Raw genomic sequence first — 51,420 nt, forward strand, 5'->3', positions numbered from 1 at the left:
TGGAAGAGGAAGCAGAAAGATTGTAAATATAAGACGAAATGAAGACAGCCAAAGAAGTAAGGCCTTCTAAACACAGCAGGATATACATATATATATATATATATATATATAATAAATATATATATAATATACTCTCAGAGACTGGGGCAGCATGCATAAGGCCAGCTCAGGTCTAAACCCAGGGTGTGTCCCAGGGTGGCCTTGAACTCTCAGAGGTTCGTCAGGGGACTAAAGACGGTGCCACCACTGACTGACCTCTAGTAGCTCAGTTTTGTCCTTCTGATCTTTAGGCAGGCTTTGTTTATTAAAACATAAATAATTATCTCTATACAGATCCCATACAGAACTTCCACAGATTTTACTTATGAAATTGCAGGTGTCTGGCCTTGTAGGATGTAAGCCATCAGAGGATTTATGATGAATTAGGGTGCTACTGCAGGTATCTGTCCCTGTTACATCATAGTTCTTCAAGAGATCAATAGCGCCTATGTTTTCCTAAGCTGCCTCATCAACACCTCTCTGACCTGATTAGTAATATCAATTAACACGTTGTAGTAGTTTTTCACACAGGATTTCAGGTTCAGCTCGACTAACTGTTTTTACTTAGGTCCTGAGATTCAGGTGATAAAAAAGGCTGTTAGCTGACTAACCGTGTCCTGATATTATTAATCACATTTGAGAAATGTAAAATAGTGCACGTAGTCTTTGCCTTTTCCTTAGATCTCTCAATTATTTACTTTTCTCCCTTTGTAACCTGGAGATGGCCAGGACCCCTCACAGCTGCAGCTGACCTTGGCTACAAACTTGCTGATAAGTTTTGCTATGCATCTTCATAACATGGCTGTGTCCCTGAGAATTTTCCTTGTGTTTTTTTTTAATTACTAACATGCTGCTAAAGAATGGATATATATATATATATATACTGCTAAAGAATGGATATATATATATATATATATATATATATATACACTTGGGAATTTGTAACAGAAGAAGAAAAAAGATTGGAAGAATATAGAACATAAAAGAAATAGGGATGTTAGACTTGAGACAGAAAATTAGAGCTAAGAAATTATAGACCATTAGGACAAGAGAATTAGAAATAAAAAGGAAATAAAATGACCCTTGGGTACTATGTGAAGTTATTATAGAAATCTTTCAATCCCCACTCCAGAGAAGCATTTCTCTTTTGGAACACTGGGTAAGGGTTGAGAGCCAGTTTCTTGGCCTTTACACCAAGTAAGTTAGATTGGCTGGCCAGCAAGCCCCAGAGATCCCCCATCTCTCCTGCCTCACACTAGAATTAAAAGTGTGCAAAAAGTGTGCACTACCTTTTTTTTTTTTGTGGGTGAAAGGGATCAAACCCACCGATGGAGCTACTTCTTCAACCCTTCAAGGGGTTTTTTGGGGGAGAGGGGATTTTTGTTGTTGTTTGTTGGAGACAAGGTTTCTCTGTGTGATGCTGGCTGTCCTGCAACTCCCTTTGTAGACCAGGCTGGCCTTGAGCTCAAAGAGATCCACCCATCTCTGCCTCCCAAATGCTGGCTTAAAGGCGTGCACCACCCAGCCAAAAGTGATTCTTAAGTAACATTCTCTCTCTCTCTCTCTCTCTCTCTCTCTCCCTCCCTCTCTCTCTCTCTCTCTCTCTCTCTCTCTCTCTCTCTCTCACACACACACACACACAAGCTGGCATATATGTAGACTCTCCAGTACACTACGTACACTAGCATCCACATATATGTAGACTCTCCAGTACACTACGTACACCAGCATACACACATATGTAGACTCTCCAGTACACTACGTACACTAGCATCCACATATATGTAGACTCTCCAGTACACTACGTACACCAGCATACACATATGTGTAGACTCTCCAGTACACTACGTACACCAGCATACACAGATATGTAGACTCTCCAGTACACTACGTACACTAGCATCCACATATATGTAGACTCTCCAGTACACTATGTACACCAGCATCCACATATGTGTAGACTCTCCAGTACACTACGTACACCAGCATACACACATGTGTAGACTCTCCAGTACACTACGTACACCAGCATCCACACATATGTACTCTCACCCACACCCGCACACTTGAGTGTTCATGAATATTCATTCACAGCCTCGTGGGTTCACAGCACATGAAGAAAGGCCTACATAGATGCAGCTAGATGCTAGTGGCAGTGAGCTTTAGCCCTGCACTCGACACCGAGTGTAGATTCTGTCACTTTTCGGTAGGCTTCAACTTTTTTCAAAATTAAGTTTATAGCAAAAAAAAAAAAAAAAAAAAAAAAACCAACAACAACAACCTCCACAGTCCTACATGGGGCAAACTGGGCTCCAGTGTCCTCCTGGGCCACTCACTGGGCTCTAATTTCTGAGCACTCAAAATGTCACCATGAGGGCTGGGGCGGTGACTCAGTTGGTAAAATACTCTCTGTACAAGCTTGAGAACCTCAGTCTCCTCCCCTAGAACCATAGTTTACAGAACTGTGCGCTGGGCTGGCAAGGTGGCTGGCAGGTAAAAGCCTTGCTGCACAAGCCCGACAACCCGAGTTAGGTTCCCCAGAACCCACAGTAGAAAGAGCAAACCAACTTCCAAAAGTCGCCCACACTCAAACACACATCATACATACAACATACATACTTCACTTTTTATATTTTTCTTTTGTTTTTTTTTTGAGAATTCATTCATGAGAATCGTATTTTCATCATCTCCACCTCTCCCTTCCCAACCCCATCTGTTCTCCTATCTCTTAAATCCATAACCTCTTCTTTATTATTGTTATGTATGTGAGCTGCTAAGTCCATTTCATGCTGCTCGTGTGTAGATCTGACTACTTGGGACGACATCACTTCTCAGGGGCTCCTCCCTGGTCAAGACTGATTCTCTGTCAGGAGCCATCATTACTTGTAGCTCTTCATCTAGGTCTGGGACCCCATGAGAGTTCCCCTTTTCACACTGACATGTCAACTGGTGTTGCCATTGTGTGGATCTTTTTTAGGTGACCATACTGCTAAGATTTGATGGATAGAGCTCCCTGTCATATATAGAGGACACTAGCTCAAAGCATATGGACGGGTTTAGTCCCCCTGCCCCGTTCCTCTGATGCTCCCCGAGCCTTAGGTGTAAGGGTTGTGCTGTGGATGTTAGGTTCCACACGGCCAGTTGTTCTCTGCATTTTTACCAGGGGTGGATTCCTGCAGTGTTCTCTGCTGTCAAAGGAAGATTCCTTGATGATGGGTGAGAGCTACACTTATCTGTGGTTATGAGGATAAATACTTAAAACCGTGGTTAGAAATAAATAAATTGGCAATGATGATACATGCTTGTAATTCCAGATCTGGGCAGGTAGATATAAGCAAGTCCTTGAGGCACTGGTTAGCTAGCCTAGTTTAATAAGCAAGTTCCAGCCGGGCAGTGGTGGCGCATGCCTTTAATCCCAGCACTCAGGAGGCAGAGGCAGGCGGATCTCTGGGAGTTCGAGGCCAGCCTGGTCTACAAGAGCTAGTTCCAGGACGGGCACCAAAGCTACAGAGAAACCCTGTCTCGAAAAACCAAAAAAAAAAAAAAAAAAAGCAAGTTCCAGGTTAATGAGAGACCTATCCCCCCAAAAAACTAAAGTAGACCATGCTGGGTATGGTGACCCATGCCTTTAATCCCAGCACTCAGGAAACTGAAGCAGGCAGATAGATGTCTATGGGTTTGAGGCCAGCACAGTCTACATGGTATGTTCAGGCCAGTCAGGGCTGCCAAAAGAAAGAGGAGAGAGGATAAAAAAAGAATAAACATCTCAAGACCTGCACAGTTTAAGCCAGACAAAATCCCAGCACTGAGAAGTGTACTCAAAGTTCCACCCCTTACCAAGACGCTCTGCAGCTGATGCCTGCTGGGCAGGAGATAAGCTTCCAGTGGAGTGTCACTAGGCATAACAACCACACTTTAGGGCAGTCCCATGCTTGGCAGTAGTTGGCCAGAACAAAAAGAATTTCATATATTTTTGTTTTTGTTTTATAGGCTTTGGGAGGGGTGTGGCTTTTTTTTTTTTTTTTTTTTGGTCTTACTGGTTTGCTGTTTGTTTTGATTTTTCTTTTGTTGGTTGGTTGGTTTGTTGGTTGGTTGGTTGGTTGGTTTGGGACTTTTGGAGAGGGGAAAATATCAAAATATACCGTATGAAAAAATTAATTAAGTAAAATGTAAGAAAAAAAAGAATAAACTAGAGGACAACACCTTAGGTTGTCCTCTGGCCTGCACCACATACCCACGAGACTCGGTTGTCTCCAAGACTGCTTGAACTGGTCTCCTTTGTGTGGCAGCAGATGCTAGACCCCTCTCAGTAGCTTTCTGGCGGCAGGAGCTAACTCTCCTAACACAGCGGGAGCCTGCTCCTTGGACACCTAGGGCCGCTGAGAAGCAGCCCCATCTAGCGGTAGGAAGGGAGTAATGAGCCAGTACACACACACACACCTTCCTTTCTCCCTCTCTGCCTGACCTGTCCCACAGCCTGGGACACAGAAAATCAAGTTTTACAGAGGACAGTATGCAGTAGGTGTTCAACGGATAGATAAATATTTTTTTGATATGTGTGTCGTGGGTTCGAGCAAAGACCAACAATCTATCCCTACTGCCTCTCTTTTCGGGTTCTGTTGCATGTCTTTACATAGGGCTGGGTTCTGGAGTATTGTACTCAGATAAGCTCTGAGTCATTCTAGAAAATACTGGAACATGAGAGGATTGTATGAATCTGATGTGAGATCAACCTGCAGGATTCTCAAGCCTGTGTGAGTCTTAATGAAAGGGGTCTGGTTAGAGAACTGTGTCTTTAACGTGGTATGTTCGGTTCGCCTGGGTCATGGGTACCAGCAAACACTGCACCTGTTTGCTGAACCGCGAACACTCCTGCTATGGCTCCCTAGGCAGACTCGTGAAAGCGGTGTTTGCTCAGGGGACCCAACCTCTCTGAAGTCGCCCACTTATGAAAATTATACCCAGTGCCTGGAGGAAGATGTTCTTTCTCTCCACTGAAACATCGTATGTTGCTGTTTTCTTCTTTGCCATCCTTGTTTGGGGGCTGGGAGATAGCTTGGGGGAGAGCATTTCCTCTGCACACAGGGACCTGAAGTCCAACCCCCAGCGCCCACATCAAAAGCCAGGCACTCCAGAGTCTGGGGGAAGCAGAGACAGGCAAATCTTGAGAGCTTGCCAGCCAACCCACTATTAATGAAGCTACCAATTTGGTGAGAGACCAGCAAATCAGCAAGGCAGACAGCAATAGAAGAAGACAGCCATCATCCTGCTACAGTCTCCATATGTACCGACATGGGCCCGTGTATCTACATATTCACATGCATATACCACACACATGCACACGCACACACACACACACACAAATACACACCCTGAACATAGCTTTGTTCTGGCCATATTTTCTGACACAGAAATTAATTTTAAACATCCTAGGGTCCCCTGAAGAGAGGGGGTGGGGCACTATTCTAACGTTCTTATCCACCCCAATCCCACGTATGATGTCTGTGACTCAGCATGACGGAACCAGGGAGGCTTGTGTGAGTGACGCAGTAATGCTAGGCTTTTACTATGCATGCAATTGAAATATCTGTGTGTGGTGACATTAACATAACCAGCTAGCACATGACTGACATCAAAATGGTCCCTGGGAGGACCCACAGTGGGACACTGTGGGATAGTGATGACCAGCCTTATCTCTCTGCAGCATTATACCCCCAAACTACAAAGCCCTGCTGGCCCCAAGGCAGAGTCTGAGATAAACCATGTGTGTGTGTGTGTGGGGGGTCTTCTGAGAGGTTTTAATTGTGCAGGAGCTAAATCACCAGGCAGAGCCTGCATAAAGCAAAACATTGGGGTGACTAAGACAGTTCCTCCTCTGTGACACTGTGACACACTGATCTTGGAGCCCACCATCATCCTCACCCCAAGCTCCTTCTCAAATTTGTGTCTGCCCTCAAAAGGTGGGAGGAAGTGTTCTCTTCAACCTACATGCTCCCTCAGCACACACTGGCGAGTGGGAAGGAGCGCGATGGAGAGCCAAGGCACCGTGACTCTTTCTAAAAGAAGGCTCTGGTGGACAGAGGCATGCAAATCTTTCTCTTTCTTTCTTTCTTTTCTTCTTTTTTTGTTTTTTTCGAGACAGGGTTTCTCTGTAGCTTTGGTGCCTATCCTGGAACTCACTTTGTAGACCAGGTTGGCCTCGAACTCACAGAGATCCGCCTGCCTCTGCCTCCCAAGTGCTGGAATTAAAGGCGTGTGCCACCACCGCCGGGCATTCTTTCTGTTTCAAAACACCAGGAAAAGATGAATAAAGGTTTAGTGTCGTTTCAAATGCATGAATGAGTTCACAGAAAAGGAAGAACTGAGGGTCAAAAGTTTGGGCGGTGTATTAGTTTTGGTGTGTGTGTGTTTGCAGGGCACTTGTGGAGTGTAGATTTATGCCTGGGGACATTGTCCATTTTGTTTTCTTGAGACAGGGCTTCTCACTGCTGCATCTTCCCAATGGGCTGTGTGGCTATCCAGTTCGTCCCAGAGATTTGCCTGCTTCCGCTCCCCAACATTGGGATTATAAACACGTGCTCCCACACCTGATTCTTCTAAATGTGGGTTCTGGGGTCCACACAGGCTTTAGTGGCTGAGCTGGCTTCCCAACCAGCTCTGTTAGTTCTCCCTTACACACATAGCAATAACCTCCAACTCAGCATCTGAAGACGGCACAACTTCACTTGCTCCAAGGCCTGAAACTGCGATGCGCTGTCACTGGCTGTCTTCCCAAGGAGGAATCTGTTCCCACAGCTTCTTTCTGCTTCTAGAAGTCCCTCATATCCCTTCTTCCACCTTAAGGAGCAGCAACCATGCATCTCTGATATACTTTTCTCCCCCACCTGCACAGACCTTTGCGAAGCAGTGAATCATATCATAACTGACCGGCAGCCATGATTTCATCTGTAACCTTACTTCTCCTTTGTCATGGAATCTGCAGGGTGTACCTGTTCTAAGGGCTGTGACCCCACCTGCCAAAGAGGAAACTGAAAAGCTACTGATAGAGGTAGGCCAGGTTTTTGTTTTGTTTTGTTTTTTATTTGTTTGTTTGTTTGTTTCTTGCTAGGCTGACACAGACCATCTCCTGGGGAAAGAGAACCTTAACTGAGAAAATTCCATCAGATTGGCCTGCAGACAAGTCTGGGTTGGGGACATTTTCTTGATTAATGATTGATGGGGGGGGGGGGGGGTCGGTCCAGTCGATTGTGGATAATGCCACTCCTGGGCTGGTGGCCCTGGGGGGTGGGGTAACCACGCGAGCAAGACGATAAATGTCAGGGGTCATGAGAGATACAGCAGGTGACAACTAGTGTCCAACAGGCCGACCTTCCAGACGAGTGATTCTCTGACAGGGAGCCCCACCTGGAAAGGCTGCGGGGTCACTGGCTGTGGAAACCAGTTGCTCCTGTCTGTAATTTTTCTCATGAGTCATTTCATTTCTCCCCTAAGAACTTTATTTCTTCCCTAAGAATAGCTTTGGCTGTATTCCCACTGCTCATGTTGTTTATCTAATGAAAATATTCCATCTACTGGGCACACATATTTCTGTGGGTGGTCAGGAAGATGACTTTTCATTTGGCTGTATAATTTTGATATATAGACTATATACTGGGACATGTTTCATAACTGGATTTATTTGTCCCACACGGACTGTGAATACATAAATCCGTTTTGTCATTTTGCTCAGACTAACTGCACACAATTAGCTCCCTTTCACCTCAAAGCAAGTTCAAACTAGACTAAAGGCTTTTTGTAAAGAGATTATAAGTTTAAAACCTTGAACTTGCACAAGGCCAGAGTCACAGATGTCTGGCCAGGCTGCTGTGCAGAACACCCTAGGAAGGTCATGACAGTTCTTCACTTGCCAGTCTGGTAACAATGGATCTGTGTCTCAAAGTTGTCATTGGGCCCTGTTACCCACGCTTTTGTTCCCATGGCCTTGGCACCTTATGTTGCCATGGCAATGACTCAGCTCCCTAACTGCTTTCCCTAGGAATGTGCTCTTGACCAATGAGAAACAACTCCGTAATTTCTTTATTGCTTCAAAAAGAGTGTTTAGGGAAGAAGAAGAAGAAGAAGAAGAAGAAGAAGAAGAAGAAGAAGAAGAAGAAGAGGAAGAGGAAGCAGCAAGGAAGAACCAGAAGTAGGACAGGAGAATTAGGATAAGAGGCAGAACAATAAAGAAACTGATGTGGAAAAGTACATGGTGGAGAATTCATTTCACCCTCATATTTTTCTAGTGCCCATGCTTGCTCTGTTTGAACCCTGGAAGGAAATTGAGGTTGGTACTCAATAGCCTTCACTGAGTAAGCAGCACTCTTCCATGGCCTCTGCTTCAGTTCCTACCCTGAATCCACCAGTCACTGGGCACTCCCAACAGTGATTTTTCTTGATCAGATTATCTGAAGTGGAAAGAAGCAGCTAAATGTGGGTGGCGCCCTCCAGTGGCTGCCCAAATACAAGGAGGCTGAAGAAGGCCTCTGCCTACTTGCCTTCGCTCTGGCAAGTTCATCTCGTCTGTTGCTACATTTCTGTCCCCACCTTCTTTTACCAGCCTTCCAATGTGGACTGAAGGCCAGAGGCTCTCCAGGGACCCTCCAGGCCCTCAATGCCAGACTGGGACAGCTGAGGGCCCCACCTCATAGATGGAGCAGCTTCCTGACACTCAGTGTTTGTAGCTACAGGTGGCTATTGCCGAATCCTCACGGAAGACAGTCTAATGAAGTCCCTTGTGCACATTCATCCTGCCAATTCTGTTCTTCTAGAGAACCCTCACTAACACATAGGGTTGACATCAGAGGCATAATGAGAAATGCCATGCAGCAACTCAGTATCTCTAAACAAACAGTTTGCAAGGAATTAGAGAAAGTGGGAGGGGGTAAGAGATAATTAAGCAAATTATCCCATGAAATGAAAAAAGTAAAATAATAGAATAGAAATCTGGGTAAATAAAGCCAACTGGAGCCACCAAATTCATATCAAATTAAAATAACTTCAATATTCAATCAGATAAAAATAAAAAACAGAGTCTTGGGGAAGTGAGATCCTTATATGGCAAACACTTTACCCACTGAGCCATCTCTCTGGGCCCTATAAGTGGGAAAGAGAGAGAGAGAGAGAGAGACCTGGTACTGTAAATCTGGTCAAGAACCCGCGGTGGGAGCTCATGGGCCCGAGGGGTGAAGCTACTACTAAATGGATGTAGTAGCAAACTGTTTTCTAGCTTCCTATCTCTTGCCCATAGAGTAGCACAGCTCTCAAATATGTGACCTCTAGGTTAGGCACTGTCTCTGTTTTGGGAAATTGGGGGCATGGGGTTTCGTATACACTGCCTGGGGGTACCAGGAGAAACAGTGACCATGGTGCAAACAACCTGGTTTAACTAATGAGCTCTGAGAATGGAGGCTGTAAAGTATGGCAGTCTGTATCTGAGTTTTACCTTGAGATAGTGTGAAAAGCTTTCTGCTATCTTCTACGTTCCCAGCCTAAGAACCAATTATTCTGATTTATCAACCCTCTGATATTACTAGCAGTCCCTTTTCTGACTAATTGCTAAAGACACCTGTTTTATTGCAATTAGTGATCTACTCTGAAACATATTTCATAATAGCTGCCATGGAAGTTAGACCTCACTCCACTCCTTAGGGTCTATGGTCAGGGCAATATCGTAAAAATTTCTTGGTTCAGACCTAATCTAATGCTTGGTGCCCCTACTATAAAAAGTGGGTTCAGAAACCGGCCTGGGGCCACAGCCTAACAAACACTATCTCTGGCTGTGGTCTCAGCTAGCTGATAAGCTTCTGTGTGCCATGGTGTTTTTTTTATTTTTTATTTTTAAGTTTGCTTCTGTTTTTCCTGGGATCTGGTTTCTGGAATAAAGTTTGCTTCTGGTTTATTAGACTTGGTGGTGTTCTCATCTTTGTGTGATTCCCCTGGACCCAACAGGTCCTCTGGGAGAACATCCAATACTCTTAACCACTGAGTCATCTCTCCAGCCCCAAGACTTAACTTTGATAACTAAAATTCAAAATTAGTTACAGTCTTCCTCAAAGGATTAAAAACAAACAAACAACAACAAAAACCCAGATGATTCCATTGAGAGAGAGAGAGAGAGAAGAGAGAGAGAAAGAAAAGGCATCACATCAAAGACTCCATTCTAATTAAATTTCAGGACTGTATCCAGGTACTTCTAACTCACCTGGAGGCAGGAACTTTCTCACCCCATCCGAGAGCACAGTCACATGGACATCGAAAATGCTGAATGTGCTGACCTTCAACACCACTGACAACTGAGTGCCTGAAGAACTAAATATTTCTCTCATTTTTTGTGTTTCTTAAATATTTTTGTAATTAGATTTTAAAAATTATTTATATCTAATATCCTACCTGGCATGTTGTTAAATGATAAAATAATACTTGTCTTGATTTTAATGAAGCTATAAATAAAAATACTATCTCCTTTCATTTGTTATTACTCTGCTTACCCTAATCCCCATCTTATTCAAAACTAATGTTTAAAAGATACAAGTTTTTTTGTCTTTATAAATACATACACATATTCTCATTATTTAGTATAACTTAGATAAAACAAAAATAATCTAGCTTAAACTTTAATTCCATTTACTCCATCTGGAGATATACAAAATAAAAGGGTTAACTCTTCTTAGCCAAATAATACAAGAGACACGTGTCTTTATAACTGCATATCTGTGACTATTCTCTGACCAGGAGAACCTTTTTTTTTTTTAATTTTTATTTAATGCTAAGCTGGCATGGCTAGGACCAACTCAGCCCTGCCTATTGGCTCCACCCAGTCCAACATGGTAGAGGCACGTTCACTGCCTCTGAGACTGCTGGGTGGGAGCTATCCTCACCACCTCAACTCTGGAAGCACCATGCAGCACATAAACCCTTTTTATCTGAACAAAAGCTAAATCTGCCATGCAGTGCACTGCGAGGCCTGGAAACATCTCTGTGTATGGTGGTGGGAATCTTTCATACTCTCCTGCCTGTGCACACCTAGCAGACCCAATCCAGCTGCCTGCCCAGGCAGGGAGTGCTGAGTCGTGGGCCTAGGCTACTTTTGTCCTGACCCCGAGTGGGCACATAAACATCTGGACCCGAAGTGGGTGACAGGCATCAACCCCCCAAAAGAGCCAGAACTGTTCGTGTAACTAGCACAAACCAGGAATCCTTCCCTTACAGAAACTGTGGAGTTCTAGCTACTAAAGCTGAGTCAGGGAACATCTTAAAGGAACCAAGTCTCTGCTTGCTGCCAGCAAACAGTGCCTATCTAAAAATATGTGACTAGATTTATCCCATGCTTTTTCAGACCTAGGCCAGCTGGCCTTGGTGAGATCCCAATAGAACATCCCCATTGTCTTAGTGTGTGGGTGCACCCCTCGTGGTCCTGAGTTCCTTGCTCGTGCTCCGTCTCCTTCTGCTCCTGATTTGGACCTTGAGATTTCTGTCCGGTGCTCCCGTGTGGGTCTCTGTCTCTGTCTCCTTTCTAGCTGAACATAGCGGACAATGAGGAATACTGAGAATTCAAGAACAATTGCAGTGGGTTTTTGATCCTACTGCACGTACTGGCTTTGTGGGAGCCTAGGCAGTTTGAATGCTCACCTTACGAGACCTGGATAGAGGTGGGCAGTCCTTGGGCTTCCCACAGGTCAGGGAACCCTGATTGCTCTTCGAGCAGATGAGGGAGGGGGACTTGATCGGGGGAGGGGGAGGGAAATGGGAAGCGGTTGTGGGGACGAGGCAGAAATCCTTAATAAATAAATAAATTTAAAAAAAAAAGAAAAAAAAACAAAACAAAATAAATAAAATAAAAATATGTGACTACTAACAAGCTCCAATCGACTCCCATTTCCTTGGGTTTAGAAGCCCTCCCCTTTTTTTTCTTAAACTTTTTTTAGTTCTTATGTGGATCCATGCCTCAGACAGTGGGCACCATACTGTTGGTGGAGGCTGCTCGTTCATTCCTGGCCGCTCAGAACTGAAATAACCACACAGAAACTGTATTATTACAACATTGTTTGGTCTATTAGCTCACGCTTCTTATCAGCTAGCTCTTATATTCACCCATTTCTATTAATCTGTGTATTGCCATGTGGTTGTGACCTACTGGTAAAGTTCCATCTGGTGTCTCCTGCAGCAGCTACATGGCTTCTCATTGACTCTGCTGTCTTTCTCCCAGCATTCAGTTTAGTTTTCCCCGCCTAGCTCTATTCTACTAAGGAAACAGCTTTATTCATTAACCAATAAAAGCAACACATATACAGAAGGACTTCCCACACCAGCAGCATACTTCTGTAATTCCAACACTAGAGGGGTAAAAGACAGGAGGATACCAAGGTCTTACTGCCTGGTCAGCCTACCTGACTCTGTGAGCTCCATGTTCAGTAAGACTGTCTCAGAAACCAAGGTGAATGCTGGATTGCTTTCACAGTGCGAGATGCTATGCAGACCACTGGAGGAAAAGCCATCAGTGGTCTTATCTATTGACGCCCCCCGCCCCCATGCTCCAACACTGACCTGCCAGGCAAGATGCACCACCCACTAGTAGAGCAGTGGCATGGGCCTCATGGGCTCCAACAGGAAACCAGCCCCTTTCTGGCTGCATCTGAGGCCCGCTCCACAGGAGGCAATCCATGCCCGGCAAGCTTGGTCAAAAGTCTGTGACCCTATGGGGTGACCCATTACTATTGTTTGGCTAACCGGATAAATTGCCAAAGTGCCTTATAAATATGATATTATAGTTTAGTGCCGCGTTCGGTGGTGGCGAGGGCTTTTGGCAATGGGCAGTAGTAAATGGAAGGACTGAGGACTGGCCAAAGCGCTGAGAATGGGTGACTGTGGTGCTCTGAATACGAACGGCCCCAAAAGCTCATATAGCGTGGCCTTGCTGGAGGAAGTGTGTCACTGGGGAGTAGGCTTTGAGACTGGAAAAGCCCATGTCAGGCCCTGTTTCTCTTCCTTTCTCTGCTTGCAAATCATGATGGCTCCAGCACCTACCTGAATGTCAAGTTCCCCACCAGGATGGTGATGGATTCTGAAACTGTAAGCCCCTAATTAAATGCTTTATTTCATACAAGTTGCCTGGGCCGTGCTGTCTCTTCACAGCAATAGGACAGTAACTAAGACAGTGACTTTAAGTGCTTACTCCTGAATGGGACAGCTATATCACATGTACACACCCCACAAGGCTCAGGGAGCACTGCAGAAGCGCTGAAGGATGGGAAGGAGTGCTGGGAAATCTTGTCTGTGGACAGCCATGGTGACTGCACCACAGCAGCCAGAGTGCCTCACACAAGATCATGGATGTGGGAGGGGCCGAGGAGGATGCTGCCAGGGAGTCATCTTCTGTAGTTGGACCACTGGTGGGTTGCCCATGCTTTCGCCCACACCTATTTGCATACAAGCAGCACTAACGGAACCCAATGGGTTATAAAAGAGGAGGCATTAAAATGGGAGGGAGATTTGTTGTAGAGGTCTGGAGAGAGCTGAGGGCTGATATGATCAAAATACATTATATACATGTATGACATTGTCAAGGTAAAATTTTTAAATATCAAGAAAATAAAGCGGAGAGCAATAAAAACACTTTCTGCCCCTCTGCACACATGTGCCTTTCTGTATGCATACACACAGAGAGAAAGGCAGTGGGGGAGAATCAAATACAAAATAAACTTACTGAAAGAACTAAGACTTGGGCGTGAAAACTACAAAACACTGTTGGAAAAGGTTTTGTGAGACCCATTAAACAGACACCCACAGTCACAAGAACTTAATCATCAGGACAGCAATACTCCACAGAGTTATCTATGGATTTAATGCAACTCATATCAGAATAGTGTCTTTTGTGGAAACCGACAATCTGATTCTAAATTGTATTTAAATGAGACTCAGAACAAGCAAAACAGAACTGAAAAGCTGAAGGCCGGGCTTCCTCATGTCCACATCTTCCTCCTGGATATGTGTCCTAGGTTGCTTTTCTGTTGCTTTAATAAGCACTCTGACCAAAAGTAACCTGGGGAGGAAAGGGTTTATTTGGCTTACAGGTTACGGTCCATCATCCAGGACAGCCGAGGCAGGAACTCAGAGTAGAGCTGGAAGCAGACACAGCAGCAGAGACCGCGCAGACACATTGCTCACCAGCTGGCTATCACTTGCGCCGTTTTCTTTCTTATATAATCCAGGGCTGTCTGCCCAGAGAGGCACCACTCACAGTGGGCTTGGCCTTCCCACATCAGTCGTTAATCAAGGCAATCCCTTGTGGAAGTGCCCGCAGGTCGATCTGAAGGAGGCAATTCTTCAACTAAGTTTCCTCTTCCCAGATGACTTTAATTTACTTTCCACTGATACAAAACTAACCAGCACACTTCAGTAACCAAGATGTATGGTACTAGCACAAAAACAGACATCTCCATCAATGGGAAAGGATCAAGAGTTCAGAAATAAATCTGGAGACCCACAGTCAACTCCTTTTTGAAAAAGGAACCAAGACAATTTGAATGCAAGAATACCCTACGTAAGTGGGACAACTAGATATACACACATAAGAATGGAGTAGGACTTTACCCCATCCACTATGCAGTAAGTAACTCAAGACCTGAGGATATGGTTCAATGATAGAACACTTATCTAGCATGTCCAATGCCTTGGGTTCAACACCCAGCACTGAAAAATAATTAACTCACGATAGATCAGAAGACGAAATGCAATAGAAAAAAACTATAAAACCTTAAACTTTTAGAGCTCAAGTCAGGCAGCACTCCTTAGAAAAGAACCCGAATGCAGCAGAAGACAGCACCTGCCCTGCAGCAGGAGGACCTGCCTGAGCCTCAGAACCTATATTAAAAAGCTGGGCACGGTACTGCACGCTTATAACATCAGCGCTGGGTGCCGAGCAGAAACAGCTGAATCCCGGGAGCTTTCTAGCCTAGTGAGCTCCAGGTTCAGTGAGACAGCTGTGTCAAAAAGGAAAGGCGGGGTGGCTGAGAAAAGACAACTGACATCAACTTCTGGCTTGTGCACGCATACATGTGCATGCACACACACACAAGTTCTTAAAAATTTAAAACAAGATAGCAATCGCAGGGAGGTGAGAATTCTCACGGCCCTGGCATTTGGCAGCAGTAAACAGGGGCAGCACACAGGCAGCAGGAGCAGCATGTAGCAGCCCCTGGTGTTGTAACTGCAGTCTCAGGAACTGTGTTGGCTACTTTTCCCATTGCTGGGACAAAATACCTTTAAACAAGTTAAGGAAGGGGTTTACTTTGGCTCCCAGGTTCAAGGGTACAGTCAGTCATGGCGGCAGGACCAGGTGTCAGTCATGGCGGCAGGACCAGGCGTCAGTCATGGCGGCAGAACCAGGCGGCAGCTGTTCACATGGCTGCCACAGTCAAGAATCAGAGGCTGAGCCGGGCGATGGTGGCGCACACCTTTAATCCCAGCACTCGGGAGGCAGAGGTAGGCGGATCTCTGTGAGTTCGAGACCAGCCTGGTCTATAGAGCTAGTTCCAGGACAGGCTCCAAAGCCACAGAGAAACCCTATCTCGAAAAACCAAAAAAAAAAAAAAAAAAAAAAAAAAAAAGAATCAGAGGCTGAGCAATGCTGGTGCCTGGCTTTTTCCTTTGTATTTTAGTCCAGGATCCCAGCCCATATGATGTAGCCAAGTGTTTGGGGTGGGTCTTCCCACAATTCTCCCAATCTAGAAACTTCTTCCTAGACAGACCCATGGATGTGTCCTCAGTGATTTTAGTTTTGGTTGTGAGCCCAGCCTTTAACGGCTGAGCCATCTTTCCAGCCCTCCTAGGTGGTTTTAGATCCTCTCAAATTCATGATCAATACTAAGCATGCAGTACTGGCCTGTAGCATCGGCTTGCCTCAAATTACATGCACCAATTGCAGAGAATTGCAAATGAAGCGACCCATGTGGGAGGAGCCGCCCCCAAGCGTGGCTCCATCTGCTGTGGCCTGGATCTAACAGTTTGTGGCTGCCCATAGAGGGAGGGTCACTCACCCTTTGCTGGCTGACCTTCCCTCCTGCCACCAGCCTTCTTACCGATGCTGCCGATTCCTTTGCTGAGATCCAAACCAGCATTTGCAGGCTTCTATCCCTACGGACCAGCAGCTACCCAGGATCCTCCCACACACAGTTTTAGCTCCGGACTGAGATGCTGAGGCACTGAGCCTCAGGGACTGAGCGACCACCACCGAGTCCTCAGACTCTCAAGTGTGGAATATTAAAACCTCTCAGGTTGTTAATATTTCAAAGTAAGTTAGCTTAATCAATTCCCATCGGTTCTGTTCCTTTAGAGAGCCCTGACTTATACAGAGCTTAAATTCCAGTTGTTTTTATACTACAGAAAGGAGAGCCCTGAGGCATAATTAGGAGACAGGGAACTCTGCGGATGCCATTGAGTTCATTTCCTGTTGGCCATCTACTGCTGGGCATGGGGCCTACCTGTAAGAGGAGTCTGTTCCCCTTGGAGAACACTAAATTTTCATTTGCAAGTGGCTGTCAGTTGGAGATGGCTTCTGGATGAGGACGGGAACATGCATCCACTTCTCCTTCCAGCTCCAGGGCCCACCAATTCCATTTTTTAAATTTATTCAGCAGAATAAAGACAAATGTGCCTTAAATGGTATACCTTTTATATACAGAAATGATCCACTCTCAAAAAGTTTGAAACAAACAAAAACAGTCTTTCTTTCTTTCTTTCTTTCTTAAAGCCTGGACAACCCACAAGGGCCACGTCAAAGCCCTAACACTGATCGTTTCTCAGCAGTCAGTCAATAGGTGTTGCATTAGATCAACAGCAGGAGAGGACATAGGCTTGGAGAGAAAGACTGAGAAGTCTTTTTCCAACCCTGATCCAGGCAGCCAGTCTTCAACTGAGTAACAGGGTGGGTGTCACTTCCGAAAGCGTTTGAAAAGTGGGTGCACGTGCTTGGTGGAAACTTTGCTTCGGGAGGAGTGGTATTCCATATACACAGTGTCATCCGCCCCAGACATAGAGCTCATGGTGCCAAAGCGTCGGGATGCCTGTGGGGAGGAGGGGAACCAGGCGAGGTTAATCACCAAAGGAAGGGCCTCTTACAACATTCATAATCAAATTCAATAGTGTGTGTGTGTGCGCGTGCGTGTGTGTTTACACACATGTGGTGGTGTTGTGCATGCTAAGTAAGCACTCTACAGCTAAGCTGAAGTCCCAGTCATTTCAATACACTGTTTTTAAAATAACACTCTGTGGCCTGGTGAGTGGGGTGAAAGTATCTGCAGTGCAAACAGGGCAACCCAAGTTTGATCCCCAGAACCTACAAAGAGGCACAAGGAGAGAAAAGACTCCAAAGACTGTCGTCTGCCTTCCAGAAATGTGCCCTCCACACATACAAACACACACCCGTATGCACACAGATACACATAATAATTTTTTTTTTTTTTTGAGACAGGGTTTCTCTGTGGTTTTGGAGCCTGTCCTGGAACTAGCTCTGTAGACCAGGCTGGTCTCGAACTCACAGAGATCCGCCTGTCTCTGCCTCCCGAGTGCTGGGATTAAAGGCATGCGCCACCACCGCCCGGCATACATAATAAATTTTAAAACAGCTTTCTGTCTTCTACTTTCTGTGTCTTAGGCACTGCATATATACTAACTCCCCTGACCCTGCAACAATTACAGTCTTAACCTACAGCACAGGAAAACGAGGCACAAGAGCGTCTCTTGAGCCAGCTGCAGCTCCTAAGAAAAATGGGACTAGAACACTGCCCAGGCACTGACGGAACAGAGCACTACAACGGCTCCCTTAATGACAGCTCTTCTTTCTTTTGTGGTTCTGAGGGCAAAAGCCAGGGCCTGGCACTGTAGACAGACATTTTGTCACGGAGACACATCCTCAGTCCCTGCACAGAATCTTAAAGTTAGGGTGCACTGGGACTGGAGAGGTGGTTCAGCAGTTAAGAACTCTAGCTGCTCTTCCAGACTAGGGGTTAAATTCCAGCACCCACTGGAAGCTCCCAACTGTCTGTACCTCTGATTCCAAGGAACCTAATGTCTTCTTCTGGCCTCCATGGGCACCAGGCCCACATGTGGTACATAGACACACATGCAAGCAAAACACCCACATACATTAAATAAAGAAATAAATAAAAAGAAAGTTAGGGTGGGAGTCTCTTAAAAATCTCCTAAGACTTGATGCAAGGCTGTGAACCAATAGCTCAGCTCCAAAGCCATGGGCAAATTTGAGTGTCTGTAAAATGGGGGTGGCCAATTCTGCTCCAAAGCCGGGTGTGGAGCTAAGGAGGGAGGCACACAACTTTAATCCCAGCACGTGAGAAGCAGAGGCAGAAGATCTGAGCTCCAGGCCAGACAGAGTTACACAGTGACACCTATCTCAAAAACACAACACACAATAAAAACAAAGATGGGTGTGAACAGCAACCACACAGGCCAGGGGTCTGGCCCAGAGCCAATTTGTATGGGCACCTGAGAACTCACCCCACGTCCTCCGCAGGCTCACCTCAGGGTCACCTGGACTAACACGCAGACTGCCTGGCATGAGAAAGGTCTCGGCTGGGCCTTGCTAGCACCTGCCCAAGCGGTAGCTGCTGCTTCCTTCCCGTCATGCTCTCGCTAACGCTTCCCTGTTGGCTTTACTATCACTGATTTTGGAAATGGGCATTCCTGCAGCAGCTGATTCAGTTGCACTCCCCTCCTTAGAGGGCCAGACTCCTCCTTATGATGTAACCACTGATTACACTGCACTCACGCCTGGGCCCAGAGGGTGCTTACTAATGTGTGTGAAGTCTTTTTAGAGAACTCTAGGGTTTCCCATGCACTGAAACTACAGTTTGAGTTCAAGATTCATCTTGAAGGCTGAGCTCTCTCACTGAGGAGGAAAGCAGGGTGAGCCAGGAAACCCCAGAGCAACAGATAGAGCACTCACTCACTAGCTTGAGAGCCTCCAGGACTGTCATCCCGAGCCCCAGTTACCAGGCTGTCGTATGGACAGACGGGATCCCAGTCACTGCTGCAGTAAGCCCCTCTATCTGGTGATACATTTATAGGAGACCCACTTAAAAAATAACAGGGTTGTTTCTTCAGAATTTTTAGCTTTCCCCCAATCCTACTTGCTCACATGCTCACAGGCTTGTGTGTGTGCACGTGTGAGCATATTATGTATATACACATGTGCCCACATACAGTGGATATCCTCCAGAAGGACCTGTCTCTCTCCACTCACCTGGCCAGATCTAGAGCCAAACTCTCCAGCCACCACCTCTTCCTCTGCGTCCAGATCAGAGGCCGCCAGGACCTTCTGCAGGAGCTGCTGCTGCTCCTCTTTGGTGGAGAATGCCAACTCTTCCTCCTCCATGCCAGCGAGCTTTGTGATCACCTACAGGAGCAATGGCAGACACTGTTGTGCTTCCTCCAGACCCCATGCACCTGCTCCTGGTCTCCTCTTCCCACCTCCACTGGTCCAACCAGAGCTTGACTACTGGTTAAGACAGAGACTAGGATACTCCAAATGGGCATACCACAAGAGGAATCTTTGAACCAGGAAGGACAGGAAAACACAGAAAGGTACATGCAAGGCCACTCCAACCACTCACTACCTAGCACCTGGGCTTCCAGCAAGGAGTACTTTATTCATACAGGATGTAAAGAATTCACTGACCAGGCCTAGAGATAGCTCAGGAGACAAGAACACATGCTGTTCTTCCAGAGGACCTGGATTCAGTCCCCCACACTCACATGGTGGCTCATAACCATCTATAACTCCATTCCAGGGAACCCAAAACCCTCTTCTTGCCCCTGCGGGCACTAGGCACATACATGGTACACAGACACACATGCAAGCAAAACACTCATAGCAAAAATTTAAAAATAATTGACCAGATTTTCTCTCAGAAGCAAAATGTCCTCCTGGTCTCATGTCTGTTGCTTTGATAAACCCCCTGACCTAAAGCAGCTGTGGGGGAGGGAGGATGGGTTTATCTGCCTTACATTCCAGGCCACAGTCCGCTACTGAGGGAAGTCAAGGTAGGAGCCTAACAGCTGGCCTGCTTGCATTAACTCTGACCAAGGAACTCACTTCACAGCTAAAGAAGTGTGGCAGAGCTGTTCTATTGAAGGCTAATAATGGAAATCTCACCCATGCTTGAAGAGACCAGTGAAAATACATCTGAATAGTGGCTGCTTCTGCCCTATTTTAAGAGCAGACACACACAGTAACAGATGTTGCTATTTTCTTTCTTTGCTTATTTATCATCTGAGATAACAGCAGTGGTTAAGAGCTGCAAATCTGTATCAGGACATTTGTCATGAACACTGAAAAACAGCATTACTAAAGGGACTGCCGTCTATTAAAAAAAAGACACAATGTGTGTGGTATGTGGCCACACATGGGTGGCTGATTACGTTAGGTGGAGTCACTCCTTTGGAACTTCAGCGTGGCACAAGGAGATGTGACTGAGTGTCAAGCTTGACACAGGGACACCTGTCAACTTGACTACATCCGGAATGAACTAAAGGCAAGCTGCTGGGCACTCGGCTTATTTGAAGCTGAAAGATCCACACTAAATCCAGAAGATGCGGACCTTCTAGTGGCAGCTCAGAGCAAGGGGCATGGAAAGGGGAACTTGCTTTGGCCTGCTCGCCCTTGCTCTCACTGTCCAGTCCATCTGTCTCACTTCTGCAGTCAGCACTAAATAACCAGGCCAGGCTAAGCCCGCTGAGACATGCAGCTTCAGTGAACTACCAGACCACACAGAGCAAGCCAATCTGGTGATAAACACATCTATCACATCAGCTCCGTTCATGTAGAGAACCTAACACTAAGACCCTGGAGTGTGGCATCCTGACGGCAGCCTATTAGTAGATCGCAGTAGGGTTTTCTTCTCTGCTTCTAAAGACATTCCATTTGTCCCTCACAACAGAACCTTGGACCAGGCCTCTCCAGCTAAGGAAGACATCTCAAAAAGGAACCCCAGGTGTTCAGATTCTCAGTGACTGTAGGGCTTTGGTACCTCAGAACTAACAGTACAGTGTTTCCCCAGCAATTTACAGAGACGAGAGAGCAAGAAGTCTGCATGAGTGTTGTCCCAGACTGGTGTCCCCATCTTTGTCAAAGTTTAACCAAAAGTAAACAAACACATACCTTAAAGCTGTAACCTTGGTCTACTAAAAATCTCTGTCGCTTGGTAGAATAAGCCATTTCCTGTGTGTCCTGGGACACCAGCGAGTAGAAAAAGGCATTGTATTCCTCCGCAACCATCCCTACAGGAAAAAGGTGAGATGAAATCCACATTAGCCGCTGAAACACGGGGTCCCGGCTAGAAGCCAGCACAGCAGTGGGCAAGCTCTTTACCAAGTGTGTGATCGCCCTGACTGCAGGGGATGTCATCAAAATTAACATTCTGTCTGCTCGTCTGCTCTGAAGATCACCATCAAGTGAGGGAGAAAAGGGCTGAGGACATTGCTCGGCAGCAGGAAATTTGCCCTAGCATGCTTAAAGAGGGCCTGGGTTTAATCCCCAGCATGGCAAACCTAAAAATAAATAAACTTAAGAAGAAACAAAGAGGACAAGGAGATGGTAAAGCGGATAATGGCACATGTTGCCAAGCTTGGTGATCCGAGTTTGATCCTGGAAACCTGTCAAAACAACCATCAAAGGGCCACAGTGATTGGTCTGCAAAGGAAAGCAAACACGCAAGTTCCTTTCAGAAATGAGGTTTAGTATAACGAGAGAGCCTCAGGCCATGGCTGCGTCTCAGTGCATGTAGGGAACCACGCACTTGCCTCAGCCTAGCTGTCTTGAGAGGCGTGCATCGAGGTTTTTCAGGCGGAAGGAAAGCAATCAGACAGAAAGGCTACAATACATGGTGGTAGAAACAGGAGGCCTTAAAGGGAAGAAGAGGCTTCCCTGAAAGCCTGAAGAACTGCAGCGAGAGTGGGAACAGAGAGACAGCTGTCATGAGAGGACCACAGTGTGGAGGCCAGAGCAGCGTTCAACTTTAGACTTTATTTCTGATTTGACGTGTATGTTTGCATGTCTGTGTGAGTAGATGCCACGTGTATGCACTTAAAAAGACCAGAAGAGAGGGGACTGGAGAGATGGCTCAGTGGTTAAGAGCCCTGCCTGCTCTTCCAAAGGTCCTGAGTTCAATTCCCAGCAACCACATGGTGGCTCACAACCATCTGTAATGGGGTCTGGTGCCCTCTTCTGGCCTGCAGGCATACACACAGACAGGACATTGTATATATAATAAATAAATAAACAAACAAATAAATAAATAAAACCAGAAGAGGGTGTTAAGATCCAGTGGAGCTGAAGTTACTAGTAAAAAGAGTCATCAAGCCAGGTGTGTTGGTGCATGCCTTCAATCATTTGGGAGATTAAGGCAGGCAAATCTCTGTGAGTTCAAGGTCAGCCTGGTCTACAGAGTGAGTTCCAGGACAGTCTCCAAAGCTACAGAGAAACTCTATCTTGAAAAACCAAAAATAAAAATAAAAATAAAATAAAAGCCATTTAAAGATACCATGGAGAACATGGACCCCCATGGCATGAGAAGTAATGAAGATTCTGTTCTGGGCTCTGAGCTCTGCTTTGGGCCCTTTCCCATCAAGGTCTCCAAGCTTGAAGCAAAGAGCACACTGTGGCTGGACACACCAGCAGCTCACCCCCACTCTTCCTAACCTGCCTGAGGCAGCAGGGGAAAGGCAGCCTTTACCTTTTTTGGCTCGGAGTACGCGCCCCAGCCTCTGGGCTTCCTGTCGTCTGGAGCCACCGTGGGAGGAGATCTGAATGAGGACGTTTGCTTCTGGCAGATCGAAGGATGTGTCACCGACCTGCAGAAATAAGTAGTTTTATATGGGAACGGTAAGAACAGAAGACCATCAACTAGTTCAATTTCAGTATTCTGGGAATGGAATTAGGGCTTCTAGCAGGCCAAGCATGTGTTCTCCCACTAAGCAACCTCCCCATCCATCCTTGGGTGAGACTTGAATTTAGTGTTGGGGATAATTTAGAGAAACATCCTCTTTTCCTCTTCACAGTGGACCTCTCCAGAACCTAGCCATAATTTTTCTCTTTGTGCTGCAGAAATGGATAGGTCTGTACAAAAACCCGTCTTACTTGGTGACAACGGCAGCAGCACAGGTGGGACAAGACAGACAACGAAGGGCACCACGCACACAGACCTCACTGAGCACCAGCTCCTCAGCGGGGGTCTCAGCCCAGAGAGGTCCCCAGCCACAAACAGGAAGAGCATTTCCGGCCACGACCACTAGACTGGAAATACACCTGTCCTCTAGACTTTAGTTCCTTCTTCACCTGAATCTAAATGGCAGCTTCTGAAACTATGGTTTATGGTGTCTGAGGTGCTTGCCTCCCAGGCTGAAGACCTCATTTCAATCCCTGGGACCCATGGAACAAAAGGAAAGAAGCAATTCCCACAGGTTGTCCTCTGACCTCCACACATACAACATGGCAAATTTGTGCTACCCCTCTCCCAAATAAATGAGTGAACAAGTGTGAGTTCTAAGTGTTTATCAAGTGCACACTCCCACTACAGACAGCACACACTGTGCTCTGTGCTTGTCCTCACCTTGCAACACAAACAAAAGTTGCTGAAAACCTCGACTGTGCGTACAAACTTCTCTGTTCTTCTATGATGGTGTAATTACGGAAAACAAAGGCTTTGGTATTTTGCTACAATCATCCCCAAGCATGTGAGTGTTGAATTAGTACATCTTTGTGTTAGAACGCTTAACTTTAAAAACTGTTGTTTTAATGCTTAACTCCTGAATTTCATTTAAAAAAAAAAATCATTCCGTAAATTTGGGCTTAGGATTAGAACAGAATTTCCAACAGTCTCTGAAATGGCTCCAAGCATACTTCTGCTGTTTTGAACTATGTACTTATGCAAAACTGCATTCTCAGCACTGACAATTATTTAAAAAAAGAATCCATCAACTCTGAAAAACATTGACAATGTTCAACAGTCTACAATAGAATCTTCTATATCCTGCGGTGTCTGCTGAGATCTAATCTTCAGTAAAAGCAGCAAGCAAGTCCACCACACTGATGGGAGAGTTCCCTTTCATCTTTTTTTTTTTTTTTTGCTTTTTCAAGACAGGGTTTCTCTGTGGCTTTGGAGCCTGTCCTGGAACTAGCTCTTGTAGACCAGGCTGGTCTCGAACTCACAGAGATCCACCTGCCTCTGCCTCCCGAGTGCTGGGATTAAAGGCGTGCGCCACCATCGCCCGGCTTCCCTTTCATCTTTAACAACAGTCTCCACTGCTGCAGTTGGTTCTGGGATCCTGCTTATGGGTTTGTAAACCCAGAACCCAGATTCCTGGACAGTGACAGGTGCCATTCTTACTTCCCAAAAAAAGTGCACAGACTTCAGGATGTCAGACTCTAAAAACTTGAGCCAGCTAACTGAACAAATGTACCTAGGGCTACACCTCCCTGGCCCCAGCAATTGGACCCGCCCACTCCTCCCTGGGGGCGGGCTTGTTGTGGTGTGAAACTTTCTTCCAGGACTCCCACCCTGCCATGCTGCGGCCATCTATGTGTGTGCCCATTATGTAGGGGCTCTCCTAACAAACAAAAGAACATCCACTGCAGTCTCTGCTGAACCCCAAGCCCCAGACCTTTCACACACATAAAAATGTCTTGAGTGAAAAGAGATAACGAGTGAAAAAAGGTTAAAAAGACTTGTTTTACACCACCGGGTCAGACAGTGGTGGCACAATCCTTTAATCCCATCACTTCAGAGGCAGGAAGATCTCTGTGTTTGAGGCCACCTTGGTCTAAAGAGTGAGTCAAGGATAGCCAGGGCTACACAGAGAAACCGTGTCTCAAAAAGCCAAAACAACAACAGCTAAATAAATAAAGACAGGAAGGAAGGAAGGAAGGAAGGAGGGAAGGGCGGGAGGAAGGGAGGGAGGGAGGGAGGGAGGGAGGAGTGATGTATGCCTTTAATCCCAGTGCTTAGAAGGCAGAGGCCAGCCTGGTCTACAGAGTGAGTTCTAAGACAGCAAGTGCTAGAAACCAGAATATAATAAACAAACAGAAGAAAAACCCTGGATCATATGGTGGCAGTGACACCACCCTGAAGCCTGGTCGACCAAGTCCACTGTGGCACTGGCCACCCACCATCAAGGCACATCAGGCACCAGGACAGAAGCTTCCCAAAATCCAGCATCTCCAGCTCCAAAAAGAAGCGTCAACCAAATACCTGCTTTTGCCACAGTAGGTAGCACACATTAGTGCCTTCTATAAAGGAAATACAATTTAAATCTCTACTTCCCAGGGAGATGTGGGACAAACCCGAGGAGCAAAACGCCCCCACAGATAACCTGTAAGACATAAGAACCCTCCGTTATTTCACACCTCCCAGAGCTGCCACCCCTAACCATCATCCTGGGCTGGAAAGCAAGCACAGGAGGCCTTTAGCAGGTATGAACCATGTCCAAGAGCTCAGGTGCACCTCACGGGCCCACCATCCAGTGCCACATACCTTGGAGATGAAGATAGTGTTGATTTTGGGGTTGTGCTTGAAGTTCTGGAGAATCTGCATCCTCTCTCCCTGGGACGTGGGCCCATAGATGAAAGGTCTAGAGAATAACAAGGGGTTTTAGAAACAACACAGGATCACACATGGGATTAGAAACTACTTTTGCTAGCTGGGCGGTGATGGCGCACACCTTTAATCCCAGCACTCAGGAGGCAGAGACAGGCAGATCTTTGTGAGTTTGAGTCCAGCCTGGTCTACAGAGCTAGTTCCAGGACAGGCTCCAAAGCTACAGAATTCTGTCTCGAAAAACAGAAAGAAAAAATAAGAAAGAAACCGCTTTGGGGAAAAGCACTGACTGCTCACCTGGGCTCACAAGGTAACTAAAGCAGGGTTCAAGTTTGGCATCTTTGCTTGCATTTCATGTTTGTGTCCTCTTCTTTCTTTCTCCTTTTTTCTGTATACCAGCCCTAGCTGTCCTGGAACTAGCTCTGTGGACCAGGCTGGACTCAAACTCACAGAGATCTGTCTACCTGTGTTCGTTCTTCCTTCATTTCTTCCTTTCTTTTTTTCTTTCTTTCTTTCCTTCTTTCCTTCTCTCTCTCTCTCTCTCTCTCTCTCTCTCTCTCTCTTTCTTTTCTTTTCAGTTTTTCGAGACAGGGCTTCTCTGTAGCTTTGGGGCCTGTTCTGGAACTAGCTCTTATAGACCAGGCTAGTCTCAAACCCACAGAGATCTGCTTGCCTTTGCCTCCAGAGTGCCAGGATTAAAGGTGTGCGCCACCACCATCAGGCCTGTATCCTTTTCTTACGGATAAATTCTGCTTGACTATGCAGACTATGCTTGACTATGCTTGTGTGGTGGTTTGAATGAGAACGGGCCCCACAGGTGCGTATGTTTGGACATTTGGTCCCCAGTTGGTAGAACTGTTTGGGAAGGACTGGGAACTGTGTCCTTGTCAAAGGAGGCGGACCACTAGGGCGGGTTGGAGGTTTCAAGTCTCCTATCATTCTTAGTGCCCCCTCTGCCTCCTACTTGAGGATCAAGATGGGCACGCTTAGCTGTTCCTACTGCCATGCCTTCTCCACCATTATGAGCTCTCTCTTTTTGACTCCATTAGTCCAAATTCAACACTCCTTTTATAAGTTGCCTTGGTCATGGCATCTTTTCACAGCAATGGAACAGTAACTAAGACACTCATGGCTTAGGAATGTCTGCCTACCCGACCTGTCTCATCCTAGCAAAGCATCGATGAAGGCACACTTGTCCAGCCTGTATGTCATGGCTTTTGTTTTATTTTATTATATTTTATTTTGTCATGTTTGGTTGTTCTCTCAGAAGCCTGTTCTTTTCTAATGAAAGACAGGAAGAGAGTGGATGTGGAGAGGAAGGGGGAGCTGAGAGAAGAGGGAGGGGAAACTGTAATCAAGATACATTCTGTGAGAAAATAATTTATTTTCAATAAATGTAAAATACTTAAGAAAAAAAAGGAACAACAACCAAAAAGGATGAAGTACAGATGTTACTGTCCTACACTCACATTCTCCTTGGATTAGAGAAGAACAAAGCCTGTGGCAGGACAGACAACCCCTCCACACATGACTGTGAGCATAACTGTCTACATGGGAAGACTACACATCCTAGAACTGGTGAGCTGCAGGAGCCAGGTATAACACATTCACAGCTTATCAGCCCACCCTGTAGGACCCAGGCTGACACAAGGATGCTGGGCCATACCTTGGCCAGAACTGCTTAATTATGTGTGCCTCGGCCCTTGTCTCAATGCATCAAACTCTTAGGTGGATGAACCTGGGGCCACTGGACACCTCCTATTTCTCTTGCCAAAACACACTGACTAAATAAACCTGTCTCTGTTTTTTACCAATCCTTGTCTGTTAGGACTGCTGAAGTCTGGCCTTTTGCCCTGAAAGTCCAGCAGCTAACACCCGAGGAAGCCATCATGTCAGCACGTCAGTAGAGCTGTGACACCGAGTGCTGCAGACCTCTCTTCTCACCAATACCCCTCCCCCCTTCCCCCAGAGTACAGGCCCAGGCTCACCACTCTCCACAAGCCCTTCTCTTGTTTGTTTGTTTTGTTTTTCTGGTTGGTTTAGTTGTGTATTGTTTTGTTTTAAGATATGGCTTCATAGGTACTGCACGCTGGTCTGGAAATTACAATGTAGCCAGGCTGGCTCAAACTCATGATTCTCTTGCCTGTCTTCTGAGAACCAACAAAACTTGTGAGCATCATGAATTCTAGCACCTTTTCAGCTTTGCTTTTTCCTGCCTCAGGGTCTATAGCTCGAGGCAGAGTCTATTGATTTTACAAAATGGTGGGAACAACCAAGAAAAACACTGTTGCACCCTAGCCAAAGGGCAGCTGAAAATGAAGACGCTGGAGTCTGTTCTTCAAGAAGTGAGTGAGCAGGGCGGTGGTGGCGCACGCCTTTAATCCCAGCACTCGGGAGGCAGAGGCAGGCAGATCTCTGTGAGTTCGAGACCAGCCTGGTCTACAAGAGCTAGTTCCAGGACAGGCTCCAAAACCACAGTAAAACCCTGTCTCAAAAATCCAAAACCACAGTAAAACCCTGTCTCAAAAAACCAAAAAAAAAGAAAAAGTGAGCAGAAAGGAACCAGCCTTGAGCTGTTCTCCCTTAACACTTGGTCTCATTTGTGGGGAGGCTGGGCAGGGCCTAAACAGCTGCACATTCAGACAGGGGCCTTTGGACAGCCCAGATGTCCCTGGCACTGTGAGGATCCAGGGCCCCGCATAACCCTAACATTTTCTGCATATCACGCTAGAGAAAATGCTAGGAAGCCACACTCATCAGAGCAGGTTTAGGGCTTCCTTTTTAAAGTCCTCCGTCCATCTGGAAAATAACTCGTACAGTTGCAGGCCCTTGAATTACGAGGAAATGGAACGAGGTACCATTCCCACCATGACGGATTCTCACTTGTAGAACAAGGACCCCAGGCACAAGCATCCTCTGTGATAAGTGAAGCAGCTCAACGTGACCAAGAGGCAAAAGAGGTGCAGAGGGGCAAATCGCCTTCCTGTGGCCACATAGATGGGAATTCGCTTGTGCCCTCTGCCCACTCCCACTGTCACACAGCATCAGTGTCCGGTAGTGGACTGCAATGAAGATAGGAAGACGGAGACACCTGGAAGTTCTCTGACACATACCAGGGCTTTTGCCACAAGCTAAGAATAAACAAGGCCCAGAGTCCACAGTAAGAAAATAAAACATGTTGTGAAGAAGGGATATGGGAGTGATAAGAGAATGGAACTGGAAAGTGAAGATGGGTTCCAGAGTGTCATGGTTTGAAAGAAAATGGCCCCCAAAGGGAGTGCCACTATTAGGAGGTGTGGCTTTGTTGGAGGAAGTGTGTCACTGTGAGGGCGGGCTTTGAAGTCTCACATATGCTCAAGACACTGCCCAGTGTGTCAGATCACTTCCTGTTGCCTGCAAGATACAGAACTCTCAGATACTTCTCCAGAACCATGTCTGCCTGCACACCACCAACTGCAAGCAAGCCACCCCAATTAAATGTTTTCCTTTATAAAAGTTGCTATGGTCATGGTGTCTCTTCACAGCATTAGAAACCCTAACTAAGACACAGAGGGAGGCAGGCAAGAGAAAGGAAATGAAGAATTCAAAGATGACAAAGTTTCTCTCCTTCAACCTGCCAGGTCATGTGCCCAGCTTTGAAACTGCAGATGAAGCTCCAATGCAAGAAACTGCTCTGAGGATTTCTAAGATGCGTCTACAGAAAGCTCCACGATGGCAAGCGGGGACAGCTCTCGTCCTACAGGCCAGAGAAGAGTGGAAGAATGAGGAGCAGGAGTCCAGCAGGAAAGAAAAACAGCTGAGAGGTCCATGATGCTACTGAGAGGGGGTTCATGCTTACAAAAGGAATTTGGGGAAGAATTAATATGCAGAATGCCAAAGCAACAAAGCAATTATAATTTCCAGGAAAAACAAAACATGTTCATTAAAAAAAAATGCAATCAGAGCATACTATAAAACCCTGCCTGGACAATGCTGGCACAGTCAGAACAATGTAACACTGAGTATTCGTTTAACCCCCAGCTCAGACTGTTATCATGTTAGGAAGGAGGAGTGCAGAATGTCATATGCAAGAAAGCTAAACCTCAACTCTCACACTAGAAGTCAATAGGCAATTTCTATAACAACAAACCAAAAATTGTCACAAAGCTACAAGCTAAAAAGTAAAAAAAATTAAACACAAAAGAGTTGAAAGTGGCTCTTTCAGGGAACTGGGTAGGCAAACAGGTACCAGAAACTGCTCATCTATCACAACAGACCACAGCCCTGAAACATGAGCCCAAATGAGCCTCTCTTCCCTTCAGTGAAGTCTATCAGATCACAGAGATGAGAAAAGCTAGTACACCTGGGATACGAGCCACTCCACCTTGCCCTACTGACCCGGGACCGTGCAATCTGGCCTCAGCTCCAATCCCAGGTCTCACTTAGCTTGAACCATTGACTCATTGGCCTTTGGAGTCCAGTGCTGGGAGATCAGATTCCTCTTTCTTTTCTACAGCTGCTAGCCTCTGACCCTCACTATATGCTCCTATGTCTTTTCTACAACTGCTAGCCTCTGACCATGACTATATGCTCCTATGTCTTGCCAGCTACTGAGAAAGGGCAGAGAACAGAAATCCTTAGATCCCAGAGAGTTCTTGAGAGGTCACAGAAACAGGCACCCCCATATTCTCAACGGCAAGGGGATTTGGAGGCAAGTCAAAAATTTTATCTCTTACTTGTTCAACCGAATGGCATATTCCTTCAAGGCAAATACGTTGTCGGCAAAGACAATAATCTTGTCATTCCTCCGCTCATGGAACTTGATCAGAAACTGGCAGGCTCGAAACTTGTTGGGATTCATGGTGTACAGCAGGATGCGCTTCTTAGTTTTAATTGCCACATACTCCCGGTAGAACTCAGGAGACATCGGGCACCAAACCTGAGACAGTAAGAATAAGGGATAAGGGGATCATTTTGCAAAACAAAACATCACACCATTAAGGACCTTTGATGCTGTTTATTTAGAAGAATCAGCTTCGAAAAAAAATTCAAATATCAGTGGCTTGAATGGCTCAACAAGCAGAGGTACTTGGACTTACAAAGCCTAGTATCTGAGTTTGATTCTCAGACTCCAGAAGGTAGTAAGAGAGATACAATCCCCGAGAGTAGTCCTCACCCTACACAGGCACACTGAGGCATGTGTATGCCTCGTGCGCGCACACACAGACACAGACAGACACACACACACACACACACACACAAGAAATACTTTTTTAATTAAAAAAGCAAAAACAATGGTAGGTGAATTTTTATCTCAATATAAAAGTCATTCTTTATTCCATGACTCCAGTTTCATACAATCAAATGTCTAAAAATACTAAATGGAAAAATCCACCAGACACACAACTCATGAAGTTTAAACTGACACCATTTGAGTAATGAAATCTTATGCACACCCATTCTACTACGCCCAGACTGTCAATCATCTCCTGCTCTAGCTTATCTGCACTGTACATAATTCCTGCTCATGAACCGCTGTCTTAATTACTGTACCGCCTGGCCCAGTACTGCAATGCTTGTACTTAAGTAACACTCACTTAGGAATACTACTAATAGCCTTAAAGTACACGTACAGTGATGCTGGCAGCTTAAATATACCAAAGAGAGGCCATGAAGTTCCTCCTCTACTTGAAAGTACTTGACTTAGGAAAAGAAAAGATAAAACTCATGCTGAGGTTGCTAAGAGCCACAGCAAGTGTGATTCTGATACCATTAAAATGTAAAGAAGAAAAGGAAACTCCAGCTGGGTTTTCTATCAAGCCTCACAGAGCAGAAGTTATGACTCTATTACATAACAAGTGCTTAGTTACAAAGCAAATGCCATTAAGTCAGGAGATTCAGACTATGCAGTATCTGGCGTTTAGTGAGGGTCTTAGAAAACGTGACCATGGGTAGGAAGGGAAAACCAGAGTACAACTATTAATCAAATTTAATACATAGAGCCATATCTTTAATCTCAGAACTGCAGAGGCAGCAGAAGGCGAATCTCTGTAAGTTAAAGCCAGCCTACAACCTATATAGGATGGTTTTGTCATTCGTTCAAAAACTTACCTTTGACTATGGATTTTAGCACACACTCGTGCAGTATTCACTAAAAAACAGTATTAGAAAAACGTGTCCTCAGAAATAACACCATAAGGACCAATCTATTCTCTTAGGACTTTGGCACTGGCAACCTGAGTGGTTGCCCACTCAGGCTGTTGCAGCAATGCTGCAGGGCAAAGGTGGACAGAGTGCCCAGAGTTCATCACACGAGGAGCAGAGGCATGGTCTGTACTGGCTTACCAACTTTACCACATGGCAGAGACAGAGGATTCCACCACACTGTGCTCTGAGGTATGGCTCGCCTATCAAGGTATGGCCTGCTCATTTAGACTGGGTCCTGACCTGTTTGTCTGCCCATGAGGAATGGGAGACTCCTCCCATTGGAGGAATCCTTACTTCACAAACCACTCAGGGGTGCAAATACCTCGGCACACTGGACTTTGGCGATGTACCCGTTGTTCTGCAGCTCCATCCAGTTGGCTTCATAAAGTTTGGGCCCAATCAGGAAATTTAAGTCAACGATTTTGTCGTCTTCCCGAACAAGAGTTGCAGTCAAACCCAGCTTACAGTGGGCCTGCACAATGGTCAGTACCCGCCGGAACATTTTGGCTGTGGACAAAGGGAAGATTCACATCATTACTTCTACACTGAGAAGGAACCACACACAGCTTGAAGCTTGGCACTGATCTGCCGCACCATATGGCTGACCCTGGGACTAGAGCTGAACTCTGGCTCCAGACAAGAACAACAAAGCAAGAGCGTTTCAGCATGGCTTTAGAACTGCTCAAAGATAGAAAGAAGAACAAGGGATAAATGACTTCAAGGAGTTCCAAGTTCACAAATGCCAGAATTCTCCTACCAACACTGTCTAGAGTCCAGACAGCAGTAGCAAATATGACTTGACTTCAAGCCACACAAATCATTCATCCTGAAGCTTGTCCCCAGGTTACAGCTAGGGAAGCTGGGATGTGGGGGTAGAGAGGAAGCCAGCTCTGCTCTGCCTTCTACCATTCCCCCTTACACCAGAGAGCAAACAGAGCTCACGGGAATGATGAAGCTCAGTCACTAGTTTGCTTAAGCATCCTTCTTCTCTGATTCCCACAAAGATACCACTTAAATCAGGCATGGTGGTACATGCCTTTAGACTCAGCACTCTGGAAGCAGACACAAGAGGATCGTTCAGAGTTTGAGGCCAGCCTGTTCTATATAGTTAGTTCTAAGACAGCTAGGACTAGAGTGAGACCCGTCTCAACAAAACACCCAACAATACCAATGAGACTTACTTTCATCAAGAAGCAACTTTGATTTTCTTCCTTTTTTTTTTTTTTTGTGTGTGTGGTTTTTCAAGACAGGGTTTCTTTGTAGCTTTGGAGCCTGTCCTGAAACTAGCTCTTGTAGACCAGGTTGGCCTCAAACTCACAGAGATCCGCCTCCCTCTGCCTCCCGAGTGCTGGGATTAAAGGCGTGCACCACCACCGCCTGCCTATAATTCCTGATTTTATCAAATAAACAAATAAATGGGAAACAACTTTTTAAAACTCTTGTGTGGGTATGCTTATGTGTGTGAATGCAGCTACCCACATGCTACAGCACATGTGTGGACATTAGAAGACCACCTCATCCTCCTTGTCTGAGGCAGGGTCTTTTTGTGGTGTACTATTGCATATGCCAGGGATTCTGTTGCTGCCACCTTCTGTCTTCCTACAAGACAGGAGTGCTAGGATTACAGATAAAACTTAGCACATCCACAGAGTTTGTGGGTTCCCAAGACTTGAACCCTAGTCCTCCAATTTGTAGGCTTCCATGGCCACAGCTTTTAAAACTTTTAACACTTTGGAAGAAGATTAAGATGTTTTAAGTTGGGTGACCAATGAGATGGCTTAGCAGATGAAAACACTTGCTGCCAGGTTTAATGACCTGAATTCAAAGTCTGGCATCAACATGGTGGAAGGAGAGAATCAGCTCCTGCTGACCTCCAAACCCTGAACATGGCATACACATGCTCTCCCCAAAAGTAAATATAATTTTTTTAAAAAGAGTTTTGGGCTGGGCAACACGTTTTGAGGACAGCCCACCCCCACACCCCACAGGGAGCTGTTACTCTACTCAATAAAACCTGGCTTGCCTGCTGATGGAGGAAGGTCATTGGCTAAAAAAAGAAACTGCTTGGTTGGCCCTCATAGGTTAAAACATAGGTGGGAGGAGTAAACAGAATAGAATGCTGGGAGGAAGAGGAAGTGAGCTCAGACTCGACAGCTCTCCTCTCGGGGGCAGACGCCTCAGAGAGACGCCATGCTCCCATCTCCAGGGCGGACACGACAGCTCTGCTCTCTGAGACACACGCGATCAAGCTCCGACCCAGGATGGACGTAGGCTAGAATCTTCCCGGTAAGACCGGTGCTCACAGATTATTAGAGATGGGTTGATCGGGATATCAGAATTAGCCAGTAAGGGCTAGAGCTAAAGGGCCAAGCAGTGTTTAAAAGAATACTGTTTCCGTGTAATTATTTCGGAGAATAAGCTAGCCATGTGGGCAGCCGGGGTGCTGGGGACCGCCGCTCTTATCACTACAGCCTGCTTTTCCAAAGGAGGAAAAAAAGTGTTTAACTCATGGAGTCGGAGGTGTAGCTCAGTGGAAGCTTCACAAACATGAAACCCTGGCTTCAATCTTCAGTACACACAGTATCATGTTTAGTCTATAATATAATTAAAGATGGGGCCAATGATCCTCTAAAAAGAAACCCAATTGTTGGAGAAAAGAGGCCGCTTGTCGGTTCCCGGCTGCCTGGCTAGCTTAGACCCAAAATAATCACACAGAAACTGTAATAATTAAATCACTGCTTGGCCCAATAGCTCTAGTTTTTTACTGGGTAACTCTTACATATTAATTTAACCGATTTCTATTAATGTGTGTATTGCCAATGGCAGTGGCTTACCAGGTAATGTTCCCAGCGTCTGTCTCAGGCGGAAGATCCATGGCTTCTCTCTGACTTTGCCTTCCTTCTCCCAGCATTCAGTCCAGTTTTCCCTACCTACTTAAGTTCTGCCCTATCAACAGGCCATGGCAGTTTCTTTATTCATTAACCAATAAAAGCAACACATAGACAGAAGGACTTCCCAATCCACCCAATTGGAAGATGAAGAGGCCAGAATATTCCAAAAGACAAATCAAACCAAAGAGTCATAGAAGAACAGAATGGACAGACTCCAAGTAAATGATCAGTTTTAAGTACCATACACAAAAACAATTTTTGAAAACTTCTATGTGCAAACACAACAAAAATTATACCAAAACACAAAAGAAGGCACAAGCAAACAAAACGTTCATGTCATGGTTATCTCTGAGCAATGATTGCTGACCCAAACAAGTAACAGCAAAGGATCCCAGGCTTTCCTTTCTAACAGGAGCATTGGAGACCCAGGCAACAAGTGCAACACAGTGTAGGCCTGGGAGGCAGAACAGCTAACAGGGACAAAGGAGAACTTGATCTGAATTTTTTCGACTCTGCATCTTCTAGGCCATTTCTGGCAGCTACCACAACTGCCCCAGGTGAGTGAGGCACGTTGTACTGAGAGGACCCTTCACAGTCACAGATGGAGCACTGAGCACATCACCCCTCTGTCAACAGAGACCACCACCCTGACTTCTGTCAAAGAAGTCTGCCTTCTTGAATTTCACATAAATGGCATCACCTTCCTCCCTCTGGGTGAAGTTTGCATCACTGTTATGTAAAGCTAAGTCTACAGTTCATTTGGGATGTCTCAACTGTACCTCTGAATCTCTAATGCCAAGGAAAGTGCTCAATAAATGCTTGTTAAGTCAGGAGGACTGGCCGGGTGGTGGTGTGTGCCTTTAATCTATATGAGGCTGGGGAGCAAACCTAGAGGTGCGTGTGTTAGGCAAGCACTTTACTAACTGAGCTTTTCTAGTTCATTACAACACAAAAGTATTAATAAATTGCCCCAACAAGGTTCCTTCTTAAAAGATCAGTAAGAGAAAAGCTTATCTTTTGAGACCTCAAAGATAAAGCGCTTTGCTGGATCCAATGTAATCAAAGTAGGACATCAGAAAATTTACTGATTTGCTCACATCTCTATTTAATAGCAGCTCTTGGGGCTTGACTGCCAGTCAATAGGGCTCGCAGTGTTATTAGTTCATCCTCCATTGTCAGAGCAAAACGAACACTAAAGTACAAGATTAGGTAGCTCCACTTGTGTGGACTCTTGTGAGAGCCTCACAGTAGATACAGCATCACACATGCAGAAAAGCTCCCACGGAGTCTGGAAGCCTTGCTCTTTTATAACCACTTGCTCTTGCAGTTAGCAGGAGCTAACTGGGATCCCAGGAGAACAGAATTAATCCCATCTGCCGGTGATACACACAACCAAAAGCCTTCTCTTCAAGACTCCACCATCTCTGAGAATTGCCTTCAATATATGAAATCTTCCTTCCTTCCTTCCTTCCTTCCTTCCTTCCTTCCTATTGTTTTGTCTGTGTTTTGTTTTGTGAGACAGGGGTTTCTCTGTATAGCCCTGGCTGTCCTGGAACTCACTCTGTGGACCAGGTTTACCTCAAACTCACAAAGATCCACTTGCCTCTGCCTGAGTACTGAGATTAAAAGCAGGCACCACCATCACCTGGCTCAACACAGGAACTCTTACACAACACACTCAAAGGCCTGAACTCAAAGCTTGGTTTCACTTTTATACCCAAAGACAAACCAGTGATGTTGGGAACCAGACCAGAGAACAGAGACCACACTAAGAACTTTAGGACTATGACCTGATACTAGGCTCCCACACGCCTGAATTTGAGATTTTTGTTAAGAACAGCAGTATGCATTAAGTACACTCTCAGGAAGACTACACTCTCAGCCCTCCCAGGCTTCATACCCAGCCCAAGGGAAATACTGTAGAACAATCTTAAACTCATTTAAAACACGACTTTCTACACCATCAGCTTTAATGCTGGCAGACCTGACACCCATACTCTTGAAGGTTGAGTTTCTAAATTATCATAAAATAAATGTGATAGGGAAGGGGTATCAGTTCCATGAACTGTAATATATATATATATATATATATATATATATATATATATATATGAATAGATAGATAGATAGGTAGGTAGGTAGGTAGATACATAGATAGATAGATAGATAGATAGATAGATAGATAGATATTTGTATGTCTACACCAAAATCAGGACATAGATCAATTCATTGCTCCCTCATAACTGCCTAATATGCTGGTCATTTGTGTCCTCCTTGAGTGCTGCCCCAGCAACCACTGGCCTGTTCACTAACATGATGGTATCTTTTTGACAATGTCATGTACGCGTAACCACACACTTCTTTCAGCACCATGCCCCTGAAACTTAGACAAGCTATTGCATGTTCATTCATCTTTACTGACAAGTTGTGTTCCGGTGTACAGATGTGCTGTCGTCTGCTATTTTAAACATCCCCAGATGACCACTGAATTTTGGAGATTATGAATAGAGTTGCTATGGAAACATTTAAGTATAGATATTTCTACATAAATCTCTTCTCATTTCCAACAGTGTACAGAAAAATCATGCTGTGATTTTACAGTGGATGTCGATTTGTTCTAGAGGAACCATCAACTCTGCGATGCCTCTGATCTAAAACCTCCTCTGCACTGGTCATGCCAGGATTCTCATTTTAGCCATTTTATTTGGAGTAAAGTGACATCTTGTGTCTTAATCATCATTTCCCTGATGGCTAATGATGCTTATACTGTTAGTGCAGACACAGCATGTGAATATCCTTGCTAATGTTGTTTCCTAACGTTCTGAATTCATCTGACAATGCAAATCAGTATGTCTAAAGTCTAACAGACTCCCGGTTGTTCCCTGCTAAGTAGCAAGCTGTTTCCAAAGCTATCTCATTTCAATGAACGCCCTGCTGAGCTTCCTTCACTCAAACTAAAGCCTTAGTCTCATCTTTGATTTTGCCTTCCTTTCTGCCCTCATATTTAACCTGTTCATGGGATCTCTGTGGCCTGTCCAATCAGATTGCCTTCATCTTACTGTCTTCTCCCTGGCTCAAGCCTTCTCTTGGGACTCCATAAGTCTACTCCTTTCATTGCTCCCAAAGTGCTTATGCTCAGTAGCCAGAGTGATTCCTATTGTAAGTCAGCTCAGGTTACTCTCTGTTTCCGATCCTTAGATGGTTTCTTCCTCAGAGATGAGCAGTATAAGCCACATCTCCACCCAGGTCTATGAGCTGTGAAGCTGCTCTGGCACCTGCACCAGGGCAGCCTCGACTGCTCTCTCAGAACTTCTCTGCGGACACTGTCTGAGCATGCCAAGGTCTTTTTTGTTTTGTTTGTTTTTCGAGACAGGGTTTCTCTATGTAATGGTTCTGGCTGTCCTGGAACTCACTTTGTAGACCAGGCTGGCCTCAAACTCAGAGATCTGCCTGCCTCTGCCTCCTGAGTGCTGGGATTAAAGATGTGTGCCACGACCTGCCAGTGCATGCCAAGTTCTTTACCACAAGGCCAGTACCTTGTCGTTTTCCCTTCTCAAAGACATCCAGTCTCTGCTGGACCATCTATCAGCATCTCTAGTTATCCTCAGACATATACAGACCCTGGAAAAGCTCTCATCATACAAAAAAGACACCAACGGTGGACAGCCCATTTTCAGTGTTCTGAATGTTCTCTGTAAAAAATACTGTTGTGTTTCATTAAAAGAAGGCTGAAGTATCAGTTGTCAGTGTGTAATATAAATCTGACTTCTCCAATTGCAGGCGTATCTTTTTCTTACAACAGCATCAGTGATACAATCTATCAATCTGCTGTAAAAGTCACCCATTTAGAGTACAATCCAGCAGGTTTTAGTAAGTTCTAGAGCAGTGCAACCCTGACTATGGTCTAGCTTTAGAACATCTCCTGCACCTCTACTTTCAGTCAGTCCGCATTTTCCTCTGCATTCTAAGGCAACCCATGCTGCGTTCTGATTCTAGATCAGTGGCTCTCAACCTTCTTAACTCAACGACCCTTTAACACAGTTCCTCATGTTGTGGTGACCCCACAATAATAATATAATAAAATATTTTATTATAATAATAATAAAATTATTATTACTACTACTATTTTGGAGAAAGGGTTTTTCTGTGTAGCCCTGGCTATCCTGGAGCTTGCTCTTTGCTAGTCAGTAGGTAGAATACACAGCAGTCACCTGCAACCTCCAAATGGGTCAGCTTTTATCTGCATAGACAGTCAGCCTCCACCTCCTCACCTGGAATGGTGTGCACCTCGTCAAGGATCATGAGGCCCCACTCCTGGGTTTTGAGCCACTCCATCACTCTCTCAGCCTCCCAGGACCTTTTGGTGGTGTGGCCCAGCATAGAATAAGTGCTAATGGCAATCGAGCAGCCGATGGGCTTGTCCTTGGCATCCGAGGTGAAGCGGCAGATCTGGCTGTCATCGATGGTTGACCACATCTTAAACTGGGCTTTCCACTGCTCCACAGACACAGCCGAGTTGCCCAGGACCAAGCAGCGCTTTCTGACAGTACACGCAGCAGTCACACCAACCAGGGACTTCCCAGCACCTACAATCAACCAAAGGGTGACGCTACCCAACAGCAGAGTGAAACAAAGGTCAGGAACAGATAGAATGGCTCAACAGGACCAGAATCTAGGCAAAATCCATAAACTGGTCCTCAGAGACAGTATCTGTAAGGCACTCACTGCTTCAGGCTGCATTCTTCATAAAGAGATGACACACTTAGTACTTGTTTATGAGAATTAGTAGAAGGCCCTTCGGTAGCTCCTTATATGTTTCTCACATAAATGGTAAAATGTTAGAACCAACAATGAGAAGGATGCTCCTGCTACCATTAGTTTAAAGAAGGGAAGGCTGGAGTGAAGAGCATTTGCCCATGGTCACAGGTACCCAGCACACAATGTAGGCAAATGACAGCTTTAAACTAATAGGACAATCAAGGCTCAAGAAAGCACAAAGTGTGCACGCTCCTGGCAAAGTCAGAGAAGACAAAAGTCTTTCAACTTCTTACTTTAGTTTCCCCTTCCATTAGAAGATTAAGATGAAAAAAATCAAACTGTTCAATGATTTCACTTTATCTCTGACATGACCTGTGAAGCTTTCTGAAGAGAACTGAAGGCAGAGGCCCATCCCTGCAAACTGTGTCCAGGTTGGAGTTCCCAGATGATTCTGTAATGGCCTCTGGTTGTGAACCTAGGTAGACCTGACACTGAATTGTGAACTCTGACGAAAAGGGGTGCGCGTGTGCAAACGCGTGTGTCTGCTGCCTTTCCTCACACCCATCACAAGCCATCCAGGAACAAGCAACACTTCTGGAGAGGCAGCCTCCAGATTACATTTTACAAGACTGACTTCACTGGGTAGGAACTGTGCTACATGCCCAGCAGCACGGCCTCTACCCGTACAGCTCCAGGTTTCTCTGACACCTCCATTATCAGTCAGGACTTCACGGGTTCCTTAGTGGAGCCATTCACAGCCCTTCTCTGCGCCAACTGAACGAGCTCTCATATACCCGCAGGGCCTTGACTAAGGGCAGCACAAAGCAAGCACTTCGATAAATATCAGTTCAGTCCAGAATCAGGAAGTGGTCTGACCATGGCCATTCACAGGTAAGGTGCTAGCAGGGAGACACACTGAGTAGGGCAGGAGGCAGCCAGCAGACAAAAGCATATTGGCTGGAGGAGTGGGAGGACCTCCTGCAACAAAAGCAGAGCCTCTTTCACTCAGGCCTCACTTACCACAGGGAAGAACGATGACTCCAGAGCGTGCTCGCCCGTTTCCAAACATCTTCCGCAGGCTCTTCTCCTGATAGGGTCTGAGCACGGCTGTGGGCTTCAGGTCAATGTTGATGTCGGGGTTGAGAGAGTCATTCCGGAAGTCATACTCTGCCAGCAGAGGGTACTCTAAGTAGATGCAGCGCTTCTGCAGCTCCTCGATCATTTCCTAGGAGCCAGCAGAGGACACTTGAGAATCTCAACTCCAAAACGCATTCGAGACAACATTCAAAAAGGCCTCATGATCAATATCTGGAGTTTTATCTAGATGAACACAATTTCAGATATTACTTGCCAACAAGAAGGTTAGCACAGAAAAACAGCACAAACTAGGAACATGGGCAAAACAAATTTTTTTTGTTTAGTGGGTTGTTTTTTCTTGTTGCTTTGGTTCTTGTGAGACAAGTGGCATCTAGCCCAGGCCAGTCTTAAATTCACTGTGCAGTCCAGGATGACCCTGAACTGCTGACTCCTCCTGGCCTCCGCCCTTCCAGGCTCAGATTTCAGACACACACTACCACACCATTTATATGGTGCTAGTGACTGAACCCAGGGACTTAGACATGCTAGGAAAGTTATTCTACCAACAGAGCACCATCCCTGGTCTCCTCAAAATTAACTTTAATCAGAACCAAAATGGATCCTGTGGAAACTAGCCTCCTAGCCCCAAGAAGGACATTCAGACCATAATCACCTCAGGAGAATATCAGGGGCCAACTGGTAAGAACAAAACCGGAAACGTACAGGGATCCCTTTCTCTCGGAGTAGAGGGTGCTGGACTGGTAGACAAACCAGGAAGCATTCACTAACCTGCTTGACTTCAAAGGAGACTGTCTGGGTCTCTTCTTCCTCTTCCTCATCCTTGTCCATTTGCTCATAAAAATCAAACAGGTCTTTGGGGATGTCAGATTTGGCCTGTGGATCTACTACCTGGGAGGTAGAAGGCCCGCCACTGCCATCTGCAGTCTTAGAAATCTGGAAGAGAAAGGCAGTTGAGACTCTTGTTATCAGCCATGAACTGACGCTGTAAGGGACAACAGCAGCAGGGCGGCTAGCCTGCCATTCCCGGGTTACAGGAGAACTGAGGTCCTAAGTTCCCAGCCCCAGGTAACCCAGAAGCTCACGCACAGCAGATCTGCTTGTGAAGGTCTCTGTGATGAGTTCCGTAGCCTCCCCCTCCGCGTTCCTCAAGCGACATTCGCGGATCACAGGGTCTTGAAGAAGATGCTGGATGACATCAGGGTGGGAACTTTCAACAAAGTACCTAAAAGCAGGGAGGAGGGAAGTCCCTACTGACCGGCACACCATTTCCAGAACATTCTGCATCTAATTCAACTAGATGATCTGAAAATTATAGCCTCATGACTTCCCACACCTTTGTCAGATCAAATAGCTACAAGTGAAGACATAACACGCTGAGTCACAGGAAGGAGCACAGCTGAACGCAAGGCATAAATGTGTGCAGTCCGAGTGTGATCACTGCTTTGCTAGCGTTCTCTGAAACATCTATATAGAAACTACTATTGCATGTGGATAAGTAACACTGCAAATTTTAACTTCGAGAATTTTTTTTTCTTGTTTGTTTTTTTGTTTTGTTTTTAAGTCAGTGTTTCTCTGTGTAGCCCTGGCTGTCCTAGAACTCACTCTGTAAGACCAGGCTGGCCTCGAACTCAGAAATCAGCCTGCTTCTGCCTCCCAAGCGCTGGGATTAAAGGTGTGCACCACCACGCCCAGCTAGAATTCTTGATTATCAGCTGGAAGTCAACTAGACTACAGGGTGAGGGACTCCTTTCCCTTCCCAAGTCCTCTCAATTTTCCATTTTTGTTTCAAGCAGAGCCTGAGCCCAGCCGTACCCACAGTCCTCCCTCCTCCCTGGCAGTAGAGGGCGGTACCTCACACCTCCTCTTACCTGTTGTGCTTCAGGACCAGCTTGACTTTCCCATAGCTGACAGTACACAACTGCAAGAGAGCACCAGCCAACCTCAGTCCCCAGGACGCCACGCCTCAGCACAGCCACGTGAAGAGTTGACTTGCTTAGGAAAACCCATGTGCAGTCATATCTGCCTTAAGGGAGCTGTTTTAGAGATGAAAGAAGCCCTTCCTCCTAATTCACATGCCTAGCTAAAAAGTACTGCTGTGTTTCCCGTTTTAGTTTCCCCTGCTTGTCCACAGCCCCATCCTGATCTGGAGGCTCATCCTGCCTCATCAGAACTAAAATAGCTCCCAGAAGTCATCAGGCACACAGTGAGTACTCCGCAGTACCTGCTACACAAGGTAAGCTCAAAAGGTTAGGCCTTCCCACCAGTGTTCTCATTTTCCCAACTGGGCGGGGTGGCACACGCCTTTAATCCCAGCACCTGGGAGGCAGAAGCAGATCAATCTCTGTGAGTCCAAGTCCAGGCTGATCTACAGAGGGAGTTCCAGGACAGCTAAGGGTACACAGAGAAACCCTGTCTCTTGGCAAATGAACTCAAGACCGTGAAGCTACATCCCCAATCACTTCCACCTCTATTTTTAAATTCTGAGACAAGTTCTAATAAATCCACCAGCCCGGCCTTGACCTTTCAGTTCTTGTCCCTGGACAGCGGGGACCAGAGGCAGGTGCCACCGTGCCCAGCACAATGTCCCTGGACAGCGGGGACCAGAGGCAGGTGCCACCGTGCCCAGCACAATGTCCCTGGACAGCGGGGACCACAGGCAGGTGCCACCATGCCCAGCACAATGTCCCTGGACAGCGGGGACCAGAGGCAGGTGCCACCATGCCCAGCACAATGTAAGCTTCTTGGTGACAGGGAATATAGTGTAAATCCTCTCAGGTTCCCAATCTGCTGGAAGGAATCCTGTCATTTGTGTGTTGGCAATGATGACTCGCAATCAGATTTCCAGCTGCCTTCAGACCGCCGCAGCACTGCCCCAACGCCATCATCCTGGTAGGCAGCTCCCCACCGAGACCGGACCTAGCTCTGCTGCATTCTCCTTGGGCAACCCTCTATGTCGCCACAACACGGCAGAATTCTGTGGAGTCCAAGGCTTCTCTGGGAGTGGATGCATGGTATTCTGCTTACAGACGTAAAATCCAATGTGGAGCCCTTTCAGATTCGCTAATGGTAACCAAACTACTCACCGCCCGCTTCTTTGATTTAACTGCCACTCCCCTGGAGCCCTCCTCACTTCAACATTTGAAGTTCTGACTTTCCCTAGTACAATTCATTTACCATGGGTCTTGAGTAAGTATTTAACCTTAAATGGAGCTCACTACCTAAAACACCATACAAAGATTGATTTTCTCAGAGTTCTAGATGTTCATGATGAACGGACCAGGCGCAGATGAATGAGACTGTGGCAAGGTCTCCTGACTGGTAAAGAGCCACCTTCTCTCTACAGTCCATGAAGAAGAGACTTATGACAGCTGTATGATGTCTCCTAATAAAGACAAGCATCTTCCTGATTGTGAGGTCTTACTCTTATGGCCTCATTTAGTTTTAAAAAATTCAGGTATATCGGGGTTAGAATTTCAAAAAATAAATTGTAGATATACACATACATGCATACATACATACATACTTATAAATGTGATCTCTAGCACCACCCATTCAGAGCTGGTTTTCCAAATAACCCTTGTTAGTAGACTGGACCTGAATTATTATTTCAGGGCTAGGAGCAACTCACAGGAAGCATAGCCTCAGCCAGAACCACAACTGGATCCAAAGCAGCAGCAGCTAGGCAATCAGCTACTGTGCTACCAAAGGAGATACAAGCCAGACATTTTGATGGCAATATCAGTACCTGAGCACGCCACTGCCACATTATGAAGACAGTTAGAACCGCTAGCAACTCACCTTAATAAACTGGATGATGCCATCGGGAACTCCAGTCTTACTGAGCTTTCTGAGGTACTCAGTGATGTCGCTGGTCTGCAGCCCGACACTGACAGCTGCGTAGAGGGAGTAGGCAGTTAGCTTGTATTCATGGACATGAGTAGGCCGGCACACTGGCTCTGCAATTGCCACCAGGAAGTCTTGGGCATACTTGTAAACTGGAGAGAAGGCTTCCAGAAAAATGTGGCCATCAGGAGCCTAAAAACATCAAGTAAACACAACAGGCAAGGACATTAATGGGCTGCAGAGACCACTAGGCTCTCATGTCATTATCAAAAAGGGTAGGCTGTCCACTGCTAAGATATCCTTGAAACCAGTCCTTCTGGCAACCGCAAGGGTCCTAGTACTTTAATTAGACATAGAAGAGTAGAGAGAAAAGGTTCCCAATGTTCCATACACAGAAATCTTCCCTAACTTCATAGTTTCAAATTGCCTTTTGGCTAGAATAAAAATGTGTGTAGAACATTATGTATCTTAAGTCAAGCAAACTTAGCTACCAAATGCATGCCTTCCATTAACTTGCAAAGGGGCTAAAGAGATGGCTCAGGGGGTTAGAGCATTGCTGCTCTCGCAAAGACCCAGCTCATAACAGTCTGTTAGTCCGGCTTTAGGGGATCTGACACATTCTTCTGGCTTCCTCGGGAACCAGACACACATGTGGCACACATACATGCAGGAACTCAGACATACATAAAAGTTAAAAGATCTTTTTTAAAATGAGGAAGTAAACTATTACCAACACAAACTATTCAGTGGTTGGGGAGATGGCTCGGTGGGTAAAGAGCTTGCTATGCAAGCATGAGGACCTGAGTTCATGCTTAGGTCATGCATGTGTCTGATCTACCAGGAACAGTAGTGCATGTGTATAACCGGAGCTGGTGGTTAGAGGTGGGGATAGGTGGGTGGGCACACAGGCAGAAGAAGTAGGGGAGAAGTCACAGGTCAATCAGTCTAGCCAGCAGGGAGCTGGGCAAATAGGTGATGAGTGATTGAGGAAAACGGCCTGACATCAATCTCGGCTCTAGAAGCACCCCCATGAGCATACCCACACAATGTGTGCACATATCCCCCACACAAAAGAAAGAATGCTGGAGAGGTTGTAGGGAAAAGAGAACACTCCTCCATCGCTTGTGGAAGTGCCAGCTGGTACAGCCCCTTTGGATGTCAGTGTGGCGACTGCTAAGAAAATTAGGAAACAACCTTCCTCAAGACCCAGCAATACCACATTTGGGTATATATCCAAAGGATGCTCAATCATACCACAAGGACATGTGCTCAACTATGTTCATAGCAGCTTTGATTGTCATAGCCAGAACCTGGAAACAACCTAAATGCCCCTTGATTGAAGAACGAATCAGGAAAATGTGGTAATTTACACACTGGAGTACTACACAGCAGAAAAAAAAATAACGACATCTTGAATTTCACAGGCAAATGGGTGGAGCTAAAAAACATTTTGAGTGAGGTAACCCAGACACAGAAAGACAATTATCACATGTACTCACTCATAAGTGGTTTTTAAACACAAAGCAAAGAAAGCCAGCCCACAAATCACAATCCCAGAGAATGTAGACAACAATGAGGACCCTAAGAGAGACATACATAGATCTTATCTACATGGGAAGTAGAAAAAGACAAGATCTCCTGCGTAAATTGGGAGCATGGGGACCTTGGGAGAGGGTTGAAGGGGAGGGGAGAAGCAGGGAGGGGAGCAGAGAAAAATGTAGAGCTCAATAGAAATCAATAAAAAAAAAAGAGAGAAATGCTACATTGATTGACTAACTGTATGTGGTGTAAGTTTGAGTACATGCATGCCACAGTTCCGATGTTGAAAGTCAGGGGACAACTTGCCAAAGCAGGTTCTCTTCTCCTACCATGTGGGTACTGGTACAGACTCAAGTCTCACTCTTGACAGCAAGAGCCTTTACCTGCTGAGTTATCTGGCATTCACCACTGTGTGGTGGGCTGTGGAGAAATGGAGAGCGAACGCCCAGGTCACACCAGCTGTTCCAATGTGCACGTACAGCCCCCGCTGCTTCAGAAAGCAGCATTCCTGACTCTTGAATTTTGGAGGTGTGAGAATGTCCAAGATTTAGCTGCCACCCAGACTTTTCGGCTATGCTTACCACCCAGAGGGGCCTGGAAGTATGGTCGCCTTTCAGCGGCATCTGCTGCCTGTAGTCCTTGGCTCCATACTCATCAACTTTGGTGCTGGACTCATCGACCTGTTTCCCTGCCGCTGAGGGCACCGCCTCCTGAGAGTCGTTCCCAGGCGTGTCGTCTTCGTCTTCCTCTTCCTCCTCATACTGCCTCTTTTTGGACTTCTTCTTGTCTGCGACAGAAGACACAGAAGTGAACCCAGCAAGGTTTTACAATTCCCTCCGCACTACACAGGGAACGCTAAGTTCTCCTGAGCCAGCGCTCTGCATCCCGGCATCACCCCCGGAATCCCGCAAACACCTCCCACCCGGCTCCGCAGAGCATCTCCTGGACCCAACAGACCGGAGCAAACACTGAGACAAGGACCGCTACAAAGAGTCCGTACCGCGGTCTACTCGGTCTCTTTTGCCCATAACAGTTCCTGGATCAGGGAGCCACCACTCCACACCGCGTAAATTCCTGAAGAGTAACTTTTAGAGGAACTTCCGGTCTATACCGGAAGTACAACCCCAGACCATCGGAAATCCCACCTCTGAAGCTTTGGACCGGAAGAGTCGCTACTCTGCCACAGCTAATCTAAAGTGAGCTATAACTATGTATTGTTCATCCTCCACTCATAAGTTTTGCTTTGAACCTGATGTGGTTCTAGGGGCCTTGCACTAACTTGCCCTGTAGACCAGGCTGACCCACAACTCAGAGATCTGCTTGCCCCTACCTCTCGACCTCTCTAGTGCTGTGATTCACTATGCCCTGCCTTCGCTCTGGTGTTTGTTGAGGCCGCCTCTTAGATCGCTAAGGTAGGACAGTGAACAAACCTGGATGGTTTCCTCAGGCCCCTATGAGCTGGGATTACAGGCGTGTTCCACCACACCTCGTGTCTGGAAATTAAATTCTAAACGCGAGAGGTGGGAAATACACATTGTTTTAAGAAAAATAAAATGGGCAGTGGCATTCTAAATGGAGTGGCCCTGGATAGAGGGTGTGGCCCAATTTTTTCTATACCAGAAACCAAAGAATAATCTTGGGGCCTCACCAAGGATGATACGAACAATAATAGCTCGGCAAGAAAATTCTTTTTGAGAACCCAAAGGGACTAACAAGGACACCAAGTAGTCAGTTCGCGTAGTTTTTAAAAAGTTTGGTGATTATGTCTTTTCCCCATTGACTGGGGTCAGATCGCACAGCTTTTGACAAGTGTCCAGTTTTAAAACAAGACACAAAAGAAGGGGGGAAAGGGTCGGGTCAGCTGCTTTAAGTCGTCAAATTCTGGTCAGCAGTGTCTCTCTCTCTCTGTGTGTACGCACTGAAACAATTGTAAACAGCCTGTGTGCGCTTGCAAAAACAATTGTCAGCAGTCTGTGTAAGTGTGTGTGTACGTACACGTCCTACATCACATAAACCAAGTGTGGTGGCTCGTGACTGTAATCCCTACACCTGGAAGGTGGAGGCAAGAAAAGTTCAAAGAAATACTTGGCTACCTCATAGAGTATGTACATGCTACATGCTTCCAAAAATAATAGTAGAATGAATGGTCCTAGAATCGCTCTAACTAAACAAAATGATGACTGGTTTCATTCTGTGCTTATTTTGAAAGAGAAGTGGATGGGATTTGCTGACTGAGATAATATGGGAAGGGGGAGGAAGGAAAAGTAACATCCAAGACGTTTGGTTTCAGCAGCTACTAAAATGATGTATCTGAGGCAAAGTGCAGATTCGGAAGATGATTTGCAGCAAGTCAGATGTAAGTGGCAAGTCAGTTTGCTGTTCCAGAATAAAATGTCAGAGGTGGCATGATTTAAACAGCAAAACTTAGATAAGAAGGTAGAAGGGTTTGAGAAGGGGACCTGAAAGAGGCAAGGGGGAGGAAAATAAAGCATGCCATAGTATCAAAATGTTACAATGAAACCCATTATGTTAACAAAGTGAACAAGCAACCAAAAATTTAAAAGAGAGCTGGGAAGATAAGTTAGTGGGTAAAAGTACTTGAGCAGAAGCATGAAGCCTTGATGCAGGATCTTCAGAGCCTGCATAAATGGGGCAGGCGTGATGTTAGTGCAGGCATGATGTTAGATTGCTGTGGTCCTGGCACTGAGGAGCAGAGAGAGGAGAATCCTTGGGGCTTACTTGCCAGTCTCGTCAATGAGCTCTAATTAGTAAAAATTCCTGTTGCAAACTAAACAAGGTGAAGTGGGGCTGTGGCGAGATGGATCAGTGAGAAAACACTTGCGACAAAGATGTAAGGATCAGAATTTGGAGCTAAGGAAGACTCATGGAAAAGCTGAAGAGATAGCTTAATGGCCGAGAACACTTGCTGCTCTTCCAGAAGGTCTGGTTCGCTTCCCAACACCTACATGGTGGCTCACAGCCATCCCTACATCCAGTTCCATGGGATCCAAGGCTTTTTTCTCACCTCTGCAGGCACCAGTCACACATGAGGTGGACATGCATTCATACAAATAAATCTAAACAAACAAAATTCAAAAACAGGTAAGCCAAGTAAACTGCTTCTAATGATGACATGAAGGAAGCAGACAGTAGGTTCCTGGAGCAAGCCCAGTCACTGGGCTCTGAATTTAAATGAGAGACCCTGCCTCTATAGGTGAAGAGCAAAGGAGGACAGTAATAGAGGAAGACACTGGACATCAGCCTCTTGCATTAATGGGTGTATACACACACACACACACACACACACACACACACCAAGCAAGCATGGGGAAGTAAAAATCAGCAGAATTAGTGGATTTAATTCCCTTTGGTTTATACTGCTACTGAATCTATATTGAAAATGTGTTCACAGGACTGGAGAGATGGCTCAGTGGTTAAGAGCACTGATTGCTCTCCCAGAGGACCCGGGTTCAATTCCAGTACTCACATAGCAGTTCACAACTGTCTGCAACTCCAGTTCCAGGGAACCTAACGCCCATGGAAAAACACCAATGCACACAATATAAAAAAATAATTTAAAAAATGTGTCCTGTGTCTATGAGAGCAGTCTTCACAGTGGCTATTTTCCTTCTTTGTGCCTCTATCAGCTAATACATTCTATGGGCTGAGCAAGGTCTCCCCCTCTGGAGTCTTCCTGATCATATCCTTGTGGGGAGGGAGAGGATCCTACATCCATTGGGAGTGTGGAAGCAAACATAGCACTGAGATCGGTCCAGATGGAGGACCTGTCTTTATACTTTCAAAGCCACTTGAGTATTATTGATCATACTGTTGGAGGAACTCAGCTGTGGCTATCAAATGCATCTAGAACAGTGAACCATAAACAGATGCTTCCAAAATTTGATTCTCCCCACTGGCCTGAGGATCAGCTATCCCACTCCAGGGTTATTCCTAGTTGAGATCTGCTTTCAGACCACCATGGACAAAGCTATCTCTCCCTACGCATTTTCCCACCTTCATCAGCCTCCTGTCTCCTGTCCCCTTCAGTTTATTAAAACCCAGCAATAGAGTTCCTCTCAGATAGCATCCAGAGTCGTACAGTGCGACAAAACTGGAATTCACTCTTCTGCTGGCCGGTCTGCCAGAGGAATCACTACCTCACCAAACCCCACAAATGGAGTTGAGACTCATGAGGGCTGTAGGACTGTCCTAAGAATAGGAATGCCTGGTTTTCACCCATCTTTCCCTTTGAAGTGGCATCTGAATCCCCTTCCCCTTCTGCTTTGACTTTTCCCCCACCTCTGAGGATTGGACTCAGGTCCCCAGGGCTTGTGGGGCAAGCACCTTAACCCACTGAACTGGCTCCCCAGCCTGTTGTTTGTTTTTAATCACTGATACCCTCAGTCTGGGCCATCGTTACCCTCCACAAGGATCTACTAAAGAGGCTTTATGGGCATTACAGGCTCAGACATTGAGAGTTTCTAGGTAACTGTTAGGTGTTCCAAAGAGCGAGCAAGCAAGACAGAATTTCTGTAGACACATTATGTCCAAGAACATATCTGTAGACACAAATCACAGTGGGAATAAATACCAGCTTTATTAACACTCAAAGTGCCATCATTTATGTCCATCCCATAGTCCAGAAGGTTACTGAGAGTAAGCCTCTGTACCACAATCCGTCCAAAGATGAACAGGAAAGAAAAAGTATGTCTCACTGTACTAAATATCGCAGGCCTTCATGCATGACAAATCTAAATAAAGATGTGTCAATAATACACAAATTGCCATATAAACAAAGTCATTATCACTAACAAAATATAAACATGGTTTCTTTTATATTAAATTTTTAAAAAGCTATTTACCAGCAAGAGAAAAATACATAGAAATTATAAAACTCAAGAAATTTTACACATTTTTTACAAGCACAATTTTGAATAAACAACAAACCCAAAATGTGTGTGAAATGTAGTACATACTACACTGTGTCTGGCTTCTGGTAGGTTCTAATCACATGGGTTCCTTTCAACTTAATAATCTTAGTCATAGTCAACTTCAACCATGGGCTTTATTCCTAACACAGATCATTTATAATAACACCACATATTTTAGAAGGCTTCCATTGAAACACTGAATACAGAAACACTGTCAGATGGGAAACCTAATTTCCAACTCTTTTTCTGCCAGCTGCTTAAAACACACAGTATAGTATAAAGACATACCGCGTATTTTGAGATTCCTAACAAGGTAGTCAACTGTGAAGAATCACAATATGCCAATGTATTGTCTTATACACTCAGTCTAACTTTGCTCAGTAAGAGAAAAATTAAAACCTGAAAACTTGGAAATAAAGGAAATATTCAAACACAAAAGCCAGACAGGCCTAAAGTAATGGAAATATAAAAATCTTGACATGTCTTCAAGAC

At 45.7% G+C, this 51,420-nt stretch overlaps 1 protein-coding gene across 1 annotated transcript; it reads right to left on the reverse strand.

Annotated features, from left to right (window-relative positions):
• Nucleotides 1-16,730: 16,730 nt before the first annotated feature.
• Nucleotides 16,731-47,106, reverse strand: LOC121445716 (general transcription and DNA repair factor IIH helicase subunit XPB). The gene is made up of 15 exons (XM_041647863.1): nucleotides 46,998-47,106; nucleotides 46,579-46,784; nucleotides 44,414-44,650; nucleotides 42,484-42,533; nucleotides 41,702-41,837; nucleotides 41,384-41,548; nucleotides 40,538-40,742; nucleotides 39,031-39,345; nucleotides 32,191-32,375; nucleotides 30,398-30,600; nucleotides 25,620-25,716; nucleotides 22,824-22,941; nucleotides 21,251-21,369; nucleotides 19,334-19,486; nucleotides 16,731-17,138 (listed from the first exon to the last, which is right to left on the reverse strand). The coding sequence occupies exons 1-15, from the start codon at nucleotides 47,023-47,025 to the stop codon at nucleotides 17,007-17,009; spliced, it is 2,349 nt and encodes a 782-aa protein (XP_041503797.1). The 5' UTR covers nucleotides 47,026-47,106; the 3' UTR covers nucleotides 16,731-17,006.
• Nucleotides 47,107-51,420: the final 4,314 nt, after the last annotated feature.

Source organism: Microtus oregoni, unplaced genomic scaffold, assembly GCF_018167655.1.
Source record: "Microtus oregoni isolate MIOR12 unplaced genomic scaffold, Mior012 000366F_ref0000400, whole genome shotgun sequence".
NCBI lineage: Eukaryota > Metazoa > Chordata > Mammalia > Rodentia > Cricetidae > Microtus > Microtus oregoni.

What these genes read in the sequence shown, in the direction of transcription:
- LOC121445716 (XM_041647863.1), bottom strand. Translation starts at nt 47,025, where the DNA reads ATGGGCAAAAGAGACCGAGTAGACCGCG. An exon ending in AAGAGACCGAGTAGACCGCG is followed by an intron (nt 46,785 to 46,997) that starts GTACGGACTCTT and finishes CTTCTGTCGCAG; the next exon opens with ACAAGAAGAAGTCCAAAAAG. An exon ending in CGTACTCCGAGCCAAAAAAG is followed by an intron (nt 21,370 to 22,823) that starts GTAAAGGCTGCC and finishes TTTTTCCTGTAG; the next exon opens with GGATGGTTGCGGAGGAATAC.